This window comes from Microtus pennsylvanicus, chromosome 7 (assembly GCF_037038515.1).
Source record: "Microtus pennsylvanicus isolate mMicPen1 chromosome 7, mMicPen1.hap1, whole genome shotgun sequence".
Taxonomy (NCBI): Eukaryota; Metazoa; Chordata; class Mammalia; order Rodentia; family Cricetidae; genus Microtus; species Microtus pennsylvanicus.
Window position 1 is genome coordinate 124,310,034 of NC_134585.1, and position 55,116 is coordinate 124,365,149.

The window sequence follows — 55,116 nt, forward strand, 5'->3', positions numbered from 1 at the left end:
AATTTTTTAAAAATAAAACAAAACAATGGGAGGTGACTTATGTCACAAACTGAGAAAAAAAAAAGAAGAATAAAGATGTGTTAAAATTATTTAACATTTGTTAATGTTGCAGAATAATTGTTTAACTATGAAAGATATGTTGCTGTTTTACCTTTCCTGTCCAAGGCACCTGACTGATCTAATAAAAAGCTGAATGGCCAATAGCTAGGCAGAATAGGGATAGGCGGCAGGCTGGTGGGCAGAGAGAAAAAGAGAGAAGGAGGGAGAAAGAGAAGGTGGCGCCTGGGGCCAGCCAAGCAGACAGACATGAAGGAAGCAGGAAAGTAGGGCATACAGAATGAAAGAGGTAAAAAGTTCCAAGGCAAAACAGACGAACAGGTTAAATTAAGTTGTAAGAGCTCTAAGGCCAACCATTCATAACTTAGTAAGTCTCTGTATTGATTTTTGGAGCTGGCTGGTGGTCCAAGAAAGTCTGCTACACATAAACATGAATAAAATAAAAATAATCTTTATGAAAAAACCCACTAGTTTTCTATTATAAAAATTCATAAAAAGAATCATTTGAATTTTTAAAAGGTTCCATTTGCAAGGTGAAAGATTGAAAGACTATTAAAACAATGTAAATTCTGTCAACTAAACAGAACCTAAATCAAGTAAACGTGGCTATACAATTTAGCGTCCAGCCACACAATCCATTTCTTCTCTACTTCTATGAGCCAGAGCTTTTCTATGTATTCAGACTGGCCTTCAACTCTTGATCTTTTTGCCTTGGCTTCCAGAGTCCTGGGATTACAGCCCACCATGCCTACCTCCATAGGACACTTCTGAAGTGAAAGGATACTATTAATTACTTTATAACAAAAAACATAAAATTCAAAGACCCAGGCACAGAGGTGAACAGACACTCATGTCCCCAGTTACTCAGGGGCTGAGGAAGAAGTCCTTTGAGCACACAGAGGCCAACCTCGGCAATACAAGAACCCCTTTAGTCCGCTCCCCACCAAAGAGAGACACATCTGTGTTATGTGTCCCATGGATAAAATAATGTGAGAATCTGTACTCCATGGTGTGCCTTGCTTCCTCAAAGTCAAGAAAGCTGATGGGCACAAGCACTCTGGGACATGCAGTTAGCACTATTAAGAAAGTAAGCCATCGGTAACACATCACATGGCAGTCCATCCTTCCCCCCTTCTCCTACTCCCCTTGTGTATGCTAGGTACACGCTCTAGCACCAAGCTTTACTCCTGACCCTCTTTTTTATGTCAGGACATCTTGAACTAATTCTGTAGCCCAGGCTGACCTTAAATTTAAAACCTGTCTCAACCTCCCAGTGTCTGAGATGACAGGCCTGTGCCACCCGACTGGCCTAGAGGTGAGTTTCCCCTTCCATCAGGCACTTAACCACACAGTGACCACAGCAGTGGAGATGAAATTTCAATGGGTATTAAGTCTCTGGTGAAGTCCCTCTCTTCAACAATTCTAACTTCTGCAGATGTGCAGCTGGCAGAACTGTGGTTTGGGCTACTGCGTGTGTCTCCCCGGGATTGCTAATTTTCTGGAGGATTCTGGGCCAGGTGCTGTTCCCATTCAACTTCAACCAACTTGTACAGCTCCATGGTGGCCTGGGCATCTTCCACTGAGGAATGTCCACTTGTTCCAGCCTAAAAGGGAAAAGAATATGAAGAAAATAAGAACTACTTTTTCTTTTCCCAGTCAACTCTCTCTCCTCTCTCCTCCCTCTCTCTCTCTCTCTTTCTCTCTCTCTCTCTCGACAAGAAACTTGCTCTGTAGACAAGGATGGCCTCAAACTCACAGAGATCAGTCTGCCTCTGCCTCCCAAGTGCTGGGATTAAAGGTGTGCCACCACTGCCTGGCTAATCCACTCATTCCTGTAGCAATGTATATGTATCATATTCTGCAGAGGCAGGACATTCCAGGTCACAGATAGGCCTGCTGAGTCTTGTTTCTTAGATACTCTCCATGTGACATGTACCCACAACTCTGTATTCTGTGGCCACTGTCCTTGACTGCCAAGCATGTAGCTTGAGCAGTCTTCTGTTCTCACTGTACCATCTGGTAGTCTATGAGGTACACAGAAATTATTATTTCTCCTCATTGACAGAGACTACTGGGACCTGAACTGTGTGTGCTGGGCGCACTTGGAGAGAAGTTACCTGGATGTCCCGATGCAGCAGTTTCTTGGTGAGATGCTTCAATGACAAAGTGACATTCTCTGGGCAGTCAGCCTTCCGGTTGAGGAGTGGTATTTGGGAAGTGTCTCGGGTGAGGGACTTGGGATGAAAGTACTGTAGGGCTTTGTAGTCATTGTGGATGGCATGTCCGATCACTATCTTCCCCTTGAGTATCTTCAAGATCTGGAATGAGCACGCAGAAGGTAATGAGAGGGATGTTCAAGATGGAGCTCCTTACACACGGCAAGCCCAACATGGCCATCATCAGCATCCCACCCCACCCTTTTGAAATCCCCTCTTCTACAAGTGTTCCTCTTTCAGAAACCTTCCTCCTTTCCCTACAGAACTGCTATGTGGAATCCCATTTGGAACTACATCACCATAGCCTCCTCATGTTTATTAATTTCTACCCCAACCGTGGTCTTCAGTATTCTCCCCCGCCTCCAAAACCTGAGGCCTTGTATATGCCAGGCAAATGCTCTAACACTGGCCTCTACCCCAGTTGCTTCCTTCAGTCTTGGATAGCACAAAATGCTGCTCATGGGGCTGAAGAGATGACTCAGCAGTTAAGAGTGTACTGGTCCAAAGAACCAGTGTTTGGCTCCTGGTACCCTTCCTTGTAGGGTGACTCACCAATGCCTAAGTTCCCAGTTTCAGAGGATTTGACACCCTCTTCTGGTCTCTGCAGTCACTGTACTCACACATAAAAATGCATATACACATAATTAAAAATAAATCTTTACCAAAAAATTAGTTACTAGGCAAGGTTGTATAAACCTACAATCCCAACACACAGAAAGCTGAGGCAGGTGAACTGTAAGGCACAGCAGAGACTGAGCCACAGGAGACCCTGTCTTAACGAACAGTGCTGGAGCTAGGGGCTTGGCTCACAGTGCTTGCCCAGCAGGCACAAAACCTGGGTTGGAACCCAGCACTACAATAATTGGGCATGTTGGCAAAGGCCTGTAATCCCCATACTTGGAAGGTGAAGGCAGGAAGAACCAAAGTTAAAGGTCGTCCTTGGCTCCACAGCAATTCTGAGGTTAGACTGGGATGACACCCTGCCTCGTGTGTGGACGATGATGACACTGAGCTGAGACGACTCAGAAGGTAAAGGTCTTGTCATCAAGCTTGATGATCTGAGTTTGATCCCCGAGACCCACAGGGGAGGTAAGAACCAACTCCTCTTCACACACGCCATGACACACCACTATCTTCACAGAATAAATGAGAAAAAAAAAAACACTTAAAAGTTGAAGATGGGTTTTCTGCATACTCATCTTGATACCAACTAATGTCTCAGCATTTAAAACCTTCAAGACCGCCAGGTGGTGGTGGCAGTGTATGCCTTTAATTCCAGCACTTGGGAGGCAGACAGACCTCAAACTGCAAAGCAGATCAAGGGTGCCCTCTGGTGGCCTCCCAACACCAGAGGGCTCTTCAATTTCCTCCCTTCATTTCTCTTACCCTGCCCTCTACTCCAGTTTATTATTAGTTGTGCTCTCTAGCTTGGGCCTAGAACGAGTAGGTTTGTTAAGGGAGGGATGAGAACCCCTTACAATCATGTATCTTTTATGCCTTTTACTACAGGCTACCTGGATACCCCCCAACCAATACAGCTTTAAAACAAATTGTTTTTATTTTATATGTATGTATACCACATGTATGCTTGATGCCCAAAGAGACCAGAAGAACATCCCTGGAACTAAAGTTACAGTTGAAGAATTGTCACATAGGTACTTGGAATGGAACCCACCAGGTCCTCTTTAAGAACAGCAAGTGTTCTTTACTGCTGAGCCATCTCTCCACGCCACTTTTATTTTGTTTTTGTAAAAGTTCTGTCTCCTGCTCCAACACTCAGCACTTGCCCTAAGCGACTTTCACACCTGCTGTTCAGCCCACTTCTATCCCAGGCTGGCTGTTAATTCTTGAGGGCAACTCCACCACACACTAAGTGGATCTCAACTAGTAAAATTACCTTCGCCACCTAGTTGTGGCTACCTGTCTTTAGCATTCCTACGGGGTTAATCTTGTCAATCTGACAAGATCTAGAATCACAGAGACAAACTTCTGGCCATAACTGTGAGGGAGGGAGGTTCTAGACTAGTTAACTGAGGTAGAAGATCCACCTTAAATGGTAGTAACCAGCTACCTCACGCTCCATGCCATGATGTAGTAAACCTTCACACTTACCCCAAATAAACCCTTTCTTCCTCAAACTGTTTTGTCACCGCGATAAGTACCTAAGACAGAAGAACGGTAACGAGGTGGTGGCTTTGCTGTGATAAACCTGACTGTGGTGGCCACCATTTGCCCATAGGTTTAAGTGCTTAGTCCCTAGTTAGTGGGCTATATAGAAAGGATTAGGAGGTGTGGGCTATATAGAAAAGATTAGGGTGGTTGGGCTCTGAGGTTTCAAAAGCCCCATGCCAAACCCAGTGTCTGTCTCTGCCTGCTGTCTGTGGATCGAGATGTAAAGCTCTCAGCTACTGCTCCAGTACCATGCCTGTCTGCTTCCGGCCATGATGGTCATAGACGCACTCTAAAACTGTAAGCAAGTTCCCAGTTAAAGGCTTTCTTTTATGAGCTGCCTTGGTCATGGTCTCTTCAAAGCAACAGAACAGTAACTAACCACTCACCATGTGATTCTCAGGCCTTTAAAAGTGGGAGTACAGAACTGAGGGTTACAGAGCCCTAGATGCTACACAGAGCTCAATAAACTGTTCTGGTGGGCTCCTAGAAGAGAATGCAAAACAAATGCCAGCTATGGAAGCCTGGATAAAAAGAATCCAGAGAACTTAAGTGAGGCTGAATTAAAAGGTAATGGTCTAATTTGTATGGCAGAGGATTTTCCTACAAAGGTTGTGTGAAGGTGACTGCTCACTGTTCTTATCCAAGTCTACCATGAAAGACAGCAAATAGGACATTAAAATATGAAAAAAAAATACAGTTTAGCAGGGGAAAGGACCATACATTTAAAGTTACAGGCTACAAAATATGATACTTGCATTGGGATAAGGGGAAAGTTAAGAGCAAGGCCCCATCCACAGAAAGCTCCAAACTGTGAAAATACACATTCATTTGAATGGAAAAAGCTGCTAGAAAACAGCACTTAGGAAAGAGTTCTGTGATGTGGAATGTCCTTCTGTATATGTGTTGCTTTTATTGGCCGATGAATAAAAGCTCTTTCGGCCAGTGGCTTACCAGAGTAAAGCCAAGCAGGATATCTGAACAGACATGTAGAGAAAGAGTAGGCGGAGTCAGGGAGAGGCCATGCAGCTGATGAAGGAGAAAGACACTGCTGGAACCTTACTGGTAGGCCACAGTCTCACAGTAATACACATATTAATAGAAACAGGTTAATTTAAGATATAAGAGCTAGCCAGAAATACGCCTAAACTATTGGCCAAACAGTGTTGTAATTAACAGTTTCTGTGTGATTACTCAAGTCTGGGTGGCAGGAAACAAACAAGTAATCCACTTACAGTTTTCAACTAAGCTCTCATCAAAGCATACAGCTTTAAGGGAACTAGACTACATTTTGAGCTGGAAGCAGAAACTTTGCAATTATGTACTGAAAACAGCCTGGTATTGGCATAAGAACAGAAAGGAAGACCAATGGAACTGAACAGAAGACCCGGATATTAATCCACACATCTTCAAATACCTGATGTTTGACAAGGAAGCAAAAAATATCAAATGAAAAAAAGAAAGTATATTTAACAAGTGGTGCTGGCATAACTGAATATCAGTATGTAGAAAAATGAAAATAGACCCATATCTATCACCATGCACAAAACTCAAGTCCAAATGGATCAAAGACCTCAACATAAAGCCAGCCACACTGAACCTTATAAAAGAGAAAGTGGAAAGTACACTTGAATGCATTGGCACAGGGAACCACTTCCTAAATATAATCCCAGCAGCACAGACACTGAGAGAAACAATTAATAAATGGGACCTCCTGGAACTGAAAAGCTTCTGTAAAGTAAAGGACACGGTAAACAAGACAAAATGACAGCCTACAGAATGGGAAAAGATCTTCACTAACCCCACATCAGACAGAGGTCTAATCTCCAAAATATACAAAGAACTCAAGAAATTGGACACCAAAAGATCACATAATCCAATAAAAAAATGGAGTACAGACCTAAACAGAGAACTCTCAACAGAGGAATCTAAAATGGCTGAAATTAAGGAAATGTTCATCATCCTTAGTCATCAGAGAAATACAAATCAAAACAACTCTGAGATTCCATCTTACACCTGTAAGAATGGCCAAAATCAAAAACACTGATGACAGCTTATGTCATTTTATGTGAAGAAAAGCTGGTACAACCCCTTTGGATGTCAGCGTGGTGATTTCTCAGAAAATTAGGAAACAACCTTCCTCAAGACCCGGTCATATCACTTTTGGGTATATATCCAAAGGATGCTCAGTTGTGCCACAAGGACATGTGCTCACCTATGTTCATAGTAGCTTTGTTTGTCATAGCCAGAACCTGGAAACAACCTAAATGCCCCTCAATCGAAGAATGAATTAGAAAAATGTGGTACATTTACACAATGGAGTACTACACAGCAGAAAAAATAACGGCAGCTTGAATTTTGCAGGAAAATGGATAGAGCTAGAAAACATTATTTTGAGTGAGGTAACCCAGACACAGAAAGACAATTATCACATGTACTCACTCATAGGTGGTTTTTAAACATAAAGAAAGTCAGCCTGCAAACCACAATCCCAGAGAATTTAGACAACAATGCGGACACTAAGAGAGACTTACACAGATCTAATCTACAAGGGAAGTAGAAAGTAGAAAAAGACAAGATCTCCTGAGTAAATTGGGAGTATGGGGACCTTGGGGAAGGGTTGAAGGGAGGGGAGAGGCAGGAAGGGGAGCAGAGAAAAATGTAGAGTTCAATAAATATCAATAAAAAATTAAATAATAATAAAAAATTCCTGAAGGCCATTTAGGGGCCAGGTTATATGTGTTAGGATTGGTGTTCCTTCAAGGAGGCCCCTACACAAAGCTGTGAAGGTGAAACCTAAGTTATAATGGACGATCTGGGATTTTGGAAATGCCAAAACCATGTTATAGTCAAGAAAAGCTACAGGCACAGAGTAAAGCTACCCCAACAAAGGGCTCTGTGTGCTACAGGCAGCGGCCCTGTAAGGGCTGGGCTACCTATGGCCCTGGTGTCTGCCCTGCTGTTTCCCTCTCCCTCTGGTTTAGTCTTTCCTTGCCATGCCCTGAGCAGCTGGTTCCAGGGGCTTTATATAAGCAAGCCAGGAGGGAGCAAGGCAGTAAGCAATTCCAAGGTCTCTTCTTCACTTCTTGTCTTGAATTCCTGCTCTGACTTCCCTTCTCGCATTATAACCCTTTGCTCCCCAAGTTTCAGTCAAGCTTCCCCCATGACCTTGGTTTTTCGAGACAGGGTTTCTCTGTGTAGTCCTGGAACTCACTTTGCAGACCAGGCTGGCCTCGAACTCAGAGATCCACCTGCCTCTGCTTCCCAAGTGCTGGGATTAAAGGTATGCACCACCACTGCCCAGTTAGTCAAGGTGTTTTATCACAGCAATAGAAACTTTAAGCCAGAAATTGATACCAGGTTGTTGGATATTGGTGGCATGTGCCTTTACTCTCAGCACTCAGGAGGAAGAGGCAGGAGGATCTCTGAGTTCATGCTCAGCCTGATCTACATAGTGATTTCCAGGACAGCCAGAGCTATATAGTGAGATAGTGAGATCCTACCTTGTGATGGGGGAATGGCGGGGGGGGGGAGGGAGAAGCACCACTCGGATAAACTCTTCTTGCTTCCCCAGGGTCAGCACACAGAAGATGTGCTCCAGAGTGGGCCAAGGCTGCATCTCATATTGGCAGCCAAACTTGCTACCATGTAAGAGTAATCCACCCATGTGGTACTGCTGTTAAAGTCATGATGGGACCATGGAGAGGCATTGGTGAAGGTGCCCAGTTGAAGTGGAGCCCCCAGCATTTTGGAGATGCCAGTACCATGGGATGGCCGTGGAGAGTGGCAATCGTGGGATGGAGAAAGCCCGAGCCTAGGAGAAAAGCTGTGTGTGCTGTGACAAGCCTTCTGGAGCCTGGAAGATCCTGAGTCTCAGAATGTGACACTTCAGCTTCATACCATTGGATTTCAGCTCTGTTTTCCTTTGGTTGTAACTGTGTCATGTCTCTTTCCTCTTGAAATAATAAAGTATTTAAACTTGGTTTTGATTTTTACAGGAATCCATAGTTATGAGACCTCAGAGAAACTTTGGAATTCTAAAGAGACTTTAGGTATTTTAAAGAGATTAAACTTTTAAAGTTGGAATTTTTAAAGACTACGGGGCTTCTAATGTTTAGAATATGTTTTATATTGTGATGTTGCTATCAATATGACATCTTGGGGACAACAATAAAGAAAAAGTTATAATTTAACAATGATATGTTTTTATGTCAAAGTTGACAAGGAGTCAGTTGTGCTAACTAGTTTTATGTCATCTTGAGACATATATCCGGGAAGAGGGACTCTTATTTGAGAAAATGTCTCCACTGGATTGCCCCCCCCCGCAGGTGCCTGGATGTTGTAAGAAAGCAGGCTAGCAGGCCAGGGGGGGTAAGCAGCGTTCCTCCACGGACTCTGCTTCAGTTTCTGCCTTGACTTCCAGCTCTGAAATCCCTCATGTTAGATTATAACTTTAAGATGAAGTAAACACTTTCCTCTTCGAGCTGCTTTTATCTCAAAGAAACCCTCAGACAGGTAGGTTCTGGAAAATCAGAATCCAGTCCTTGTGCAGCAAGTACTTTACACAATAAACCCCCTCTCCAGCTCTAAACTCTAGCTGGCCTGGAACACACAGAGACTACCTATCTCTGCCTCGTTAGTACTGGGAATAAAGTGTGCTCTGCCACACTCAGCCTTTGCTTTTGATGTGGCAGGGCTCACAGTTAAGAGTCTGCCTATGTTTCAGAGACACTCTGGCCTTATATTTTTGGACAGTGTTTGGACTGTAACAGACTATGGAGACTTTTGAAGTTGAACTAAATTCATTTTGTATTATGAGACAGCTATGAGCTTATGAGGACCACAGATAGAAGGTTATGGCTAAAAAGCGTTATGTTTGGGCATCAAATTGACTAGAGGTGGACTCATGATAGAACTGTCTATTTGAAAGGACCTAGAATTATCGAGAAGACAAATTTATGAGTGTGTCTGTGAGCTTTTATGTTGGGTGAAATGAGGTGGGAAGACCCATAGTAAAGCAAAACAAAGCAAAAATAACCTATTCATTCCATTAGCCAGAGTCCTGGACTGAAAAAGGAAATCAGAGAACCAGCATTCATTTCTCTCTGCTCCCTGATTCCTCAGCAGCCACATTCTGCTCTTGCTGCCACGGTTTCTGCACCATGATGGAAGTATCCTCAAACTGGCAAACCAATCTGTTAAATTCCCTTGGTCAGGCATTTTGTCGCAGCAAACAGAAAAACAATTCCTTACTGCATAGACAGCCTTCTTCTCATGTGACATCATTCTCCCTCCCTTCACAGCCCTTTGACAACTCCCCAGAACAGCACACACTCAAAGTCCTCTCCTGACCCTCTCTGCCCCATGCTCCTCACCTGACTCCGAGCAATCTTAAAGGGTGTAGCTTTAGCCATGTGGCACTTTCGGATGCCGCTCCATCTGGTCCGGTAGTCCACGATGTGGCAGGGGGGGAGGACGTAGTCATCATAAAGCACATCTCCATTGTAGTTCACAATGCTGCACCGGGCCAAGGAACTAACACGCCCCTTGGGTCCTGTGCCCACCATTTCACAGTCGACTGCCACCATCTTCCCTGGCAAGTTTTGGGAGACTTTAAGGCACTTATCCTCTGAATGCACGTCAGTGGATCTTTGCACAGCATTTTTCTTTGAGGACTTCTTCTTCTTCTTCTTGGAGGCTTTGTTCTCCAAAGGAGCTTGGGTGGAGTTCTGTGCAGCACTCTTCTGTGCGGGCTTCTTGGAGCCCTTACTCTCTGAAGGAGTTTGGGTGGAATTCTCTGTGGCACCTTTCTTCAAGGGCTTCTTCTTGGAGCCCTTCTTCTGAGCGTGAGCTGGACGGCTCTTAATCTTTGGAAGGGCACTCTGAAACTCCCCTAGCAAATCGATTTTAGCCACAACAGAATCAGTGTTCTTTGAAGGAGCAGGAGTCAGCCAAGACAATGATGCTTTCTTGTCTGTGGACTGCTCTGACTCCCTTTTGGAGGCAGCTTCCTCCTTCTTTTTTGGGCATGGAAGGATCTTCAAAATGCCATCTACTTTTGAAGACGCTTCCCTTTTCTTTAGAGGTTCTGAGTGCAATTTAGACACCTTGCTAGGAAGTTGGTTATTTCTCTTCAGAAATCCTCTCTGTTCCAAGAACCGTCGCTTCTTAACAAAACGTTGGTGCTTGGCATTTCCTCCAAACGCCTTTTTTGGAGGTTCCCCAAAGTCCAAATTCAGGAGTATGGTAGACATGAGGGCAGCGGATGGTAGGAGAGCAGCTGGGCAGAACGGCTTACTGATGAAAGAAGATTGGGAGGCTCATTCTCTGTGGAATCCCATGGTCCAACGTGTGGAGGTCTGCAATTGGCCCTGGGGACAAAAGTAATCCTGATATCTGCATCATCGGCCTGGGGGCGGGGTAAAGTAAGACCAATTCTAGAAGTCTACAAGCCCAAAGCCTGGGTACTAAGTCTTAGAATTCACCTTTGGGTGGATCTTAAAAAGGATGTTTCCACTCTCCAGATTCAGTGTCTTCTTAAAAAATGATACAGAGGCTGGAGAGATGTCTTAATTAAGAGCACCTGTTGCTCTTGCAGAGGCCCAGGGTTCAGTTCCCAGCACGCATGTGGCAGCTCACATGTGTAACTCGTTTCAGGGGGATCGGACGCCTTCTGATCTCTGCAGGCCTCAGGCACTTACATTGTGCACACATATATACACGCAGGCAAAGTACTCGCACAAATACGTGAAAAGGCTGAAGCTGGGGTAAAAAGGAGTTGTGGAGACCACGGAGTTCTAACAAGTCTATTAAGTCAAAACAAAAGTGTTGTGAGAACAGCAGAGAAATAGCATTCCTAAGTACTAAACGTTTGCTAGCGGTGGGAGGACACAGCACAGATGTCCGTAGGATTACCCAGGCATCCTCAGCGTGGCGCCAGAAATGAAGAGCAAATCCAGGCACCGCTCTCCCTCGGCTCCACGTGTGGGGGGGGGCAGTCTTCTCAAACACCTCACCTGTGGCGTCGTTGTCCCCCTCCCGCCTAGCAAGGACCTGGGACTCCAGACAGCACCAGAGGATGTGAGTGGAGGAAACTCAACAAGTCCGGCACACTCTGACGGTCCACGAGGCGCAGGCCATCCCCCGAACACCCATCCACCTACCTCCAGGTTGGGTCGCACTAAGATCGCAAGTGTCCGGAGCCGGATGCGGACGCAGGTGCGCGCCGACGTACACCGGGACGGCAGGAGCGAGGGTGGCAGCGCGAAGGCGGCCGGCGCACACGCGCCCGCAGCGCCCCCGCCTCAGGCAGCGAGGCCAGAGACTCGGAGTGCGTGAGCAGCGGCAGCGGCGGCGGCGGCGGCGGCGGCGGTGGCGTGGGTGGGGGCGGGGGCGGGATGCGCTCCCCGGCCCCTCGGGCGCCGTGGAGGTACAACTCGAAGGGGGTGGGCCGCCGGAAGCGGAGCAGCGTGCGCCGGAACCGTGGCCCCACTTCCGGGAGGGAAGGCGGGACCTGCAGCTGGCCGCCCGGCGTTGACCGATTACTGGGCGCGCATCTGTGACGTCACCAAGACCCCTTGCGTCTTCGATGGTCACGGCTTTACTCTGCGGAAGCTGTGACATTTGACAAGTGCGCCCGGTCATTTCATCCTGGACGAGACTGCGGAAAGAGGTGTTGTCTGGCGAGCTCGGAGAGCTTGCTTCGCGTTGGGCCAACAGAGTTGAGCCCAGCTCGGATCTCACACCCTCGTGGTAGCGACCTTGGATCGCTACACCTCCTCCCCACGCTTGCACCGCCAGTCTGGCCGCAAGATGCCGGGCGTCTCAGTCCGTGGCCTCTCGCGTGAGAAGAGAAGGCAACTGGCTGTGAACCTCACCCGCGTCCTAGCGCTCTACCGTTCCATCCTGGACGCCTACATCATCGTGAGGCCACTGGGCTGAGGGCGGGGTGCTTCTGGGGGTAGGATGGTTAGAGGCTACTGTAGAGGAATTCTGGAGACAGCTTTTATCTCTCCACTAAAAGGCAGTAATAAGGAACATATTGGTAAAGAGGAAGTGCTTGGCCAGCTGTGGTGCAGACCTGTAATCCCAGCACCTCAGACTAGCCTGGACTGGACTATATTACCTTAAAAATGAAAAAGCAGGCCAGGCATGGGTAATGGTGCCTGCCTGTAATCCTACCTCAGGCCGGGCGGTGGTGGCGCACGCCTTTAATCCCAGCACTCGGGAGGCAGAGGCAGGCGGATCTCTGTGAGTTCGAGACCAGCCTGGTCTACAAGAGCTAGTTCCAGGACAGGCTCCAAAAAACCACAGAGAAACCCTGTCTCAAAAAACCAAAAAAAAAAAAAATCCTACCTCAGAAGACAGGCAGATGAATTGCCCTGATTTGCAGCCAGCTCAGACTAGTGCTGAGATTCCTCTCATTTCATCCCCCACCCCACACACAGAGAAAATCACCTTGGGTGATGGGGTGGTGGGGAGCTGTAACTTTAGAGCAGTGGTTCTCAGCTGTGGTGATACTTTGTGCTCTAACAAAACTTGCCTGAAGATCAGAGGGTGGAGGCCAGGTAGTGGTGACACACACCTTTGAACCCAACACCTTGGCTCTCATGCTTTTGATACCTCCTAGTACTTGGGAGGTACAGGCCTTTAATCCCAGAGCTAGGGAGGTGGAGACAGGGTTATAAAGTGGGTGGAGATGGGATCTCAGCTACCGTCAGTTGGCCTTTGATCTGAGAATTGGATAGAGGTAAAAAGTCTCTCTAGTCGCTGGCTCCTTTACTTCTCTGACCTTTCAGCATTTACCCTGATATCTGACTCTGGGTTTTTATTATTCAGAACAATTAAAATTTGTGCTGCGTTCACCCTTTAATGCTATGACTCGTCAGTACAGTTCCTCATGCTGTGGTCCCAGCCATAAAATTATTTCCTTACTACTTCATAACAACTTTTGCTCTTGTTCGGAATGGTAATGTGAATATAGGATATGCAGGACATCTGATACGTGACCCCAAGGGGGTCGCAACCCACAGGTTCAGTACCGCTGCTCTGTGGTAAATGCTTGTCTAGAGCTAGATACTGTGTTGGGCGGTGGTGGCGCACGCCTTTAATCCCAGCACTCAGGAGGCAGAGGCAGGTGGATCTCTGTGAGTTCGAGACCAGCCTGGTGTACACAATGAGTTCCAGGACTACCAGGACTACACAGAGAAACCCTGTCTTGAAAAACCAAAGGGAAAAAAATAAGTCATGTAGTGCTTTTTCCAAGCCAGTTCTGCAGCCAGCACTCACATAACGGTGCTCACAGCCATTTTTAATTCCACGTGCAGGGATTGATGTGCTGCGGGCAGCAGCATTCACATGCACAGACCCGTCCACAGAGGACACACATACAAGTTAATAGTGAAAGTACTTTGTAAAAATTTTGTCTAGCTTGTATGAAACCCTGGGTTAAATCCCTAAGTACTGCCAACATTTTTTTTAACTGGAGGGTGTTGTGGTTGCACCACTGTAATTGCAGCGCTTGGATTGCAGAGGCGGGCAGTCTCTTGAGTCCCAAGCTAGTGAAAGCTACATAGTGAGACATGTCTCAAAAACAACAGCAAAGAAGATCCTCCAAACTAAAAAAGTAAATAAATGCTTGTTTAAGTGTTTTCAGGATAGTGCAAATATGAGTGTTTACTTTTGCTTGTGTTTTCTCTATGTGACAACTCTGGAGTGTCCCTCACACATTTTCTCTGTGTGACAAATCTGGAGTGTCCCTCACACATTTTCTCTGACAAATCTGGAGTGTCCCTCACACATTTTTTTTCTCTGTGGAGTTTAGTTGTCCTTTAAGCTCTCTGTTAAATGGTTTTCATGAGCATTTTATCAAATGTAGTGTTTATGTTAGCTGATCATTATTTGCAGTGCTGGGGATGGAACCCAAGATCTCCTGCATGCTCATCAAGCACTCGTTTTTTGTTGTTTGTTTGCTGTAGCCCAGGCTGTCCTGGAACTTGCTCTGTGGACCAGGCTGGCCTTGAACTCATAGAGACACACCTGCCTCTGCCTCCTGAGTGCTGGGATTAAAGGCTCGTGCCAGCACGGCCTGGCTCATCAAGCATTTTTAACATTGAGTTAAACCTCTGTTACTGAATTTTATTTTGCAAAGTAAACTCTACATGTACAAGACTCTTGTCTCTCTGAGTTTAGAATAGATTTTGATGAATAAATAAAACCTCCAAATTTATTTTCTAGATGAACTTTGGCTATCCTGGAACACTATATAGACCAGGCTAACCTTGAAAAAGAAATTGGAGAAGGGGGACATTAATAAAATGAAGTGTGTTCACAAAGCATGTCTGTGCCACCTTGGCACTGGTGGAGGCTGGGAGCAGACTTGAGCTGATACACATGAACAGGAGAGACCTGCTGGTGGCATTTGGTGGCCTTGGGCACTAGTGCCAGAAGAAAGCAGGAGATGAGGTAGAAAGTTAAGATGGGGCTGAGAAAATGACTGTTTGGCTCCTTCTGCAGGAATTTTTCACCGACAGCCTGTGGGGCACACTCCCCAGCTCATGGCAAGAAGCACTGGATGGACTAAAGCCACCACAGCTGGCCACCCTGCTGCTGGGGATGCCCAGGGAAGGGGAGGAGATTAGGTATGTACAAACAGAGGAGCCCTTTGCTGGGGAATGAGCCCGGAGCCATGTACTGAACCTTATGTAGACAGTCTCGTTGCATCTTTCTGGGCTTATACACTCAGCATGTGATTGTGGGCTATTCACTGGCAGCCTGGGCTGGACTGTCTCAGGTACAGGTCCGTGTGGCCACTGACCCTGCTGGCCCTGAAGTCCACAGCCTGTGCCCTCGCCTTTACCCGGACACCTGGCTTTCAGACCCCCTCAGAGTTCCTGGAGAACCCCAGCCAAAGCTCCCGACTAGCAGCGCCTTTTCGGAAACATGTCAAGCCCAAAAAGCAGCATGAGATCCGGAGGCTGGGAGAGGTGAGACAGTCTGAGAGCCATGTGTAGCCCATACTGTAGGAACCAGCAAGTACAGAAGCCCCTTCCTTAGCAGACATACTAGCATCCTGTCTTGGTGCTGGGATACTTTCCCGCGTGTTTCTGAAGTTGACCAGCAGCTGTGTGGGGTGACTACTTCTATTCACTGCGGTCAGTTTTCAGTTTCACAGCCTACAGGGTTCTTGGTCCTGCATCATTGACTTAAGGGGCAAGCGGACTAGGCTAGACACCATTACCTCAGCTCTGGTTTGACATCTGATATCTCTGTGGCAACCTCAGTGCTTCTCTGTCACCTTGGCTTCTCTACCATCCTTATGACTTCAGGAATCAGGAGCCAATGCTAAGAAGAGACTTTTGTCTCCTTTCAGTTGGTGAAGAAGCTGAGTGATCTCACTGGCTGCACCCAGGTTGTGGATGTGGGCTCAGGCCAGGTAAGCCAGACTCTCAGCATGTTGTCTATTTGAGTTATGCACCCAGGTTGTGGATGTGGGCTCAGGCCAGGTAAGCCAGACTCTCAACATATTGTCTATTTGAGTTATGAGAATAGGCCACTGGGGAAGGCAGATTAGCAGGCCAAATGCCCACGGAAGCAGGTGCTGAGAAGTGGGGGTGGGAGAGTGAGACTTTAGTGGAGCCCAGACCCAGTTGTCTACACCACTGGTAGGGTGTCAGTCTTGAGGGCACTGAACAATGCTGTCTTCCCTCATGACTCCAGGGCCATCTCTCCCGTTTCATGTCTCTCGGGCTGGGGCTGATGGTGAAGAGCCTTGAAGGAAATCAGAGGCTGGTAGAGAGAGCCCAGCGCCTCGACCAGGAGCTCCTGCAGGCTCTAGACAAAATGGAGAAGAGGCACCCAAATGTAAGCTGCCCTTCTTGCAGCCTGTACTACAGGAGCAGTGTGCTTGGCTGGAACTGCATATTAAAATTCATTTTCTACTTCCAAGTTTCTCGGTTAGAAATGGTTCCTATTTATTTCTGCTACGTTTTGCCCCTTCCCCAAAGCATCCCCACATCTCAAAGGCATTTTTAGTTTGTATAAGTGATTTCCACACCAGTATGTTCTCACAGTAAACTATGATGTGGCCAGGTGGGTACTATTATTTGCTGTACTAGGGATGGAGCCCATAGCCACTGAGCTATATCCCTAACCCACACCCAGGTATTAGACTCATTATCAACAAGAAATGAAAGGGCTTGTGTAGTAATAAGGAGCGGCGGGGCTGCGTCCCCAACACCCCAGCCGCCTGCTCAGCTAGCTTTTGCCCCGAAATAATTACACGGACACTGTATTCTTTTAATCACTGCTTGGCCCTTTAGCTCTAGCCCTTACTGACTAATTCTGATATCTCGATCAACCCATCTCTAATAATCTGTGAGCATCGGTCTTACCGGGAAGATTCTAGCCTAAGTCCATCCTGGGTCGGAGCTGGGGCATGGCGTCTCTCTGAGGCATCTGCTCCGGAGAGGAGAGCTGTGGAGTCTGAGCTCACTTCCTCTTCCTCTCAGCGTTTTGTTCTGTTTACTCCTCCCACCTATCTTCTAACCAATGAAATGGGCCAAGGCAGTTCCTTTATTAGCCAATGACCTTCCTCCATCAGGCTTGGGCTGGAGAGATGGCTCAGTGGTTAAGAGCACTACCTGCTCTTCTTAAAGGTCCTGAGTTCAACCACATGTTGACTCACAACCATCTGTAATGAAATCTGGTGCCCTCTTCTGGCCTACAGGCATACATTCATGCAGAACACTGTATATACAATAAATAAATAAATCTTTTTAAAAAAGAAATGAAATGATAGAGCTAGGATACAGCTCAGTGGTAGGACAGTTGCCTAAGCATTCATTAGGCCTGGGTTCCATCCTCAGGTACATGCCTGTAATCCCAGCACTAGGGAAACATGGACAGGATCCATGCAGATTTGCTGGCTTGTTCAGCATACTGAGCTTTAGGTCAGAAAAGGCTGCAAAGACCTTGTGTCTCCCCCTGCCCCACCTGAAAGAAAAATGATAGAAATGAAAAGGTGAACCGGGCACACACCTGTAATCCCAGCACTTGGGGGCAGAGGCAGGCAGATTTCGAGGCCAGCCTGGTCCACAAGAGCTAGTTCCAGGACAGGCTCCAAAAGCTTCAGAGAAACCCTGTCTCAAAAAACAAACAAACAAAAGAAACGAAAAGGTGTACTGTCTGAAATGATGGTCTCATCTCCTGGTTCAGAGTCGGGTTCTCTAATGCCTGGCTTCTGACTCATAACTCCGAGGATGCCACCCAGCTTTGCATCTGCCTTTGTTTTTGCTCTCCCCACAGGTGGTACAAAGAGGCTCCCGCCACTCTCCCCACCACGTGGTTCAGTGGGTCAGCCCCACAGCCCTGTGTGACGAGCTTCTGCTGCCTTTGGAGACACCATGCCAGGGTAGTACCCGCCTACTACTCACGGGCCTCCATGCTTGTGGGGATCTAAGTGTTTCCTTGCTGAGACACTTCTGCTGCTGTTCTGAAGTGGTAGCCTTGGCCTCAGTGGGCTGCTGCTACATGAAACTCAGTGAGCCTGGCAGCTACCCACTGAGTCAGTGGGTGGCTGGGCTGCCCGGCCATGAACTACCTTACAGGCTCCGGGAGGGGGCCTGCCATGCTCTTGAGGACTATGCAAAGAGGCTACAGAAAGCAGACCCTGGCCTGCAAACACACTGCTTTCGTGCAGCGCTGGAGACAGTCATCCGACGTGCCTGCCCTGAACTTCGGAGGCCTGGCGTGCAAGGAATCCCCAGGGTCCACGAACTCAAGATTGAAGAGTGAGGTCTGGGGAGGCTCCCCACATATTCCCACCTTTAACACAGCCAGAGAAAATGTGTGAGCCCAAAGAAATGGCATAAACTTCGCTAACCAGGGACACTGCTCCAAATTTCTCTGAAAGAATTTGTCCTCCTAGGACTAGGAATGTAACTCAGTTGGTAGAATACTTTATTCTCTATGTCCATGAGCCTAGGTTCAGTTCCCAGCACCGTATAAATTGAAGGTGATGAACACACATCTGCAACCTTAGCTTGGGGAGATGGCAGATCGGGAGTTCAAGATTATCCCAAGTTCTTTTGTTTGTTTTTTGAGCCAGGGTTTCACTGTGTAACTAACTGGCTTGGCTGTCCTGGAAACTAGTTCTGTAGACATCTCTCCCTCCCCCCATTAACTCAGAGATCCACCTGCCTCTACCTCTGGAGTGCTGGAATTAAAGGTGGGCACCACCACTGCCCATTGCCCAAGTTCCATTTTTTTTTTTTTAACTCTGGAAATCATCAAATCTAGGGCTTTGTATATGCTAGATTAGCAAGTACGTCTACCACTAAGATAAATATCAGTCCAATAGTCTCTAATTACTAATAAAGTACGGCTAAGTTGTATAAAACTAAATGAAGATAAATTTTGGGACTGTTTGCTATTGAACAGATAGCTCACAGCCTAGGAACATTAGAATGGGTAGTGGTACTGTGTGACAGCTTTCTGGCTCTGGAGCTGAGGACTGCTTCCATGTAGTCTAGGCTACTTTGTCTCAAAAACACAGGCATAGTGGCTCATACCTTTAATTCAAGCACTTGGGAAGCAGAGGCAGGCGGACCTCTTAAATTCAAGGCCAGCCTGGTCTTCAGAGTGAGTTCCCAGTCAAGACTATAGAATAACCATGTCTGGAAAAAATAAAAACAAAATGTCTAAGCAAATTAAAGGAGGAATTAGCTTCTAGACAAAACGGTTAAGTGGCAGGTGGAAGTTTCTAGAACTAACTTGTCTTATGGCTGGTCTCACAGATACGTGCAACAAGGGTTACAACGAGTAGGTCTGGACCCCCAGCTGCCACTGGATCTGGCTGCCCTTTGGGCCCAGCAGGCCCAAGAGAATCGTGTGGTGGCCTTCTTCAGCTTGGCCCTCCTGCTGGCCCCACTAGTGGAGACGCTGATTCTGCTAGACCGGCTGCTCTATCTCCAGGAGCAAGGTGAGTTCTTGTCCAATTTGTTTGGCCTGGACACCACCTGATGTGGGGGGCATTTGTTAGCAGTTGTGGGTTCCTAGCAGCGCCTCCCACTAGACTGGTTTGAGTTTTAAGATTTGTGTGTTTATACATGTTTTTTTGGGTGTTTAATTCCCTGGTACTGGAGTTGCAAGCAGTTGTGAACCACCCAATGTAGGTATTAGGAACCAAACTTGAGTATACTGGAAGAGCAGCAAGTTCTTAACCCTGATCCCTCTCCAGCACCTGGGAGGTAGACTATAAAGTCCATGGACTGTTCTCAAGCTAGTGTCTCCCCCTTTGGAATAAGATGCTGGGGTGAACTTCTGTTTCCCTTCTAACCAAAACTTTCTCCTAGGCTTCTATGCTGAGCTGTTACCCATCTTCAGCCCTGAACTCTCTCCCAGAAATCTGGTTCTGGTGGCCACCAAGACACCCCTGGGTCAGGCCTTCTCTGTTCTTGAGACTGAAGACAACTGACAGACCAAAACTACAAAATGACCGTATGGCCAGTGCATCTTCCCATTTAGAGTGCCTGCATCCTGCCGGAATTCTGGCCCTCTGAAACTTCAGATTTATACCCTTTCTCTCCTTTCATATGTAATGTTCTGTGTCATTTTTATTTATTAAAACTTTTTTTTTAAATATTTATTTATTTATTATGTATACAATATTCTGTCTGTGTGCATATCTGCAGGCCAGAAGAGGGCACCAGATCTCTTTACAGATGGTTGTGAGCCACCATATGGTTGCCGGGAATTGAACTCAGGACCTTTGGAAGAGCAGGCAATGCTCTTAACCACTGAGCCATCTCTCCAGCCCTTATTAAAACTTTTCATATTTAACTCCTGCTGTGAAGTAGTGGCCACGCCTTTAACCCCAGCACCTGGGAGGCAGAGGCAGGCAGACCTCTGAGTTCGAGGCCAGCCTGAATTATAGAGTGAGTTGCAGGACAGGCCCGAAAGCTACAGAGAAACCCTATCTCAAACAAACAAAAAAACTCCTGTTTCTATAAATAGGGAAAAGGACAGGGGCCTCTTCCTCCTACAAACCTGCCCCTGGAAAGGCTGCATCTACCTGGTCTGTCCTGACAAGAGGAAAAGCTGCACTATGTGTGGCCTCCACAAAATGCAAACACTTGAGGAAGGAAGAGAGGTGGGGCAGCAGCTACTCTCATGGCTCTTTATTAGTGCTGGAGAAGAGGGGCCTCCACTCTCAAGGTGAAGACAGAGCAGGCAGCAGCTCAGTCTCAGTACCAATAAACCTTCTTGTGTCTTCGAGTCTCCTGGATCCCCATAGCCTCCATCACATCTTCTTCTAATGTCTTTAGCCGGGGCACATACGTTTTTTCTAGAGCGTCTTCCACTGATGTGTCCTTGGGGCCATCTGTTGAGTCAGAAGAAAGGATAATTTGCCGACTGTTTATTTCTTGCAGTGTGGGGATGGAAGCCATGACCTTGCACACAGCTAGGCGAGCGCTCCACCACGCTACATCCCTAGCCCTATCAACTTTGCTTTTCCTCTCACACCTCATATCCCTGCCTTCTTCCTGCCCACCCCAGCTTACCAGTCCATGTTTCAGGGACAATGCCGTCTGCTCGAGGAAATTCAGGCTTGGGGATAATTCTCCCAGATCTTGTAGAGACTCGAACCCGCTCTCCTGCCTCAGTAAATCTCCACTGGATCTCAGTGGGTTTCCTGGTAAAGAGAAAAAAAATGAGTCTAGAGCCAGATCCTTGTGCCACCCTCCAACCCAAAATTGAAGGCAATGGTGACTTGGGTTACCACTTTTGTTTCTGTCATAGTTACTGACAATTGTATGCAAGAAACAGACCCACTGGGCAGTGGTGGTGCACTTTCGATCCCAGCACTCGGGAGGCAGAGGCAGGCAGATCTCTGAGTTCCAGGCCAGCATTGTAGCCAGGACAGCCAGGACTACACAGAGAAACCCTGTCTCGAACCCCTCCCCTCGCCCAAAAAAGGAAATGGATTCCCCTGAGTTCTAGCATATCCAGCAAACCATTCCCATGTGATAAATAACTCGAGTTAGAAACCCCTTGACCAGAGGCCTGTGTGCTTGCCTGTCCACAGGGTCCACTAGCTTGACCTGGTGGTGAAGCAAGGGGGCTTCACTAGGGATCATGGTCCCTCGGTGATCCGTGGTTCTGCCAACATAACGGTAATGCTGTCCGGGAGAAGGCATTATCAGAAAGCAAAGTGTGTGAAGGGATTTACCTACTACTACTTAGCATATTCAGCCCAAGCCCGCTGGTACAGCCTGCCCCTCAGCCAGTTTCCTGTCTCCCCATGCCGCTCTTAAGAAAAGAGAGACAGATGGGGAAGACTTCCCAGCCTTCGTCATCCTTTTGCTCACCGTGTTCAACCCCTCGAGGACAACCCAGTTCCGCTGCCGAATGACTTGGACCACTTTGCCCTGCTTCCCAGCATCTTTGCCTTCTAAGATTTCCACCTGTAAGATGATGAGAGGACAGAGGCAGGAGATTGTTGCCCACAAGCCTTCCCGTCACTCTGTCTTGATGTTCTCACCATGTCTCCACAGAATAGGTGCCAGTCTTCATCAGAGATGGGCTCTACCACCACTGGGCGCCGCCTGCTCCATGGAGGATTCTTCCTCTTGTCTGAGAGGGAGCCTGGACGGCTCATCCCATAGCGGTAGTGGGGAGGGAGGGTGGCTTTGGATGCCAAGGCCAGCAGGGCCGAAAGTCGCATGGTCAGATGTAAGAAATCTCACCAGTGAAAGACTCAAAAAGTTTCTTCATCAACTATGAGTCAAGAGAAACAATAAAAAGTTGAACTAAGGAAGGAACTTTTGTTTGTTTTTAATCTATTTCTGTTTTATGAGCATTGGTGTTTTGCATGCATGTATAGCTAGGTGATGATGTTGGGTCCCGTGGAACTGGAGTTACAAACAGTTGTGAGACACCATATGTGTGCCGGGAAATAAACCCAGGTCCTCTGGATGAGCAGTCAATGTTCTTAACCACTGGGCCATCTCTCCAGCCCCTTGTTTGTTTTTTGAGGCAGGGTCTCACTATGTAGCTCTGGCTGACCTAGAATCCACTATGTCGACCAAGCTGGCCTTGAACTCTCAAGTTCATCTGCTTCCCTAGTACCACCACTCACAACACAGGAATGTTATTAAAGCATACATAGACTCTCTTGCGCAGTGGACTTCATCTCTTCTCACAAGTTGTCTTTACAAATGAGAAAACAATGGAGTTATGTATTATCTGCAGTGATAAAGCTACTATGGGGGCAGTATCAGCATTCAACCCCACCAACTGACTTTGAAGTAAAAAATTCACTTGAGGCCGCCAGACAATAGTGGCGCATGTCTTTAAATCTCAGCACTTGGAAGGCAGAGGCAGGCGGATCTCTGAGTTCGAGGCCAGCCTGGTCTACTGAGCAAATTCCAGGACAGCCAGGCAGGGCAACAGAAAAACTATGTTTCAAAAAAAAAAAAATTCCCTGAGTCCAGGAGCCACACTATCTTGCTTCTTGCACTGCTGTCTCAAGAGAACTCGGCACTTGAGATACTTAAGACAGTTATTTAGTGAATGCATGAACAGCAGGACAGGGGAGAAGCAGGTAATGAAAGAAAAGGACAGAGCCCGAAGGCAAGCAGTCACAAGGCAGTAAAGAGCGTAGCAAGGATAAAAACAGCTTACAGTGTGCCCATGTAACAGGCCCCAGACCTTCACACAACTGACTCCATTCAGGCCATAAAACTCACCACATAGACAGCACCTCCAGTGAAAACAAAAACCCAATCTATCAAAGTCTGCGGTTCTGAGAAAGTCTCTACATGTATTATAATCTTGCTTTTTGGTTTTATAGTTCTGCTTTTGGCTGTGTGTCAACCCAGGGTGTGTTTTTTGTGCCTAAAACCTCCCCTTGAGAAATGCTTGCGGATACACTGGGATCCCCAATACCCAATGCAGTCGCCAGCCAGCTAATAAGGCCATTTTATTGGCTTGAACCCATGTTCTGTCTTCTAACCTCACACAGGAAAGACTCGCTGCTGTGGGACAATGGTCCTGTGCCCTGTAAAGACATGTCACTGTACTGCCAGAGTCAGGCAGGAAGTATAGGCAGGGCAACCAGAACAGGAGAATTCTGGGAAGAAGAAAGGCTGAGTCTGCAGTCATCACCCAGATGCAGAGGAAGCAAGATGAGAATGCCTTTCTGGAAAAAGGTACCAAGCCATGTGGCTAACACAGACAAGAATTATGGGTTAATTTAAGATGTAAGAGTAAGTTAATAAGCCTGAGCTAATAAGGCAACCAGTTTATAATTAATGTAGGCCTCTGTGTGTTTTTTTGGGACTGAATGGCTGTGGGGGGACCGAGTGGAACAGAAACCTCTGTCAACAGACTGTCAACAACCCACTCCTCCCTAAGAATGGCTTTTCCTCTAAGACTTAAGGACCCCAAGACTCCTAGACTCCCAACTTGGGCAGTAGACTAAATTAACAGATTACCGAATTAACTGATAAGAAGTGCTTTAAGCCAGGCATTCCAGCTCCTTGGGAGACTGTGGTAGAAGGGGGGGGGGAGCTAAAGAGAAGGCTCAGCACTTAAGAGCACTTGCTCCTTTTCAGGAGAACCTGCATTTGATTCCCAGCACCTTCATGGTGTTTCACACCACCCAGAATGCCAGTTGCAGGGGATCCAATGCCCTCATCTGGCTTCTCTAGGAATCAGGCATGCAAGGAAATGCATATACATACATGTAGGCAAAACACACATTTAAAAAAATTAATAAATCAGGCTGCAGCAATGGCTCAGAGGTTAGGAGCACTGCCTGTTCTTCTGAAGGTCCTGAGTTCAATTCCCAGCAACCACATGGTAGCTCACACCCTTCTGTAATGAGATCTGGTGCCCTCTTCTGGCCTGCAGGCATACATGAAGCAGAATACAGCATATATAATAAATAAATAAATCTTAAAAAAAAGAAAAAAATTAATAAATCCAATTTGAAAAAATGGTAAAAGGAGCCAGATGTGACTGTGCACATCTGTAATGCTAACACTTGGCAAGTAAGAACAAAAAGACTAAGTGAGACTTGGGGCTGGGCTACATAGAAAAACCCTGACTTTGAATTTTTTTTTAAAAGATTTATTTTATATATATGAGTGCTCTATCTACACTTTGTGTCTGAAAGGTGCCACTTTAGATGGTCATAAGCCAGTGCTCTTAACTGCTGAGCCATCTCTCCAGCTCTCAACTTTTAAATATTTTTAATGGTAGAGGGAGGGACAAGGCTCTGCAGTTAAGAGCATGTGTTGCTCTTACAGAGGACCATCCATAACTCCAATTCCATACCCTATTTTGACCTTAGTGGGTACCAAGAACATACATGGTGTACATACATACATGCCCAAAAACACTTCTACATATTTAAAAAAAATCTAAAAAACTAAAAATAAAGGATCAATGATGAGTGCAATAGTACAAACCCTTTATCCCAGCACTCGGGTGGCAGATCTCAGCGAGTTCAAGGCGAGCCTAGTCTACACAGCAGTTCTGGGCCAGTCAAGACTACCTTTAATCCCAGCACTTGGGAGGCAGAGGCAGGCGGATCTCTGTGAGTTCGAGACCAGCCTGGTCTACAAGAGCTAGTTCCAGGACAGGCTCCAAAACCACAGAGAAACCCTGTCTCGAAAAACCAAAAAAAAAAAAAAAAAAAGACTACACAGAGAGATCGTCTCAACAAACAAAACCAAACTGCTAAGTGAAGCTGACTCGCGCCTTGAAGTCAGGAGCTCGTAATTACTCTGAGTTCAAGGTCAGCCTGTCCCACACAGCAGCTACGGAACAGTCCGAGCTACAAGGTGGGACCTGCTCGAATCAAAACAACCAAGTCAAAAGGCCCAATGCAGAATGCTAGCCTAGCCTGCAGTGAGCTTTCTAAATAGCAGCTGCTAGCCTGGTACCATATTAAGTAGCATCTCACAGAAGCCTAAGGGCAGCGATGAAATTGCTCCTAATCTCGTTTTTTTGTTTGTTTTTGTGGTGGGGGAGGGGAGTGAGTACTGGTGATCAAACTCGGGGATTCACATGTAATGGGCAAGTAATTCTGTATAAGTGGGGTACTCTTCCCTTTTTTATACACCTCAGGATAGGAGACGCGGGGGTTGAGGAGCCCAGTGTTATCCATGATGCTAGATGAATACAAGGGCTTAAATATTTCTATTCAGATCCAACATACTGATTCTAAGCACCTGACCAAGTCGAAAACTGAGGATTTCAACGTATTTGGTCTTCTCGGTATCCAGGATGTGCTGCAATTCTCATTAAGATCCTGTTCACTAGTACGAAAAACGGGCCTGAGGCAGAGAGGAGCTGAGAGGGAGAAGGGGGGCGAGAGAGAGGGGGGGGGGAGAGAGAGAGGGGGGAGGGAGGGGGGAGAGAGGAGAGGACAGAGGGGGGAAAGAGAGGCGAGGGGGGGAGAGGATGAGAGAAAAAGAGAGGGAGGGGGGAGGGAGGGGAGGGAGGGAGGGAGGGAGGGAGAGAGAGAGAGAGAGAGAGAGAGAGAGAGAGAGAGAGAGAGAGAGAGAGAGAGAGAGAGAGAGAGAGAATGTGGCTCTGGGATGAGAAAGAAGGAGAACCGGGCACGCCCCCCTCCATTTTTCCCTTCGGTTCCCCACACAATAGGATACTGGTGCCACTTCCGCCGTAGGCTTTCTTCTCAATGCAAGCCCTCAGGTCAAGCCCTCAGGTCAAGCCCTTCAAGCACTTCCCCTGTCAGACTCACCCAGATCCGACGACAACTCCAACCTCCTAGTAAAGAGAAATCCAAGGAGGGGACTGCCCCTCAGTTTAAGACTAGGAAAAGGAAGTCCCTTCCTTCGCGACGACCACCGGTGGCCAGCAGCCTCACTTTTCCCAACCTTTCTTTGCACGTGGGTGCTATACACGGGCAGTCTGGGAGGTGTAGTCTAATTGCAGAGAGGACGCTTAAAAACGAAGCGAGCCTCTCAGCTTGCTGGGATCTGTAGTCCGTCGCTACAAAATGGCCTGAAACGGAAAATCTGGACAAAAGTAGGAAATCCCGGGTGTGAAAAGCATGTCGGGAATTGAAGGCGAAAGATGGGCGGATTTGCTGGGTACTTTCCTGTAAGTGCTTTGCGTGGAGGCCACTGGGAGTTGTAGTTCACAGAGAACAAGGCTCCATTTTCTAGGTGGTTATGACTTCCTATTCAAAGCAAAGGGATCCATTTCTAGGTGAGATTACTGCCATTGTGTACTGGCTCTTCTCTGCTTAAAGAGCATATTATAAAACCGCCCCACCTTTGTAGAGGAATGGGTAATCGTGGGTCCTTTCAATATTAAGTGAGCTGAACAATCTAGATAGAGATACTGGAAAGTATCCATCGTGTCCACCCCTACCTGCCCTCTCTTCCACCATCAGTGGACTGGCAGGCTTCTCTAGCGAAACCTAGCAGTGAGACCTTGAGCAACTCGCTCTTTGGCCACTCACCTGCCTGTCCTGATCACAGCAAGTCTAGTGACCAAGAGAGCTTTGGGTCGGCTATCCCCTGTAACCAGTCTGGTTTTTAACACCAGGAACTTGAATTAGTCAGTGTTTAGGAGAGCCTGAAGAAATGTCCTTTGTTCTTAGGATGTGTATAACTGAGGCCATCAGCACCAGATTTGTCATTGACCTCAAACTCCACCTCTGAGAAAGCAGTTTGGTCATTTTAGGCCTGAGATGAAGGTAGGCCTGCCTAGCCCAACCAATAAACCAGCCTCTCGGCAAGCTGGACTTGGCGTCCGTCCTCTCAACTGTTTTCTGAGTCTCATGGAGCCCAGGCTCACCTCAAACTTGCTAGTTTCTGCCCTCACTTCCTAGGTGCTGGGATTCATAATCAAGCCTGGTTTATGTGATGCTCCAGACTGACCCGACCCCTAGTGTTCACTGCACCTTTCTTCTCAAGATTTTATTTATGTTTATGTACCTTCCTAATTTTTTCCTGAGACAGGATTTCTCTGTATAGCCCCTTCCGCTTCGTTTTTTTTTTTTCACATGCTTTGGTTCTTTGCCTGCATGTATGTCTGTGTGAGGGTGTCAGGTCCCCTGGTACTGGAGTTACAGTTGTGAGCTGCCATGTGGATGCTGGGAATCAAACCTGCATCCTTTGAAGAAGCAGTCAGTGCTGAACCATCTCTTCAACTGCCCTAGCCCTGGATATTTTGGAACTCATTCTATAGACCAGGCTGGCCTTGAACTCTGAAAGACCCAGCACTCCCCACCACGGCTTAAGTGCAGGAAATGTGCGCTGGTGCCCGTGGCAGCCAGGTGAAGGTATTGGGTGCCCTTAAACTGGAGTTACAGGTAGTTGTGAGCTGCCTGATGTGAGTGCTGGGAGCCCAACCAGCTTCCTTTGCAACTGCCAAGCCATCTGCAGACCTTCAAGTGAACGCTGAAATTAAAAGTCATGAATTCAGTCTGGCAGTGGTGGCACACACCTTTACCAGGAAGGCTCCAAAGCTACACAGAGAAACCCTGTCTCAAATATCCAAGGGAAAAATAAGTCATTGATTCTTGAGTTTGGAGCCAGCTAGCTGGTCAAGTGAGTTCCAGGACAGCCAGGGCTGTTACAGAGGAAACTATCAACCTTTTTGGGAAAAAAGAAAGTGGTAATTCTTGCCTAGAAGCCTTGTTTTATTATTGAGACAGGGTCTCATGATGTAGCCCTGGCTGTTCCAGAACTCACTATGTAGACCAGGCTGGCCTTGTGCTGAGATCCCAGGTGTACACCACCACACCTAACTAATCCAAGCTGACGCATGGTTAGCAACCTAACTAGCGTCAAATGGTTAACTTATCCTCCCTAAACTGTGGTCCAAGACTTTTCTAGAACCAAACCACTCACTTTCTCCCAGACTTTAGAGACTAAGACAAGAGGATCATGAGTTTGAGACCAACAGGGAGACCCTCTTTCAAAAACAAAAACCAGAGATGGCTAAGCAGACCTGAAATCTCAGCACTTAGAGATCACTTTAAGGTCATCCTCATCCATAGTTAAAATGTATCCTGGGTTACGTGAGACCCTGACTCAGACAAGTCACACACTTTCCATGACCATTTGTGGATCCTCTTCACTTTCTCTTTTTTGAGTCCTCAAGCGTCTCTATATAACCAACCTCATGAATACCCGCACAAAAGCTTGCTGCACACCTGCAGATGATCTTGCTTTTTGAGACAGGGTTTCTCTGTGTGGCTTTGGAGCCTGTCCTAGTACTCAGTTCTGTAGACCAGGCTGGCCTTGAACTGGGAGATCCACCTGCCTCTGCCTCCCGAGTGCTGGGATTAAAGGTGTGCACCACCACCGCCTGGCTTGACTTTAAAATAATTTTTAAATTTATTGGGCTGGTCAGATAGCTCAGTGGGTAAAGGCACCTACCTGCATGATGACCTGGGTCTCACATGGTAGAGAGACTGATTCCTGGAAATTGTCTTTAACCTTCACAAAGGCACACAAAGTAAAATGTAATAAAAATTTAGATTTATGTGTATGAACATTTTGCCTCCATGTATTGTATGTACCACATGTGTGACTGGTACAGGGGAAGTCAGAAAAGGGTACTGGATCCCTTGGAGCTGAAGTTATGGATGGTTCTGGGTCAGTACAGGTGCTGGTAACTGAATCTAGGTCCTCTGGAAGAACAACTACTCTTTAACTGTTAAACCAACTCTACAATTACCATATAGTATGGGTTCTTTGTTATTTTTTCTACTTTCTTACAAATTGTCTTTTAAAGTTTTACTTAGTGAGATTAGAGATTTAACTTAGCAAGGCCCTGGCTGCATTAGTGCAGGAAGGCCTGTGCCACCACACCCCTGTGGAGGTCAGAGGACATCTTCCAGACTGTTGAGGCAGGTGACAGATGGTCTCCAGAAGAAAAGTCAGGTCATCTGGCTTGTGTAGAAAGCATAAACTTCTGACCCCTCCTCCATCTTCAGTGTGCTGGGGATTATGGCCATGTATCCATCACACCTGCTTTTTGCTGTGGCTGGGGGCCAAATCCAGGGCTTCTGATTTGTGAATACTAGGCAATTTACCAACTGAGGTATGTGTGTCTTTATGTATATATCCTTAGCCCCTTAAAACCTATTTCTTATGCCATTTTTTAATGTGTACATGGGGTGTGGTTTGAACATGGGCTTTTTGTACAGCCCAGGCTGGCACTAAACTCATGATCCTCCTGCTTTCCCACTGGTGAGAACACAGATTTGTGCTATCACACCTGGCTCAAAAATGTTAGGCTAGTTGCTGAAGAAAAGGCTCAACAAGCAGTTGCTGTTCTTGCAGAGGACTTGGGTTTGGTTGCCACAACTCCAGTACCAGAGGACTCAATGGCTTCTTCTGACCTCCTTGGGTACCAGGCTTCCATGTGATGCATATACGTAAATGTGGGCAAAACACCCATAAAATATACCTAAAAAAATTATATAGATGTTTTTGACCCTCCCAGACACTTGCAAGGGTAGAACGGATGGTGTCGGTTTGTGTAGTCTCGTGTGGGAATGGACAGCAAGGAAGAGGTCGACTTGTCTCCCTTCCCCTCTCCAGTTAACTCAGACACTCAAAAACAATTAGTCAGGATCCAGGATAGTAATCAACGGCTTTATTTTCCTAGAATTCAAATTGTCTATGGTTCTCAGAGCTACACTTCCAAAGCTACAGTCAGCAATTTTTCTTCAGAGCCCAAGGGAGGGATAGGAACAAAAGAAGGAAGGGGGTGTAAGAACCCCTTAAGAGGCTGGGAGAGAGCACTTTCCCCGGTATTCAGTGGGCTACAAGCTGGATGTGTGCCAACACCAGAGGACCAGCTCCAAGGAGTTATCAACTCGAACAGAAAGGGAGCCTCCCAGTGCACCCCAGAAACGGGTCAGTAGTGGGGGGCACACAAAGGGTTGGGATTAACAGGTTGGATTTTTTTTTCCTTTTTGTAATTTTCTTTTATTAAAAACATTTCCTAAAAAATGTATCTTTTCCTTTCTGTCTGGGTGATGTATCTGACTAGAGGCTGACCTGGAGCTCAGGGGGAAGAAGGCAGCAGGGCTCCCCCCCCTCCCCTCCCCGTTACCCATCTCTGACCTGAGATCTAGAGAGACAATACAAACGATGAGTCAATCTTTCAGATTATCAGCTCTCCAGGTCCTGGACCCTAACCATGTGGAAACCCCAAAGTCTTGATGTTAAACTATACTTCCTTGAACTCTAGGGTTCAGGAAAAAAAAAAAAGTTCTCAAAACCATCAAAGGATGTATGGATGGGAGCCTCTTTCCCAGTGTCCCCTTTTATTGAATTTGGGCAGATGGGAAAATAGGTGTAAGAGCATGAGCTCAGGAGGTGCCACCCAAGAACCCATACTCAAGTTAATATTCCATTACCCCTCTCCTGCCCCGCCCAGCCCAAAGGTCTAGAGTACCTGCAAGGAGGGCAAAGGTGTCAAGAGGCGGAAACAGCGGCCCAGACCCCAACGCAAGTCCTAGGAGACAAATCTAAGGAGATAACGGCCTCATCTCATTCCAGAGCACATGGCCCTGACTCAGGTCACAGGGTACAGGGAACTGGAGGTGAAGATCAAGCCAGTCTCCAGGAGATGGGCTTAAAAAAGGAGAAACTGAGTGAAGGAGGAGAGTGGGTTGGGTGGGAAAAGGGTTCCCAGTTTGTAGGCCATGGCCAGTTTCCCCAGTAGCACCCAGACAGCAGCAGGAACGGGGCAGGGGCTCCTCTTGAAACATTGGTGGCTACAGGCTGCAGGGGAGGGTTGGAGGGAGAAGGGTTAATGGTATGGCCTTGGCCTGGCCTTGCCCCAGCCAGTGCAGGTCTTCCGGAAGAGCCCCCCCAGCCTCCAGACAGCCTGACTACTGCACACCCTCTTCTATGTCCTCCTCTCCAGGTGTAGCTGCGCCCTCCCAGCCTCCAGACAGCCTGACTACTGCACACCCTCTTCTATGTCCTCCTCTCCAGGTGTGGCTGCGCCCTCCCAGCCCACCGCCAAGCTAGCTCACCCACCTCTCATGGTCTCTGGCACCCTGGGCTTCAGCCTCTTCCTTGGTAGCCTCCTCCTCGTCTTCATCTTCCTCTTCCTCTGGAGGAGGTCCCCGGCCAGAGTCTGGCTCAGAGGGGGTGCTGTTCTTCTCCATCTCTACGGGTAGGGGCCTCTCACCCTCCAAGGTAGCCACCTCCTTTTCTTCCTCTTCATGGTCTCCTGACTCCTTGGGACGTTTAGGGGAGTCCTAGGACAGATTGTCAGAGGACATCAACTGAGACTAGAAACAGTTAATCTCCCTGTGCCTACACCCCTCCTCAGGGCCTCTTTCCAGAGTGCTACCCACTGTCCAGCTACCCTCTGCTACCCAGAAAACCTGTGCCCCACTCTTCAGTTGGATCCCCAGAAAATGCTGCAGGCACATCCTGACAGTCACCTCTAGCATGTCCCCTGCTCTCCTCTTCAGCACACCCTTCTCGTTCTTCTCCTTGGCCGGCTCATCGATGACCAGTTTCCCTTCCTCATCGCTGCTGCCCTCTGCGCCACCTTTCTTGTCACCGTCGCCCTCGGGGCCTCCAGGCTCCAGCTCAGCCTCTTCCACACAGCTCTTTTTCTGGGAGGACTGTGAAGACATCAGAGGCGGAGTGGCACCAGAGACTAGTCCCTCCCCAACCACCCCCTAGACACTCACTCCTTCTTCTGCCCACCTCTCCCCCACCCCCACCCAGGTGCCCAGTCTCACAAGTGATTTGAGACCCACCTCTGTTGGTTAGCCCTGGGGTTAACCCACAGGCCGGGCAGGCAGGGCTCTGTGCAGGAGGGGGGAGGGCTGGAGCAGGAGGCAAAACCTCGGGTCAACTTCTCCCAAAGGGATCTGGGACCCGTTCCCCACGACCCCGCTCCCCCTGCCCTCCCGCCTTGTCCTGCCCGGCTCACAAGAACCTCCTCTTGGAAGGTTGTGTCCTCTTACTAACGATGGGCCCAACAAAGGCTTACCCCACTTACCGTGTCCATCCTATTCTTGTCCTCAATGCCATCGGCAGTGGCCTCTAACTACAAGTAACCCCACACCCTCCAGGTCCCTCTCTCGAGAAGTCCTATCACGACCACCCCAAAGGCCTTGAGATTCTAGGCAAGGCTCCTGGACCCACATACACCTGCCTTCCAGGGCTCTGCTCACCTGGTAGCCAGAAGCCTTGACTGTAGGGTTGTTCTCGATCTCCCACAGCCCCTCGCTGAACCCTTTCCTCTTGTTGGGCTTGCCAAACTTCTCCTTGGATTCCTCATAAGGGAAGAGGTCTTTGGGGCCCAGGAATGCCCTGGGGAGAGATGGGAGACTGTGCTCTCAAGCCCCAAGCTGCCACCAAGCTAAGTGCCAGACACGGACAGATATCATCACCCCCCCTTTCCCCACCATGGTATTCCCACAGTGTCCCACCTGCACCCCACTGTCCCCTCACTCACGTCTCGTGGGTTCCAAAAAAAAAGACTTGGTATTTGTTGGCTGTTGATTTCACAGCAGCCTCAGGCATCTCATCAATCTAGGGCAAGAAAGGAAGAGAAGATGTGAGTTTGAGTCCCAAGGCCTCATTCTGGGCAACGTGACGTTTGTATAAAGCCAGACAGAACAGGACTCCAGAGAATACTCAATTTGCAAAACATGGCTAGTAGTACAACTTGTCCAAATTAAACTAATAGGAAAGTCTAACAAATCCAGGGCGACTCCACTCTCCTTCAGAGAACATCTCCAGTGTCCAATCCTGGCCAAAGTGCCATTCTCTCTGCCACTCCTAAGACCAATACTGTTACTTCTTTGTATTTTGAGACAGTGTCTTTCTTGCTATGCATCCCAGCCTGATCCTCCTGCCTCAATCACATACCCATCTCCAATTATAAAATGTCAAAGAATCTCAACTCTTTCATGATCACTGCCCACTCCTCAATGCAAAGTCGGAACTCCCCACTACCAGGGTTTCCTCTGTGTAGCCCAGGCTGGCCTCAAATTCACAGAGATCCACCTGCCTGTCTCCCGAGTGTTGGGATTAAAGGTGTGTGCCACCATATCCAGGTAAATCTGAATGTCTGCTCCACTACATTTAGAGATTGGCCTTAGATAGGTTGGTGAGCCTCTGCCTGTTTCCCATCTGTAAAATATTGAGTCACAGCTCTTAAGTCACAGGGTTGGGGGTGCCCTTCCTGTCGGCCTGTCAGGTTTACAAAATTCTTTCTGAGCAGCTTCAACCCCACCATCATGCCCCCCAGAAAGCTTCATCTCTGACCAGGGGACCCCTAGGACACACCCTGTACAGTTCCAATTTTACAAACACACTCATTACTTGGTGGATATTTTGGTGAGCTATCTGTTCTTCTTCTTCTTTTTTTTTTTTTTGGTGACAAGATCTCACCATATATAGCTCAGGCTGGAACTCATGATTCTGCTGTCCAAAGTAGTACCCACCACACCCAGATCAGGTTGGCTTGCACCTCCAGCACACATGAGTCAGGCCTGGTGATACAGTTCTGAAATCCTGATTTAATCACCTTTAATCACAGCACTCTGGGAGGCAGTGGAAGGCAGATCTCTGAGTTCAAAGCCAGTCTTGTATATATATTGAGTTCCAGGACAGTCAAAGCTACATAGTGAGACTCTGCATCAAACATAAACAAACCACCAAAACAAATAAATATAAAAGTTTTATTTTATTTTTATTTACATTTATTTATCTATTTATTACATCTATCTATCTATCTATCTATCTATCTATCTATCTATCTATCTATCAATCAGGTTATTTTCCAGGCAGGGTTTCTCTGTGTAGCCTTGGTTGTCCTGGAACTCACTCTACAGACTAGGTTGGCCTTGAAAGCCAGCTAAAATAATTCTGAAAACTTTGAAAGTCACTAAAATAAGTAAAATCTTTTTTACAGATAGGGATGCTGAGTCAAGAAAGACATGCCCTTCCCAAGGAAAAAAAACGACACATTATAATAAGGACCAGACTTAAAGCCTGACCCCCCCCTTTTTTGAGAGAGTGTTTCTTTGTATAGTTTTGGCTATCCTGGAACTAATTAGATCACGCTAGCCTTGAACTCAGAGATCCGCCTGCCTCTGCCTCCAGAGTGTTAGAATTAAATGTCTGCACCACCACCAGGTTCTAATTTTCTTTCAACACACACACACACACACACACACACACACACACACACACACACACACGTTTTCCACAATGTTATTCCTGTATACCTCATGAATGCCTGAGGAAGCCAGAAGAGGGTGTCAGATCCCCTGGGACAGGTTTTTTTGTGAGCTGCCACGTAGACGCTGAGAATATAATCCCAGGTCCTATGGAAGAGCAGCCAGTGCTCTTAACCACCAAGGCATCTTTTCAATCTAGACCTAATTTCTTGAGATTGCTTGCCCGATGACCCAGGAGGAATTCTGCAGTAAAGGTAGTAAGTGCTGAGGTTAAAGTTTGAAATCACGATAGAACAGTTGGCCAGCTTAGCCTCGGATTGTCCTGAAGTTCAGACCAAGCCAAGCTGTTGGGGCAGGGACTACAACTCCCAGCAATCCTTGCAACACTCCCAAATGCCCGCCCTCCTCCAGAGGCCAGGTGGCCATGTTGGCTGAGGCTGCAGACACAAACCTAAAAGGCAGGCCAAGGCAGTGGTTAGAGAAAGACGGCCCACTGGAAACACTGAGGAGACAGGGAGGATGTGACTAGAATGAGCTGAGTGGGTATGACACGGAAGGTCATCTTGCCCCAGACTTGGAAGTCTTTAGGCTTCTGGGCCCCTCCCCCTTGCCCCGTGGCCTCTGGGGACTTCGGCCAGCCCCTCCCCCTAGGAAAGCACAAGTCAAACTAGGCCCAGCCCAAGAATCAGGAGATGCTGGGGTGTGGGAACCTGGTGGAAAGGCGAAAGGCACGCAGTTCCCCCACAACCGTGATCCCCATCACTATGACAACTCAACTCCGCCCCTCCGGGGCCACTCAGCCACCAGGAATGTGACCACCCCTCCCCCCAGGCCTGCCATCCAGGATTGGGGAGGAGGGGACACTAAAGCCCGTAATCTGGCACGCAAGTCTGGGGCTGTACGTGAAACTAAACTAGGACTGGAAAGCAAAGGGGGAGGGGGACATGCTCTAAGGGGTGGGGACGGGGAGGAGCTGGACAGGATACCTGACTCAAGTTATCAGCTAGCCCCCCTCTCTTCTCAGAGGTTTGCGGGCGCCACACACACACACACACACACACACACACACACACACACACACACACGGGGGGGGGGGGCCTCCAGGGCTTAAGAAATCCCAGGAGACAAGTAAAGGACAACGGTAGCAAGGCTCTCTCACACACCTAAGCGGGAGTGGGGATCCAGGCTGAAGTGCTGGAGAGCCCACACCCACGTCAGGGCATCACTGTGCTTTCAGCCTGGTAATCCAGTGTAATGAAAGGGAAGAGAGGAGACTCTAAAAGAAAGAGGGTGGAGGAAGGGTTAGGAGACTCCAAGAACACCGACTGAAACGCCTCATCTTTCCATGGAGAGCAAACAACAAGCAGAATCTAATCGTGTGGCAGGGGACCCAGGAGGCCTCTAGCCGCCCAGTCCTAGACACAAGGCTGGATGGAATTGGACACACCAACTCCACCAGTCCTGCCAGCTTCCAGCTACATAAAGGTTGGGTGTGGAGGAATGAGAGCAGCTAGGCCTCTTCCTTAAGAGGCTCATTTCCCAACAACCCTAACTATTATACGTAGGTGTAGCAGGTAGGATTGGGGGATGGGAATGCTTTCCGCTCAAAAGCTTTTCCAATCCCCCCCCCCCAAAAGAGGAGAAGTCACTTTTGTGGCAGCACCCCCACCCTCCAGCTACAAAGAAGCAACTGTCTTTCCTGGGGCTTGGATGTGCACGGCAGCTCTTCCATGTCAGTCTCAAAGAAGTCTGTCCTGAATCTGCCTCCCAGGTGGTGACTAAACTCCGTGAGTCAAAGGAGAGTAAACCAGGGTGGGGCCAGATGTGCGGGGGACCCTACCACACTTCCTCCTCTAGCCACCTGGAAGGAGATTCTGAAACTCCTCTGCATTTCCATCAGACAGGCCCCAAACAGGCCAGAGGCCTCTGAAGCCATTTGCAGTGTTCACAGGAGCAGGGAGAACTGAACACCATGCCCACAGCACTCAGAGCTGGTCCAAGATCACTGGGCATTTAGGAAGGCTGAGGAAAGCTAGGAACACACTAGCTCATCTGGCTGACTTGACCTAGGGAACCAGAATGTCCAGGACAGGAGGCACCTCAGTGTGGCAAGGCCAAGGGCAGAAAAGAGAAAAGAGTCAGGAGGGAGGCTCTAGACTGCTCGGGAGCGTGCGTCTCCAGGATTGGGAGAGGAGAAAGGCACCCTGGGTAGACTGGACGAGAGGGAAACTCGTTTGTTAAGTGCCTGGAGATCCTCCAGGAAGTCAGGCAGGAAGAAGAGGGAAGAGGGTAAGATGGAGTCATCAGGCATTCTTCCAGTCAGGCCTGCTACCATGTGGCCCCTATGACTTCAATCTCAAGCTGTTTTAGTCTTTTCCCAGAAGCAGAAATGAGGGAAGCAAGGTGCAAGAGGGGACCTGCATCAGGGCTGAAGATTCTGGCTACACCTCAGGAAGAGCTAAGACAGGTTCTAAGGAACTGGGATTTGGGAGACAGACTGTTTTCTCCTTTTGGGAGCCCCTTAAGTGTCACAACCAAGCCAGCCAAGTGTTAGGGTGCCTATCTCTGAGATCCACTTACAACTCTATCTCTATTGAGGTTGAGGCCTCAATAGAGAAAGAAATTGCCTCTCTGTCCTACCCTTCGGTCCTGGAGTTCATACTGAAAAGAAACGGATGGTACGGATGGTATCCCTGCTCCATGGTGTCTTCTAGCCAAAGGTCACCAGAAATCAGAGGGGCCTTCTCATAGGGCAATAGGTCTCAAGGAATAAGACATACCACAAGATTCCTACCCCTACACTTCATAAGTATTTCTCCTTTCTCAGGCATAGCTTACCACTGAACAGCCAGCAAGAAGGGGAAGCAGTAGTAGAGACCTGGGTTCAATTCTTGCCCTGCCCAAGAAGCCAGTGCAGGGTAAAGTACCTGACTGTTCACATCTCTCTCTCTCTCTCTCTCTCTCTCTCTCTCTCTCTCTCTCTCTCTCTCTCTCACACACACACACACACACACACAGAGAGAGAGAGAGAGAGAGAGAGAGAGAGAGAGAGAGAGAGAGAGAGAGAGAGAGAGAGAGAGAGAGCGAGCCTAGCTTCAGTCAAGCCCTTCTAAGGCTCTGGAACCGAGTCTGGTTTCTCTCTGCACTTTACTCCCAAGCCAGAGGCCAGGCCTTATTTGACCCACTTGAAAGTTTCAGAGAGCAAGGAGCTCAGGCAAATGGGATTGGACACACACACTCTTTGCGAGGGGGAAAGAGTATGGAGGACCACTTGGGTTTTCTCAATCATCAAGCTGGCCCAACACCCTGAATAGTAACCAAGAGAGCATGGAGGAACTTCCTGAGCCAGATGAACAGTCAGCCATGCTGGAAAAGCAAAAGCCTCAAAGCAATCCTGCTTCGGGACCCCTCCTTCAGGCCTTTCTGCCCTAGGATTTTGCTTTACACAAACCCCACACCCTAGGGGCTGAGTCATGCCTTCAGCCAGTACCAAGGGCCCCTCCACATTCACTTTGAAGTTGCCAGAAGCACCCACACACTCACTTAACCTTTCCCTTGGAGGAAAGGTGATCAACACAGCAGACTTTCGGCCCCACCCTCCCACCTGGCCAGGTGCTGGAATGGGGAAGGCCCTTCGGCTGGCGGGTTGAAACAACCACATGGCCGGCCGACACGGGCCTCTGGGAAAGGCTCGCTGGTGTGCTGCGGAGGCAATTCCCCGCCTCACCAAGGTGATCTGTACAGGTCTTCCCAAGCACACGAGGCCCTGCTGCCTACAGTTCCAAATCGGAGCTGGCGGCATATGGAGGGATGTTCTCGTAAAGCTGAAGGCTAACGGGTTGTAGCAGAGTGGCACATAGGCAGACCATTTCTTAAGTCCCCCTCAATCACTCCACGACCTCCCAACTTCAGATTTCCTACAAAATACTCGAAGAAAGTTTGCTAGACTACAGCTCTACCTCCACTTAACCCTCTGTGGACTGGGACCCTTCGCAACCGTTTGCCCAGGAAGAGAAATCCGAACTGAAGGCAACTATCAATAGAGACTCGGGGATCCCCGAAGGGGTTAGGAATCGCGCCAGAAGAAGCGACTCACCACCGGGCCACTCCCCGACCGTGCGCCCAAAGCCTCGGCCGGTAGCAGAGTTGCGGGCGGACTGAGCACGCGGCGCCGCCGGCCAGGTGCTGGCCCCCGCCATCTCCGTTATGTAAGCGGTGGAGGACTCCCACCAGGGCGAGCAGGCCCGGGGCCCCTGCCCCTCCGCCCGCTCTGCGCTTGGCGACCGAGCCCTCCCGATCGTTATGCAACCGCATCAGGGCCCGCGATGGCCCCACTGCTCACCCGGGCCGGCCAGTGTGGGTAACCCTTCATCTTCGCGAACACCAGGTCCCCGCATTTGTACTCCTTCTGCCGGTTGGATCGCGACATGGCGGGGCCGCGGGCGCCCCGGGCTCCGCGCCGAGCCGGGAAGCGCGAGCCCAAGTTTGCGCGTGCGGCGGTTGTGGCGCCGCTGCGCTCCGGCCCTCGCGCGGCCCCCGCCTCGATGGTGGCCCCTGGCGCGAGCTCCGGAGCAGCCACGGCGTCTGCGCCCGCGCGCCGCTCGGACGGGGCGGGCGCGGTGGGCAACGCTCGGCTCGGGGCGCGCTCGTGCGCTTGTTTGTGTTTGAAATTCAATTGCTCCCTCCTCAGCGCGAGCCGCTTCCTCCACCCCACCCCCCGCGGCCCACTCCTCCCCTTGCACTCCCGCCCGCGGCGGTTCGATGCGCGCCGAGGCTCGACGCCTGATGCCTGCCCGGGCCCGGCGCCCAACCTGGAGGCCTCAGGTTGAGAGCGGCGGCACAGGCCCGAGGAGCCGAGCGCCGAGCTCGCCGAGCGGGCTTTGTGTGCGGGAGGGTGGTGAGTGCCAGCTCCCGAGGTGCGGGCGCCTGCTGGACAAGCTGCACGTGCCCCTCCCTCCTGCTCCACGGGGCGCTGCCAGCCAGCCACGCGGGGCCTACTGTTGCACAGTGTCCCCCTACCCACGTATCTGGTTCGCCGCTGGCTTCTAGCAAGACGGCCAAGGCGAGAGGCGTGGGTAACGCAGAACGGTGTACGGGCCACCCTGGGCTTCCACGTGCTTCTTTTGGGGATGGAGTCGGGGTGATAAGAGTTCGAATCTTAGTAGGGCAGCCTAAACAGCGGAGGAAAGGCTTGAAACTGGTAGTCCCATGGTGCCCAAGAGATTGCGGGCATTTTCGGGGTACAGTAGGTGCTCATAATCTATGCTGCTGCTTAGTAAATTATCTGGACTTCCACCTGCTTGTTGGTTCTTTTTTTATTCTTTGGACTCTTTGGGGGGGGGGGGGGGCTGCTACCGGGCTGCCAAATAAACACATATGGAGACTTTCTTATTAATGAATGCCTGGCCTTAGCTTGGTTTATTTCTAGCCAGCTTTCCTTTTTAAATTATCCTGACTACATTTTGTCTCTGAGATTTTCCTCTTTCTTAATCTTACTTCCACGCTTACCCTTTGACTGGCTGAGGTAGTAGAGCCCTAACATTTTCCTTTCCATGCTCCTGCCCCTCCCTCTTTCTCCTTTTATTTATTCTCTGTACCTGCCTGTCCCGCCTATCGTTTCTCCTGCCTTGCTATTGGCGGTTCAGCTCTATAATAGTCCAGTCAGGTGTTTTAGACAAAGTAACACAGCTTTAACACAGAGTTAAACAAATGCAACATAAAAGAATGTGACACATCTTTGCATCAGTAAACAAATGTTCCACAGCATAAACAAATGTAACACATCTTAAAATAATATTCCCTAACACCAGCTAACCTCACAAAATGAGAAGGTCCTAAAGGGTGAAGACTGGACTATCACTAAATCCGGTGTGGAGATTTATAATCCTGGTAATCTGAGAGGACTTTGCCAAAGCCATGTCTTTGAGAATGAATATGACTTTATCAAATTCTGGAATACTGTCCTGAGATATATATAGATATAGATATTGGTGGTGGGGAGTCCTTGAGTCAGGGCTTCTCCGTGTAGCCCTGGCTGTCCTGGAACTCATGCTGCAGACCAGGCTGGTCTTGAATTTAGGTACTCCAGCCTCTGACTCCTGAGTACTGAGATTAAAGTTGAGCACCACCACTGCATGGCCTGGGTTATCTTCTTAGATTATGATGGGAATGATGGACCCAAAACCTGCTCTCAGATCACAACCCAAACAAGAATTTTGTTGTACTTACATTTCTATTTGTTGGAATGGGTTCTTTGTTGTTATTTGGGTTCTTTTTTGTTTTGTTTTGAGACAGTCTTACTTATAGCCTTGGCCTGCCTGGAACTCACAGACCAGCTTGCCTCTTCTTCCTGAGTGCTGGAATTAAAGATATGCATCCCTATTGTCATATTGTTTGTTTCAAAGAGATTTGAAGTTTTTTTTTTTTAATTTGTGCTTCTAAGTGTGCAGAGGAGGGCTTCCGACCCCTGAAACTGGAGCTGCAGACTATTGTGAGCCCATTAACGCGGGGGGGGGGGGGGGGGGGGCCTGGGGGCTGAACTTGCATCTTCTAGAGGAGCAGCAAGTGTCCTTAACCACTGAGCCACCTCTCCAGCCCTTTTTTGTTTGTTTGTTTGTTTTTCAAGACAGGAGTTTCTTGAGTGAGTCCAGTGTAAACAGGTTTTTTTTGGGGGGGGGCACGAACCAGCTCCCAAATCATGACACAAAGACTTATTATTAGTTTTGAGTAACTGGCCTAGTTTAGGCATATTTCTGGCTAGCTCTTTTAACTTAAAATAACCTGTTTCTTTTTCATTTGTTTTTTGTTTTGTTTTTCCAGACAAGGTTTCTCTGTGTCACAGTCCTGGTTGTCCTGGAACTCACTCTGTACATGGGTATACAGAGTGATCCGCCTGTCTCTGCCTCCCAAGTGCTAGAATTAAAGGTGTGTGCTGTTAGGAATATTTACTAACACAAGCTCCCTGCCAAAGCAAAATTCCCAATCAAGTCAAATCAAAACAAGCCTAATCCAGGTTTAATGGTAGTTCTGCACTCTCGGGTTGCCCTGAGGGGGAACCAGGAAGCCCAGGAACCCAGGAGGAAGAAAGGGAGACCACGTGTTCCTCTGGGGGGGGGGGCGGGGAATCACTTAAATACCCTGGGGAAAAAGTGGCCCTGTCCCCACCCCCAGGGAGGGGTCAGGACCTGGCCTGCTGGGATTTGGAGTCCAGACCAGGCCAGTGGCTGGGATAGATGTGAGGGCCAGGGGCCTATGCTCCCAACTTGACACTAACATATTTCTCTTTATCTACCTTTTGCCTCGGGACTTTTTAGCTTTACTTACTTTCTTGTTGTCTCTATGTTTGGTTGGCTAGTAGCTGCCTGACTTCTTGCCCTGGGTGTGTTCTACTTTCTCTTCTTTTTTAACCTAGATTTCTCCTATTTATTCTCTCTACCTATATATTGACCAGTCAGCTCTTTATTAGACCAATTAGGTGTGTTAGGCAGGCAAGGTGAAACAAATGCAACAGGTCTTTTCTTTCTTTCCTTCTTTTTTGTTCTTTTTGAGACAGAGTTTTTTTTTTTTTTTTTTTTTTCTGTCCTGGAACTCGCTCTGTAGACCAGACAGGCTTCAAACTCACAGAGATCCGCCTGCTCTGCCTCCCGAGTGCTGGGTTCTGAGTGCTGGGTTAAAGGCATGCGCCACCCCGCCCGGCCAAGATTTCTAAATTCTTCGTGGGGTTGAGAATAGAGCTCCGTGGTAGAACAGAAAAGATATCTGGGACTTGATCCCCAGCATCTCACATAAAAACAAAGAAAACGTTGTCATGGCAGCAGCCTCCTTGGCCTCTCCCTCACCCACCCATGCAGACAACATGCCAAGCAGTGCTCCTTTGTTGCAGTAACCTTCCCTGCTTTTGTTGCAATTTAATATCCAAGTTCTTAGATCAACTCCCGCAGCTGTCCTACCTCAAGCCATAAACCTTAGCGGCTCAGTTACAACACCAGCAGAAGCCTGGGCCTTTTGGGGTTCCGGCTTCCTGTTGTTCTTTAAGACTGGGAATTTTCTTCAAGAGCAAATTATTAATATCCAGGTCTTCTATTTGGTTCCATTGGTCCTCCCATCTGTTCTTATGCCAATACCAGGCTGTTTTCAGTACTGTAGCTCTGTAGTAGAGTTTGAAGTCAGGGATTGTGATGCCTCCAGAAGTTCATTTATTGTACAGGATTGTTTTGGCTATCCTGGGTTTTTGCTTTTCCATATGAAGTTGAGTACTGTTCTTTCGAGGTCTGTGAAGAATTTTGCTGGGATTATGATGGGCATTGCATTGAATCTGTGAGAAACCCTGTCTTGAAAAACAAAAAGACAAAACAAAAAACCAACCAGACAACAACAAGAAGAAACTTTAAAAGAATGTCTAGTAAAGAAATATGAAATGTTTAGGTTGAAGCCAGGCTACAGCTCATGAATAAGAAGTGTAAATATGCCGGGCGGTGGTGGCGCACGCCTTTAATCCCAGCACTTGGGAGGCAGAGGCAGGCGGGTCTCTGTGAGTTCGAGACCAGCCTGGTCTACAGAGCTAGTTCCAGGACAGGCTCCAAAACCACAGAGAAACCCTGTCTCGAAAAACCAAAAAAAAAAAAAAAAAAAAAAAGAAGTGTAAATATACAAAATGTTGATTATTGGGCTGGAGAGATGGCTCAGTGGTTAAGAGCATTGCCTGCTCTTCTAGAGGTCCTGAGTTCAATTCCCAGCAACCACATGGTGGCTCACAACCATCTGTAATGAGATCTGTCGCCCTCTTCTGGCGTGCAGGCATAAATGGAGGCAGAATGTTGTATACATAATAAATAAATAAGTCTTAAAAAATGTTGATTATTTTCCCAGAAATCTTAAAGTATGCTTTTAAATTAATATGTCAAGTAAAAAAGCAAGGCTAGGGGTGGGAGAGATGCTCAGAGGTTAAGAGCACTGACTGTTCTTATAGAGGACCCAGGGTCAATTTGTAGCTCCCACATGGCAGATCACAACTGTCTGTTCCTGACACTCTTTTTTCCTTTTCTTTCTTTCTTTCTTTCTTTTTTTTTTTTTTTTTTTTTTTTTGGTTTTTCGAGACAGGGTTTCTCTGTGGTTTTGGAGCCTGTCCTGGAACTAGCTCTTGTAGACCAGGCTGGTCTTGAACTCACAGAGATCTGCCTGCCTCTGCCTCCCAAGTGCTGGGATTAAAGGCGTGCGCCACCACCGCCCGGCTCGCCTGACACTCCTACACAGGCATACACACACAAGCAAAACACCAATGCACATAAAAGAATAAATCAATATAGCAAGGCTAAATCTTTGCCATTCAAGGACTGTGCTTAGACATACCTCTAAGATCATTTTACCTGATATAAACTTGTCAGTTTCATTTGGAGAATGTTACAATTTGATGTATTATGTTGATAAACTGGCTTTTACTGTGGACATACATATTTAAGTTATTTAAATTAGCTTCTAGAGTCACTAAAAAAAGCTAAATCTGGCCTGGTGGTGGTGCTCTTGTTTTTGAGACGAGGTTTCTCTGTGTAGTGCTGGCTGTCCTGGAGCTTGCTCTGTAGACCAGGCTGGGGTTGAACTCTTTCGCACAATTTTCACTACAACACATTCATTGCATTTCCTTTTTTCCTCTTAACAATGCATGTGAGACTCCTTCCTGTGATGACGTGAAGGGTGAGACTCCTTCCTGTGATGTGAAGGGTGAGACTCCTTCCTGTGGTGTAAAGAGTGAGACTCCTTCCTGTGGTGATGTGAAGGGTGAGACTCCTTCCTGTGATGTGAAGGGTGAGACTCCTTCCTGTGATGTGAAGGGTGAGACTCCTTCCTGTGGTGTAAAGAGTGAGACTCCTTCCTGTGATGTGAAGGGTGAGACTCCTTCCTGTGGTGTAAAGAGTGAGACTCCTTCCTGTGGTGATGTGAAGGGTGAGACTCCTTCCTGTGATGTGAAGGGTGAGACTCCTTCCTGTGGTGATGTGAAGGGTGAGACTCCTTCCTGTGGTGATGTGAAGGGTGAGACTCCTTCCTGTGGTGATGTAAAGAGTGAGACTCCTTCCTGTGATGACGTGAAGGGTGAGACTCCTTCCTGTGGTGATGTGAAGGGTGAGACTCCTTCCTGTGATGACGTGAAGGGTGAGACTCCTTCCTGTGGTGATGTAAAGAGTGAGACTCCTTCCTGTGGTGATGTAAAGAGTGAGACTCCTTCCTGTGATGACGTGAAGGGTGAGACTCCTTCCTGTGGTGATGTGAAGGGTGAGACTCCTTCCTGTGGTGATGTGAAGGGTGAGACTCCTTCCTGTGGTGATGTGAAGGGTGAGACTCCTTCCTGTGGTGATGTGAAGGGTGAGACTCCTTCCTGTGATGTAAAGAGTGAGACTCCTTCCTGTGATGATGTGAAGGGTGAGACTCCTTCCTGTGGTGATGTGAAGGGTGAGACTCCTTCCTGTGGTGTAAAGAGTGAGACTCCTTCCTGTGATGTGAAGGGTGAGACTCCTTCCTGTGATGTGAAGGGTGAGACTCCTTCCTGTGATGTGAAGGGTGAGACTCCTTCCTGTGGTGATGTGAAGGGTGAGACTCCTTCCTGTGATGTGAAGGGTGAGACTCCTTCCTGTGGTGATGTGAAGGGTGAGACTCCTTCCTGTGGTGTAAAGAGTGAGACTCCTTCCTGTGGTGATGTGAAGGGTGAGACTCCTTCCTGTGATGACGTGAAGGGTGAGACTCCTTCCTGTGGTGTAAAGAGTGAGACTCCTTCCTGTGGTGATGTGAAGGGTGAGACTCCTTCCTGTGATGTGAAGGGTGAGACTCCTTCCTGTGGTGATGTGAAGGGTGAGACTCCTTCCTGTGATGTGAAGGGTGAGACTCCTTCCTGTGGTGATGTGAAGGGTGAGACTCCTTCCTGTGGTGATGTGAAGGGTGAGACTCCTTCCTGTGATGTGAAGGGTGAGACTCCTTCCTGTGGTGATGTGAAGGGTGAGACTCCTTCCTGTGGTGTAAAGAGTGAGACTCCTTCCTGTGGTGATGTGAAGGGTGAGACTCCTTCCTGTGATGTGAAGGGTGAGACTCCTTCCTGTGGTGATGTGAAGGGTGAGACTCCTTCCTGTGATGTGAAGGGTGAGACTCCTTCCTGTGATGTGAAGGGTGAGACTCCTTCCTGTGGTGATGTGAAGGGTGAGACTCCTTCCTGTGATGTAAAGAGTGAGACTCCTTCCTGTGATGACGTGAAGGGTGAGACTCCTTCCTGTGATGTGAAGGGTGAGACTCCTTCCTGTGGTGTGAAGGGTGAGACTCCTTCCTGTGGTGATGTGAAGGGTGAGACTCCTTCCTGTGATGACGTGAAGGGTGAGACTCCTTCCTGTGATGTGAAGGGTGAGACTCCTTCCTGTGGTGATGTGAAGGGTGAGACTCCTTCCTGTGGTGATGTGAAGGGTGAGACTCCTTCCTGTGATGTGAAGGGTGAGACTCCTTCCTGTGGTGATGTGAAGGGTGAGACTCCTTCCTGTGATGTGAAGGGTGAGACTCCTTCCTGTGATGTGAAGGGTGAGACTCCTTCCTGTGGTGATGTGAAGGGTGAGACTCCTTCCTGTGGTGATGTGAAGGGTGAGACTCCTTCCTGTGATGTGAAGGGTGAGACTCCTTCCTGTGATGACGTGAAGGGTGAGACTCCTTCCTGTGGTGATGTGAAGGGTGAGACTCCTTCCTGTGGTGTAAAGAGTGAGACTCCTTCCTGTGGTGATGTGAAGGGTGAGACTCCTTCCTGTGATGTGAAGGGTGAGACTCCTTCCTGTGGTGATGTGAAGGGTGAGACTCCTTCCTGTGATGTGAAGGGTGAGACTCCTTCCTGTGATGTGAAGGGTGAGACTCCTTCCTGTGGTGATGTGAAGGGTGAGACTCCTTCCTGTGGTGATGTGAAGGGTGAGACTCCTTCCTGTGATGTGAAGGGTGAGACTCCTTCCTGTGATGACGTGAAGGGTGAGACTCCTTCCTGTGGTGATGTGAAGGGTGAGACTCCTTCCTGTGGTGTAAAGAGTGAGACTCCTTCCTGTGGTGATGTGAAGGGTGAGACTCCTTCCTGTGATGTGAAGGGTGAGACTCCTTCCTGTGGTGATGTGAAGGGTGAGACTCCTTCCTGTGATGTGAAGGGTGAGACTCCTTCCTGTGATGTGAAGGGTGAGACTCCTTCCTGTGGTGATGTGAAGGGTGAGACTCCTTCCTGTGATGTAAAGAGTGAGACTCCTTCCTGTGATGACGTGAAGGGTGAGACTCCTTCCTGTGATGTGAAGGGTGAGACTCCTTCCTGTGGTGTGAAGGGTGAGACTCCTTCCTGTGGTGATGTGAAGGGTGAGACTCCTTCCTGTGATGACGTGAAGGGTGAGACTCCTTCCTGTGATGTGAAGGGTGAGACTCCTTCCTGTGGTGATGTGAAGGGTGAGACTCCTTCCTGTGGTGATGTGAAGGGTGAGACTCCTTCCTGTGATGTGAAGGGTGAGACTCCTTCCTGTGGTGATGTGAAGGGTGAGACTCCTTCCTGTGATGTGAAGGGTGAGACTCCTTCCTGTGATGTGAAGGGTGAGACTCCTTCCTGTGGTGATGTGAAGGGTGAGACTCCTTCCTGTGGTGATGTGAAGGGTGAGACTCCTTCCTGTGGTGTAAAGAGTGAGACTCCTTCCTGTGATGTGAAGGGTGAGACTCCTTCCTGTGATGTGAAGGGTGAGACTCCTTCCTGTGATGTAAAGAGTGAGACTCCTTCCTGTGATGACGTGAAGGGTGAGACTCCTTCCTGTGGTGATGTGAAGGGTGAGACTCCTTCCTGTGGTGATGTGAAGGGTGAGACTCCTTCCTGTGATGTGAAGGGTGAGACTCCTTCCTGTGATGACGTGAAGGCTGTTCTCACTTAGTAGCAGTGGTTCACACCATGTGTCTGGTGTAGGCTGTTTCCCAGCCCCAGTTGTTTAGGACTAAATGGTTTATTTTTTTTACATAACAAATTCTGTGAATGTCAATAATACCGCACATCTCTCCCTCAGGGGTGAGATTTCCTGCCACTTTTCTTTCTGTTTTCAAGCTAGACAAGGTTTGAGGTCATTCCCAGTAGCACTGTGTACAGGAGCTAGCTGACAAGGATGAGCCGGAGTGGCTGGAATACCACCACTCAGTCACAAGCCTCAAGTTCCTCTGCTTTCCGTGTGCTACTGGAGACTACAGCAGTGAGTCAGGAGGACTTGTTTTGACATGTCTGGTTACACCTTACACTCTCCATCCCAGGGTGTTATGGGATATTATTTGTTTATGCTGTATTCATAAGTAATAAGTCTCCAGTTCATGACTTGGGAGCTGGTTGGTGGCTCAGAAGAAAGCCTGCTACAGGGTATTGCTGCAGAGATACTGGGGACAGGAAGTGAGAGGCACAGGGACTGTCTCCTCTTCTGGACTGATAATACTGAGCCCTGGGGGGCAGGGCTCTGTCTCCTTCTCCGGGATGATAACCTCTCTAACGTCAGGCCAATATTCTGGTGTTGCTGCAAGAGTCTGATTGTAGTTTTTGTTGAGGACAAGTGGCAGTGGTGGGGACTGAAAGGCCATTTCTGTTAGTATATCTTGCTGTGAGCTCAGGGCTTTGTTTATTCACTTGGTCAATCATTCATTCCTTTCACAACTATTCTTGGCCTGCTGGACAGCAGACCCTGGGTCAATGCTAGCGCATGCTGTCCCCATGGAAGGGGACATCAGGGCATGGTAGCATGAACATTTATTACAATTAAGCACTTGGGAAGCAGAAGCAGATAGATCTTTGTGAGTCCAGGCCAGCCTGGTCTACAATGCGAACTTCAGGCCAGCCAGGGCTTCACAGTGAGAACTTTCTCTGAAACAAACGAACATGGAAGGATTAAAGAGCTAGCAGACTGCTAGAACTATAAAGAGCAAGAATAGAATGCTTTTCAGCCTCATTCTGCTAGTCACTTGGGCACACTCTGTTTTTACCCTGGCCTCAACGAGCCAGTTCGGAAGCTTATGGTTCTCTCCAAATCTCATCTTCTACTTATGACATCTGTGTGTGTGTATATATATATATTTAACTTTTAAAAGTTTACATTATGGGGCTGGAGAGATGGCTCAGTGGTTAAGAGCATTTGCCTGCTCTTCCAAAGGTCCTGAGTTCAATTCCCAGCAACTACATGGTGGCTCACAACCATCTGTAATGAGGTCTGGCGCCCTCTTCTGGCCTGCAGGCATACAAGCAGACAGAATACTGTATACTAAATAAATAAATAAATATATTTTTTAAAAAGTTTACATTATTTATTATTACATTTATTTATTTATGTCACTAGAGAACATTTAATTAAGAAAAAAAAAGAGCCAGGCAGTAGTGGTACATGCCTTTAATCTTGGGAGGCAGAGGCAGGCAGATCTCTCTGAGTTCAAGGCCAGCATGGTCTACAGAGTGAGTTTCAGGACAGCCAGGGCTGTTACTCAGAGAAACCCTGTCTTGAAAAACCAAAATAAATAAATAAATAAGAAATACGAAACTGGGGGCTGGAGAGATGGCTCAGTGTTTAAGAGCACTGGCTGTTTTTCCAGAGGTCCTGAGTTCAATTCCCAGCAACCACATGGTGGCTCACAACCTTTTATAATGAGATCTGGCGCCCTCTTCTGCCCTGCAGGTGCACATGCAGACAGAATACTGTATACATAATAATAAAAATAAATCTCAGAAAAAAAGAAAAGAAATATGAAACTAGCCGGGCGGTGGTGGCGCAGCATGCCTTTAATCCCAGCACTCGGGAGGCAGAGGCAGGTGGATCTCTGTGAGTTCAAGGCCAGCCTGGTCTACAAGAGCTAGTTCCAGAACAGGAACCAAAAGCTACAGAGAAACCCTGTCTTGAAAAATCAAAAAAAAAGAAAAGAAAAGAAATATGAAACTGGCAGTATATAGGGATGGTGCAGGTAGTTACAGATATAAAGATACTATTTATTTTTTGTTTGTTTTTTTGAGACAGGTTTTTGTACATTTTTAAATTGATATTTATTGAGCTCTACGTTTTTCTCTGCTCCCCTCCCTGCCTCTCCCTTCCCCTCTTCAATCCTCCCCCAAAGTCCCCATGCTCCCAATTTATTCAGGAGATCTTGTCTTTTTCTACTTTCTACTTCCCATGTAGATTAGATCTATGTAAGTCTCTCTTAGTGTCTACATTGTTATCTAAGTTCTCTGGGATTGTGGTTTGTAGGCTGGCTTTCTTTGCTTTATGTTTAAAAACCACCTATGAGTGAGTACATGTGATAATTGTCTTTCTATGTCTGGGTTACCTCACTCAAAATAATGTTTTCTAGCTCCATTCATTTTCCTGCAAAATTCAAGATGTCGTTTTTTTTCTGCTGTGTAGTACTCCATTGTGTAAATGTACCACATTTTTCTAATTCATTCTTCAGTCGAGGGGCATTTAGGTTGTTTTCAGGTTCTGGCTATGACAAACAAAGCTGCTGTGAACATAGTTGAGCACATGTCCTTGTGGCACGATTGAGCATCCTTTGGATACATACCCAAGAGTGGTGTTACTGGGTCTTGAGGAAAGTTGTTTCCTAATTTTCTGAGAAATCGCCACACTGACATCCAAAGGGGCTGTACCAGCTTGCATTCCCACCTGCAGTGCAGAAGTGTTCCCTTTTCCCCACAACCTCTCCAGCATAAGCTGTCATCAGTGTTTTTGATCTTGGCCATTCTCAGAGTTGAAATCTCAGAGTTGTTTTGATTTGCATTTTTTGATGACTAAGGATGTTGAACATTTCCATAAGTGTCTTTTAGCCATTTTAGATTCCTCTGTTGAGAGTTCTCTGTTTGGGTCTGTACTCCATTTTTTTTTTATTGGATTATGTGATCTTTTGGTGTCCAATTGCTTGAGTTCTTTGTATATTTTGGAGATCAGACCTCTGTCTGATATAAGGTTAGTAAAGATCTTTTCCCATTCTGTAGTCTGTCATTTTGTCTTGTTGATTGTGTCCTTTGCTATACAGAAGCTTTTCAGTTCCACGAGGTCCCATTTATTAATTGTTTCTCTCAGTGTCTGTGCTGCTGGGATTATATTTAGGAAGTGGTTCCCTGTGCCAATGCGTTCAAGTGTACTTCCCACTTTCTCTTTTATAAGGTTCAGTGTGGCTGGCATTATGTTGAGGTCTTTGATCCATTTGGACTTGAGTTTTGTGCATGGTGATAGATATGGGTCTATTTTCATTTTTCTGCATGTTGATATCCAGTTATGCCAGCACCACTTGTTAAATATGCTTTCTTTTTTCCATTTGATATTTTTTTGCTTCTTTATCAAATATCAGGTGTTTGAAGATATGTGGATTGATATTTGGTTCCATTGGTCCTCCTGTCTGTTCTTTTTTTTTAAATTTATTTATGTATTATGTATACAACATTCTGCCTCTATGTACGCCCGCACAGCAGAGGAGGGAACCAGATCTCATTACAGACAGTTGTGAGCCACCACGTGGTTGCTGAGAATTGAACTCAGGCAGGACTTCTGGAAGGGCAACCAGTGCTCTTAACCACTGAGCCAATATCTTCAGCCTTCCTGTCTGTTCTTATGCCAATACCAGGCTGTTTTCAGTACTGTAGCTCTGTAGTAGAGTTTGAAGTCAGGGATTGTGATTCCTCCAGAAGTTCTTATATTGCCCAGGATTGTCTTGGCTATCCTGGTTTTTTTGCTTTTTCAAATGATGTTGAGTACCGTTCTTTCGAGGTCTTTGAAGAATTTTGCTGGGATTTTGATGGGCAAGTTTTTTGTTTTTTGTTTTTTTTTTTTTTTGGACAGGATTTCTCTGAGGCTTTGGAGCCCGTCCTGGAACTAGCTCTTGTAGACCAGACTGGCCTTGAACTCACAAAGATCTGCCTGCCTCTGCCTCCCAAGTGCTGGGATTAAAGGCGTGCGCCACCACAGACAGCCCAGCTGGCTAGTGTGGTCTTGAACTCATGATTGTCCTTTCTCTGTCTCCTGAGTGCACAGCCATGTCTGATTCTTTTATACACATTTTGTTTGACCAGAACCTTTTGTTTTCCTTTTGCTCACTTTTCCAGGCTCTGATCTGGTGTGACCTCACCATTTCAATCCAAAAATGCTTAGACTAGAAACCCTGCCTACTTCAGTTTTTGCAGCTATCCTTCCCAAAGTCACTGACCTATTTTAATCTAGTTCAAACTGCATTTGAACTTTCTGTCTTCCAGTCTTTTCCCCCATTGCCCTTGGGTTCACTTTGACTTCTTTATAGCTTGTTGTAGCAGACTTTCTTTGACTGCCAGCCCCCAAATCATAACATGGAGACTTTTAGTTAGGAATGCTCGGCCTTATCTTATGCTTGTCCTATTAGCTCCGATAGCTTAACCTGTTTCTCTTCATCTACGTTTTGTATCAGGGCCTTTTGCCTTTTTTCATTCTGTATGTCCTACTCTACCTCTGTCTGACTGACCCTGACCCTGGGTGGCCTCCTCTTTCTTCCTCATCTCTTCTCTTTCTCTCTCTTCCTCATTCTCTCCTCCCCCTCTCTCGTTTTTATTGGTTTCTCTGTAGCTTTTGGAGTCTGTCCTGGAACTAGCTCTGTAGACCAGGCTGGACTCAAACTCACAGAGATCCACCTGCCTCTGCCTCCTGAGTGCTGGGAATAAAAGCATGCACTACCACCGCCTGGCCTCATTCTCTCCTCTTGAACCTAGCTTCCTCCTCCTATTTATTCTCTCTGTCCGCCAGCCCCACCTATCCCTTTACTACTTAGCTATTGGATGCTCAGCTTTTTATTAGACCAGTCAAGTGTCTTAGGCAGGCAAAGCAACACATCTTTACATCATTAAACAAATGCAGCATAAACAAATTTAACACATCTTTGCCTAGTTAAAGTAATAGTCCTCACCAGCATGGGGACTGTATTTTCTAAATTCTAGGTCTTTCTCTTTCATAGTTCAGTCCTCTTTCTTTGTCATTACTGGGGCTGGAGCCCAGGATTTCTCATAGAGTAGGCACTGTATCTTATGCTAAGCTCCATCCCAGCCTCAACCAGTTTCTAAGCACATCTGTTAGTTGCTTCTTTAAAAATGATACTTAGCTGCTGTGAGACAATAATTTTCTACACTATGAATATGTATTACTCTCATTGGTTAATAAAAACGGACAGGTTGGTAGCTGGGCAAGAAGTGGGAAGGAAGGAGGGCTGAGACAACGGAGATGGCAGCCAGCCACCCAGAGAACGAGATGTGTGAGAGAACAAGTAAGGCCATGAACCACATGGCAAAGCACAGATGAACAGAAATGGGTTAATTTAAATGGAAAAGCTAGTTAGTAATAGGCCGAAACTATTGGCCAAGCATTTACAATTAATACAAGTGTCTGCGTGATTATTTGGGATGGAAATATCTGTTTACACTTAGGGATGAGAATGGAAACACGCTTTTAATCCCAACACTTAGGAGGCAGAGGCAGGTGGATCTCTGTGAGTTCAAAGCCAGCCTGCTCTACATAGTATGTTCCAGGCCAGCCAGAACCATATAGTGAGAACTTCTCTCCAATTATCAAACAAACAACAATACTTAGAGGCTCTAGAATCAGCTCTGTAGGTAAGAGTATTGTTGTTCTTGAAGGAGGTGGAGATTTGTTTCTCAGAGTCCACACTACATGGAACATGACTGCTTACAACTCCAGCTTCCGAGGATCTGATGCCTTCATCTGGTCTCCTTGAGCTCTGCATGAGTGGTGGACACATAGATGAGCACACACAAGGCAGGCATACTCAAAAATAAAAATAAATTAGTAAAAATCATTTGCTAAAAAACGTTGCTTAGGACTGGAGATGTGTTATTATTTTCATTTTGTTTTGTTTATTTTTCAAGACAGGGTTTCTCTGTATAGCTTTGGAGCTTGTCCTAGAACTCACTCTCTAGCTCAGGTTAGCCATGGACTCAGAGAGATCTGCCTGCCACTGCTGGGATTAAAAGTGTGAATCACCATTGCGCGCGGCTCAATGCATGCAGGCGGTCTTGAGCCCATGGTTCCAGCGCTACATAACTGAGTGTTCTTTTGTCCGCCTGTCATTCTGCCCTTAGGAGGTGGAGGACAGAGGAGCAGACATTCAAAGTTGATGCTGGAGAAATGGCTCGGTGCTAAAGAGCATTTGCTACTCTCACAGAGGACCCAGACTTGGTTTCCAGCACCCACACTGCATCTTACAGCCAACTGTAACTCCAGTTCCAAGGGCTCTAATGCCTTCTTCTGCCTTTGCAAGCACCCAGAATTAACATGGTGCCATGGAGGCAAAAAACTCATATACAATAAGATAAATTTAAATTTAAAACAGTTGGATTGAGCCAGGCAGTGGTGTCACACACCTTTAATCCCAGAACTTGAGAGGCAGAGGCAGGTAAATCTCTATGAGTTCAAGGCCAGCCTGGCCTACAGTGTGAATTCCAGGACAGGCTCCAAAGCTACACAGAGAAATCCTGTCTTCAAAAATAAAACAAAACAAAAGCAACGAGAAATAAAGAAGCTGGACTGTGGTGACACACACCTTCAATCCCAGCACCTGCGAGGCAGAAGCGGATGAATCTCTGAGTTTGAGGCCAGCCTGGACTATGAGATAGTTCAGCACAGACATGGCTACACAAAGAAACCCTATCTTGAGAAAAAACAAACAAACAAACCAATCCTCAATCAATAAACAAATAAATGTAATAGAAACTTCAAATTCATCCTCAACTTTGTAGAAAATTTGAGGCCAACCTGGGCTATGTGAGACAGCCTGAGGGGAAAAAAGATACATAGTGCCATGGGTGTTTGGAAGAACTCACAAGCCTAGAAATGTCTGTGTTCCATCCTCTGGCCTCTGGCCTAGTTAGCTCTCTTCATCTGTTTTCTTTTGCTATAACTGAATATTTCGGACTGGGTAGTTTATAAAGAATTAAGGTGTTTTTAGCTCATGGTCCTAACCCTTAAGGTCAAGGGGCTGGTGAAGGCCTTCCTGGTGATTCCAAAGAGTCTCGAGATAAGGCAGATCACCCTGCTTAAAAACAAGTATTCAAAGTCGGGTGATGGGGGAAACGCACGTCTTTAATCCCAGCACTCAGCAGGCAGAGGCAGGTGGATCTCTGTGAGTACAAATCTAGCCTTCTGGTCTACAGAGTGAGTTCCAGGACAGCCAGGGCTGATTTTATACACACACACACACACACACACACACACACACACACACACACACACACACGAGAAAGCTTGTCTCAAAAAAACAAAACTAACAAACAAGAACAAAAACAAAGTTGAAACTGAAAATGGTGGCACACAACTTGAATCCCAGTGGTTGGGAGGAAAAGGCAGGATGTCTGTGAGTTCAAGGCTAGCCTAGTCTACATAATGAGTTTTGGGACAGACAGGGCTACACAGAGAGACCCTGTCTCAAAATAAA

The 55,116-nt window shown here is 47.6% G+C and overlaps 4 protein-coding genes across 7 annotated transcripts; 1 reads left to right on the forward strand and 3 right to left on the reverse strand.

Annotated features, from left to right (window-relative positions):
• Nucleotides 1–822: 822 nt before the first annotated feature.
• Isg20l2 (interferon stimulated exonuclease gene 20 like 2) lies at nt 823–11,801 on the reverse strand. The gene is made up of 4 exons (XM_075978643.1): nt 11,606–11,801; nt 9,818–10,813; nt 2,175–2,375; nt 823–1,661 (listed from the first exon to the last, which is right to left on the reverse strand). The coding sequence occupies exons 2-4, from the start codon at nt 10,694–10,696 to the stop codon at nt 1,548–1,550; spliced, it is 1,194 nt and encodes a 397-aa protein (XP_075834758.1). The 5' UTR covers nt 10,697–10,813; nt 11,606–11,801; the 3' UTR covers nt 823–1,547.
• Nucleotides 11,802–11,903: 102 nt separating this feature from the next.
• On the forward strand, nt 11,904–20,084 carry Mettl25b (methyltransferase like 25B). The gene is made up of 8 exons (XM_075978641.1): nt 11,904–12,365; nt 14,958–15,082; nt 15,235–15,427; nt 15,814–15,876; nt 16,161–16,304; nt 17,748–18,232; nt 19,238–19,422; nt 19,796–20,084. Exons 1-8 carry the CDS (start codon nt 12,255–12,257, stop codon nt 19,915–19,917), a joined length of 1,428 nt encoding a protein of 475 aa, XP_075834756.1. The 5' UTR covers nt 11,904–12,254; the 3' UTR covers nt 19,918–20,084.
• A 521-nt stretch (nt 20,085–20,605) lies between these two features.
• Nucleotides 20,606–26,487, reverse strand: Mrpl24 (mitochondrial ribosomal protein L24). 3 transcript variants are annotated; one of them, XM_075978645.1, is made up of 7 exons: nt 26,215–26,487; nt 25,682–25,786; nt 21,985–22,220; nt 21,812–21,907; nt 21,519–21,622; nt 21,005–21,135; nt 20,606–20,823 (listed from the first exon to the last, which is right to left on the reverse strand). In XM_075978645.1, the coding sequence occupies exons 3-7, from the start codon at nt 22,165–22,167 to the stop codon at nt 20,687–20,689; spliced, it is 651 nt and encodes a 216-aa protein (XP_075834760.1). In that variant the 5' UTR covers nt 22,168–22,220; nt 25,682–25,786; nt 26,215–26,487; the 3' UTR covers nt 20,606–20,686. The 3 variants fall into 3 exon arrangements, with proteins under 3 accessions (XP_075834760.1, XP_075834761.1, XP_075834759.1); XM_075978646.1 differs by having other exon boundaries at nt 25,682–25,802; XM_075978644.1 differs by lacking the exon at nt 25,682–25,786 and having other exon boundaries at nt 26,215–26,484.
• A 3,583-nt stretch (nt 26,488–30,070) lies between these two features.
• Hdgf (heparin binding growth factor) lies at nt 30,071–39,380 on the reverse strand. 2 transcript variants are annotated; one of them, XM_075978648.1, is made up of 6 exons: nt 39,005–39,380; nt 32,931–33,007; nt 32,647–32,785; nt 31,903–32,088; nt 31,490–31,713; nt 30,071–31,228 (listed from the first exon to the last, which is right to left on the reverse strand). In XM_075978648.1, the coding sequence occupies exons 1-6, from the start codon at nt 39,089–39,091 to the stop codon at nt 31,222–31,224; spliced, it is 720 nt and encodes a 239-aa protein (XP_075834763.1). In that variant the 5' UTR covers nt 39,092–39,380; the 3' UTR covers nt 30,071–31,221. The 2 variants fall into 2 exon arrangements, with proteins under 2 accessions (XP_075834763.1, XP_075834762.1); XM_075978647.1 differs by lacking the exon at nt 39,005–39,380 and adding an exon at nt 38,759–38,933.
• Between the last annotated feature and the right edge of the window lie 15,736 nt (nt 39,381–55,116).

Excerpts from the sequence above, each read along its gene's own strand:
- Mrpl24 (XM_075978645.1), bottom strand. The coding sequence starts at position 22,167 with ATGCGACTTTCGGCCCTGCTGGCCTTGGCATCCAAAGCCACCCTCCCT. Across the intron at positions 21,908-21,984 it reads ACCTATTCTGTGGAGACATG|GTGGAAATCTTAGAAGGCAA; the intron begins GTGAGAACATCA and ends ATCATCTTACAG. Across the intron at positions 21,136-21,518 it reads CTAGTGGACCCTGTGGACAG|GAAACCCACTGAGATCCAGT; the intron begins GCAAGCACACAG and ends TCTCTTTACCAG.
- Isg20l2 (XM_075978643.1), bottom strand. The coding sequence starts at position 10,696 with ATGTCTACCATACTCCTGAATTTGGACTTTGGGGAACCTCCAAAAAAG. Across the intron at positions 2,376-9,817 it reads TTAAGATTGCTCGGAGTCAG|ATCTTGAAGATACTCAAGGG; the intron begins GTGAGGAGCATG and ends TGCTCATTCCAG. Across the intron at positions 1,662-2,174 it reads TGCTGCATCGGGACATCCAG|GCTGGAACAAGTGGACATTC; the intron begins GTAACTTCTCTC and ends TTTCCCTTTTAG.
- Hdgf (XM_075978648.1), bottom strand. The coding sequence starts at position 39,091 with ATGTCGCGATCCAACCGGCAGAAGGAGTACAAATGCGGGGACCTGGTG. Across the intron at positions 32,786-32,930 it reads TTTTTTGGAACCCACGAGAC|GGCATTCCTGGGCCCCAAAG; the intron begins GTGAGTGAGGGG and ends ATCTCTCCCCAG. Across the intron at positions 31,714-31,902 it reads GAGCAGGGGACATGCTAGAG|GACTCCCCTAAACGTCCCAA; the intron begins GTGACTGTCAGG and ends AATCTGTCCTAG.
- Mettl25b (XM_075978641.1), top strand. The coding sequence starts at position 12,255 with ATGCCGGGCGTCTCAGTCCGTGGCCTCTCGCGTGAGAAGAGAAGGCAA. Across the intron at positions 15,877-16,160 it reads TGGATGTGGGCTCAGGCCAG|GGCCATCTCTCCCGTTTCAT; the intron begins GTAAGCCAGACT and ends TCATGACTCCAG. Across the intron at positions 16,305-17,747 it reads TGGAGAAGAGGCACCCAAAT|GTGGTACAAAGAGGCTCCCG; the intron begins GTAAGCTGCCCT and ends CTCTCCCCACAG.